A 72,089-nucleotide genomic window follows, 5' to 3' on the forward strand; every position below is an offset into this window, starting at 1 on the left:
CTTACTCGACAGGAGAAAAGAAAAGACTCCAAGGATATGCAAGGCTATCTGGCTTGTGGGTTGCATTTGCAGGAAGAATTACTAAGTGTGCGTCCTTATATTCGATTCTTTATTAATAGCCACATTGGTTCATTAACTAACCATTCTATGTAAGCATCTATGCTACTTTCAAGCAGGTGGTAAGCAATTAGATTTCCTTTGTCCATCTTCCATCCTTCATCTTTCAGTTCTTACTACGATGCTAAACCGTAGACAAGTCGTACCAGATAGCCCAGCGATTCGCGAATCAATGCCCCTAGCTGGGTACCCCGAAAACACACGCCCCGCTTGTACCCCGGGCACAAGCAAGACCAACCCATCACTCTCCTGTCCTGGGTGTCTAGGTCCCTGTCCAAACTGGGACTCCAAGCCCTCGCCCCTGAGTCCCGGACTCAGTGTGGTGCAAGGACCTCCTCCACCAAAAGAAACCCTAACAGTCGGTCCGGAAAGAGCCGGATCCACGACAAGAGAGCAACAAGTCTTCCAAGCGCCCATACACAAGTATGTGCTCGGGATAATAAGTCTGTGACCTGCCTAGAGTCATATGCAACGATCGGTCCTTAACCGACCCGATAGGGAAAAATGGTGTAACCAAGCTATGACCCGCCTCCGCGGCGACATAACTTCTTACACCCACCAATACCCAAACCATATCCCTGCCCGGTCACCATTTTCCTTTCCACCATTTTATATATTCCAAGTGATAATCATATAGTAACATATTTCCTATATCTCACGAGTGACAGGCAATCACTCGACTTCTACCGGAGTCCTATAGCATAGCAATTCACACGATCATGTCATGCTAGTAAGACTCATAGGATAAAGATATATATGCAAGTGGTTTCATTCAACTCCTTGAAACTTAATGCACAAATATAATTTAAACTGTAGAAAAATAGGGGTTATGCCCCGGGGCTTGCCTGGGTAAGATATATATTAAAAAGTTAGCATCAGCATCTTCAGATCATCCACCATCAGCTGGATAACAAGCCCATTGCATCATCTCCTAGAGAGAATACCAGTACACCATCTTCGGATTCCTAATCATCCTTCAATTGATCCGTTGATCCATCATTGTACCTATATGATATGCATGCGATGCAATGCAAAGATGTAATTAATCAACTGCAACCGGGATCCGTAAAATACGATTTACGCCTCTCAAGTTAACGAGCTAGTTCTAACGACGATCGTACTTAGGCTACATATACACGTGGTCGGATAAGGCATTATTTCCCAACAATAATTTTAGTTATATAAACCAAGGTGTTTCTTTATTTTATTCTATCAATTTAATCTTTATTCACAATAGGACATTATTATCTATTCAGCAAACTAGTTATTCTGAAGCTACCAAAACTTACAGGGAGCAACGAATATTGCTAGGAACCTACTGTAAAGATTTCAGATCCAATACTACTACCAATTTATTCACGGAAGTCCCTACAAATTTATATTTTACAATATTAAGTACCTTAAGTTAATTATATAGCTTCCAAGAATATTATCCAACTATGTAAACAAACTATACTAATAGGTAGATCATGATTTTAGGGGACTAACAAAACTGGTTTCGCTATTTTTGGACTCCTATGCTATTTTATATTGCTTTTACAACTTTAATTCCAAAACTAATTTAACAAATGCTTTGGAAAACTAAGAGGACCAGTGGGCTGGCAGCTCGGACGAGCAGGCAACGGCCCAGGCGGATGGGTGTGCGGCAGCCCAGAGGCAGGCAGACCGCAGCCTAGCAATGCAGGCGGTGGCCCAGCAGGCGGCAATGGTCGGTCGGCCCAGCTGCAGGCAGCCAACAGCCCACGCGCGGCGGTCCAGGCGCGCAGTCACGGCAGACCGGCCCAGCGAGCTGTCCCAACACGGTTTGGGCACGGTGGCGACGACATAATTGTGAAACGACCCCTACGCTTATCTCTAATCAATCCTAGGTCCATAGTACTGTTCAATGAGTCATGTATTTTGCAAAAAGGACCCCGTATAATTCTTTGACTTGGATTCTCACCCCTCACCTTCCTTCCCATTTCCAGAAGCGAAACGCAGGGAGCAGAGGAGCGCTGGGACGGACGCGGCCGACCCAAATCCCGACCACCGGCACAGCATGGCTCCTAGCAAGCGCTGCGGAGAGGGCGAGCCGAAAGTGGAGCAAGGAGCCGCGCGGGCACGGCGCACGGAAGGGCGGCTGGTAGGGCAGCTGTGCCGCTACAGGGCGCGGTGACCGACAAAGGTAGCCCAGCGGCAGCGAACCAGCCACGGCCATGCGGGCAGCAGCACGCGCGGGCAAGGGACGTTCGGCCGAGCAGACACGACGCTGTGGCCGTCACGGCCATAGGTGCACGCGTACGTGAGGAGATGGAAGATGGCGGCACAGGTGGAGGCAAGGTGCTGTGGGACAAGGGCGCGGGCGGTCGGATGTGGCACGGCAGTCCAGTGGTGGCCGAGGAGCGGGGAGGTGCTTTGCGAATGACGGTAGGGGCACTTCACCGACTCGGATGATGGCGGGACACCGGCGCGTGGGGAGGAAGATGAAACGAGGTCGAGCCGCGCGCTGGCAGGAGGGCTCCACAGCTCCGGGCGGGCCAGCGTAGCCATGGCTGGGCACTGCGGAAGGGCAGCGCCATGGCTAGCACGCGCGCGGTGCACCTAGAGTGGCGCGGGGAAGGCGCGGACCAGTGCAGAGCTGAGACGACAGGGGAGCTGCGGCTCTAGTAACGCAGCGGGCTACGCGGACTCGGTGGTGGCGCGGTCCGGTCGGGTACCCAGCGCTGATGGGGAGTGGGGAAGGGAGGGCGGTGCGCCTGCTCGCGAAGGATGGCAGGGGGAGAAACGGCTCAACGGCGGCACTTTGGAGTAGCGAGCGGTGAGGTACGACCGACGCAGGAGTGAGGCGCGGCTGTGCCCGTGCGCAGAGCGCATGTATGCGAGGAGCAGCGCTGTGGCCGAGGGTATTCAGGTGCGGCCACGAGGGAGGAAGAAGGGGCAGAGCCAAGGTGACAGTCCAGCGCGGCGCGGGGTGCTACGGGGCATGCTGTACTAGCGTGGACCGATGGCCAGGCAGCGGCGCTGTGATCGGGGGTGGGCAGAAAAGGAGATGGGAGTTCTGAGAGAAGCTGTGGGGCTTGCTCCTAGTTTAATGCACTGGCTGGTGAACATGAGGAGCAGAGCTGAATCAAGTACCGCAGCGTGAAAAGCAGCAGCTGCAGCGTTTGGCCAACTCTCATTAAGGCTTCGCAGAGAAAAGGACAGCGTGAGACAAGGCATGCTGGCACGGCAGCCGCAATAGAAAAAGAAGGAAAACAGCGTGAAGACTTGGCTCGGCTTGCCTGTGCTGAAAAGTGCATTGATTGCTGCTGCTCCCATTAAAATATTTGGACAAGATCAAACAAGCAAAGTCGAGCACGATGAGACAAGTAAAGCAGAGCACTGAGGTGGAGTGCCAGCGCGCAAGCACATGTGTGGGCACGAACATTGTAGGCTCGCCGTTCCTCAGACGCGATATCTCATCAGAGTCAGTAGTAGCTTGGCTTAGCGTGGCTGATGGGAGTGGACTTTGGGTTAAAAAATGAAGCTCTAGACGTGGCGACCATTACCGCACCAGGTAAGCTAGCACGATTTGCTGAGACACTATTTTTGCACGAACTCTCCAATTCTTTGGTGCTTCAGTTCAAGCCAAGACACGGGCTATAAATTTGCTGAGACAGAGAGGGAGAGGCAGCAGGAACACAGCGTAGACCAAGACGACTCAACTTGGTAGGATGCGAAGACAGACAACGGCGCTGCGACAAAGGCAATAACGCGACGAGACAACGGAGGCAGACTGTGGTACAGCTCTGTTGGCGATATCTAACAAGCCCGCGTACACGGCGACGTGGTCCGACAACGCGACGCGGATGTGAATAGCGAATTGTTTATAAAAATGGTTTTTCACGCTTAAACAAATAAACAAGCCATTCGCCCTTTTATTTGCTATAAGACATACATAAGTCAAATTTTAAAATCCGAGAAAAATTGTTTTAGAAATTTTCTTAGGCCTAAATCGTGGTGCTAAACAAGCTCGTAACACCAGGGGTGTTACAGGAGGAACCCACATCCCAACAAGTGGGAGCGCGGGAAACTCCAGCGAGCCGAAGCGAGTTGTATCGCTTGAGCCCGCCATGGCGAAGATGGCAAAAAGGTGGGCCATCCGATGATCAAAAGCATGAACGTACGGTGTCTTCCTCACGGACGACGCCAACGTCGGTACAGAAAGTGACCAACACATAAATATTTGTAGTTTTGCCGTACATTGTGATCGGATGTGGCCTAGCACTCAATGACACAGGGTTTATACTGCTTCAGGCAACGTGCCCTACGTCCAGTTTAAGTTGGTTGATGACTTTATTCCTGAGCCTAGGTGCTCGAAGTTTGCTGTGGGGTTACAAACGAGAGGAAGAAAGATGGGGGTGCAAGAGGTCCGGTCGAACTCCGAACCGAAGGGCCGAGAGTGACGGGAGCTCCTACGTGCGCTAAGTATTCGAGCGTGCGCTCTGTGTAGCTTTAGAGTGTCTAAAGCTAGCAGAGGGTTAATCGATCGTTGGTTGTTCATATCGTCTGAGAGTTCCTGGTGTTGTGTTATCCGTCCCTATTGAGAGAGAGTGCATCCCCTTTTATAGATGAAGGGGACGGCCTTACAAGAGAGAGGGAGAGAGAGAGAGAGTGTACATCTACCAAGTCTTGTTGCCCACGCCGTCGGGTACAAGATGATTGTAGGTGTCCACAACACTATTTATGCCAGACGTATGTGGGAGGATTTACCACATTCACCATGTATGGCAAATAACGACGCCCACAACATTGTTGATGCCCAGAGGCATGTGGGGGGTTTTACCGTGTTCACCTGGTACAAGAATTGATGGCGCCCACAACTCTGTAGGGCAAACGTCGGCGCCACACCACTGCTTGGGTTCTGACATGCCTAGAAGGTTGTAGGGCACACTTCTGACATGTCCTATTGGTACTGTCTTGCTAGTGTACAGGGTACGATCCTTGGTTTCACGGTTGACTTGAGCGCCTGCCTTACTTGCTCCATCTGTTTTATGGATCCTCACCGAGTGGGCGTCCCTGATCGGTTGGTCCCAGTTGGCTCCGACTGCGCCAGTCGGAGAAGAGTTGTAAGCAGAGGTTCGGTGCATCCTCGGTCGGAGACACGGGTCGGAGTCGGAAGCGGCGTTTGGCTAGGACTTTCGGTAGGAGAAGCGGGCCGAAGTCGAAAGCGAGCGTTGTTCCTCCTCGGCCAGGCCTTCCGGTTGGAGAGGCGGGCCAGAGTCGAAAGCGAGCATTGTTCCTCCTGGCTAGGCCTTTCGGTAGGAGATTGGGTCGCCCTTCTGGCCTATCGTTAGGTATTTGGGCCGACCCAGGAGATGCGCGTCGTTCGCAACGTCGTCTGCTGGGCCAATCTTTTGCTAGGAAGCAGGTCTATGAGAGACCTTAGGTTTATGAACCCGACACTTGTTCTAATAATAGTCTAATAGAGCCTGTTGCTGGTTGCATGATATGTGTAGTCTATCTATATAGCAGTGAGCTCTTCGTTATTACCATATGATCCACTTTTCTCTCATAAAGTTTTTTTTGTTCTTACGCATATAAGCTGGTTGCAATAAACTTATAATCCACTTCTCTTCTCTCTCCTCTTCTCTTTCCTTTATCTCAGTTTTCAACCCACGTATAACATGTTATTACACTTGCTCTCGTAGAGAGTGAATAGAACAAAACTTAGGGTGTGTTTGGTTGAGCTGTGGCTGTGGGAAAAAGCTGCTGTGGGCTGTGAGCTGTGGGAAAGCTGCTGTGGACTGTGAGCTGTAGAAAAGCTGAAAGCTGTTTGGTTAAACAAGTATAAAATATACCTTCTATCTTTATCTCTCTTGAAACAACTATAGAAGAGCTTTTTATTCCACCAATTTCGAAAAGCAGAAAGCCAAAAGCCAAAAGCAAGATCAAACCAGCTTTAAAAAATGTACTATGGAAAAGCACCTGCTTCTGAAAAAGCAGCCTCCAAAAGTAGCCCCTTTAGTTGGGCTTTTGGCTTTTGGGGCCAAAATCCAAAGCCAAAAGCCCAACCAAACGGACCCTTAATCGGGTGAGATTCATATGTAAAAAAAGTCCTTTTTACCTATTCAAACTATTCTCATGATCTGATTTTTCTTCTCAAACTCTAAAACTAAACATCGTACCTCATTGACTCTTAAAGCCGTTGAAACTACCTTTCTACCTAAGTTAAAAGTGCTTTTCAAGGCTGTTTCATCGTTTTTATAGTTTTTTTATAAATATCTAATAAGGTTTTTAAACCATAGAAATGTTTATAAGCTTGTAAAACTTTGAAACAATCCTATAGATATAGATTGGGACATGACAAACCCTAATAAAATATTCAGAGCTTGTGAAAATATCTCTAGAAACTTTTAAAAATTATATTTATCTCTAAAAAATAGAGAAAAATATATAGAGGAAAATCTGAAAAATTTCCCAAAACATTCTACTCATTATATAAATGAGTTTTTGGAACTCAATAGCAAAAACATGAGATGCGACCAACAAGAATGCAACACATATTTAATATTGGATGCATTCATCGTGGTTGCATCTCATGTTTTTGTTCCGGAAAGTTTTCAACATCTATTAGAAATTTTAGGAACTTTTCATATTTTTTGGATATTTTTTCCATCTTCACGACTTCACACATAGCTAAATATATTTTTTGGAAGATTTTAGAGATACTTCAAGGTAAGTATAGTTTTTTTGGAAACTTTTACATATAACAAGCTCTAAATATTTTAATCGGGTTTGCCATATTCTATATATCTCTAGGATTTTTCTAAAAAAATTTAAGTGCTCAAATTTTTCTCTATATTGCTGTGAGAGAAAAACATTGTTCTTCTTGAATTTTTTTAAGCTATAAAGTGATAAAATTGCCTTGAAAACCACCTCTAACTGGTGGAAGGAGTTACCAGTTTTAAAAGTTGAAGGCGTAAGATAACCGGTTTTAGAGTTTGAAAAGCAAATTAGACAGCAATTATATATAGTTCAGCATAGGTAAAGAGAAGTGGCAGCAGGGGCAGCTTGCCAAGCCCAGGGCCCAGTGCCTCGGCTCTGACGCTCGCTGTCAAGTCCCTCGCATTCATGGCGCTTGACTGCCCCGAGCGAGCGAGGCCTGGTTTAGATGAGTGTTAGGAATCAGTATTTGATATTGTAGTATTTTCGTTTGTACTTGATAATTATTATTTAATTATAGTCTAATTAGGTTTAAAAGATTCGTCTCGTAATTTTCAATTAAACTGTGTAATTAGTTATTTTTTTATCTATATTTAATACTCCATACATATATTCAAAGATTTGATATGATGGAGAGAGAATGAAAAAACTTGAATCTAAACAAGGCCCGAGCTTGTCTGCTTGTCATCTCATCTCCGGTCGGACTCTCGCAACCTGTTCGTCTATGCTGAAATTTATGTCACACTAAAGCTTATATTAAAATATTATGAAAGCAAATACTATTTTGCAGTTGAAAAATAGCTCAAGCTAATAGAATATCGGACTCCCGCTGCTGGAGTCTAGGGGCTTGTTCAGATTGGGTTAGAAATTAGTATTTGACATTGTAGTATTTTCGTTTGTATTTGATAATTATTGTTTAATTATGGTTTAACTAGGCTTAAAAGATTCATCTCGTAATTTACAATCAAACTGTGTAATTAGTTATTTTTTTATCTACATTTAATACTCCATACATGTGTCAAAGATTTGATATGATGAAAAAAGAGTGAAAAAACTTACAATCTAAGCAAGTCCTAGTAGAGCTTAAAATGCGTCTGAGAGTGCGATGTAACTTCTCGTCTTCTCCTGTCAGTGCATGGAGCCACCCCTGTCCTTCACAAATGAGGCTTTATTTAGTTCCTTCGTGATGTTTATATGGAGTATTAAATATAAACTTAAAAAAATAATTAATTACACAGATGGCGACTAATTTAAGAGATAATTTTTTAAACCTAATTAATCCATAATTTGATAATGTGGTGCTACAATAAACATATGCTAATGATAAATTAATTAGACTTAATAAATTTATCTTGCGGATTACTAAAAACTTCTATAATTTGTTTTATTATTACTATCCGAATACTTTCGAGTGACACCCGGATGTAACACTCAATTTGACGCGCCTATATTTAAACGTGCCCCTCGGAGTGAAGTCGAGATGCTGACTGGGGCTCGAAATGCGTCTGATCTGAGTACGAGGGAGGTGATGTCTCGTGGAGTTTACGGTTACCCAACTGACTAGGGCATGAGTTGGCCACTCATCGGTACAGGTGACAATACGTGCATGCAGATGCAGTGCCCGGAGTCGTAGACACCACGCATCAGGCCATCACGCATTGCCTGGTCGATCGGTCTCAGGGCTTTTACATGGACGGTGCACGCTCCCAACCTGGCTGTATGGTCCCGTGGCCGTAAGCTGAAATCCGTGAAAGAAATGCACGGAGGGCGCTGCGCTGCAGTGTTTCTCCTTTTCAGCCCAAGCCGTGCCAATTGCCAAGGAGGCCAAGGATTGGACGGAGTGTAGGGCACTCCCGTTTTCCGTTTTTTGGCTCCTCCCGTTTTCCGTTTTTTGGCTCCATGCATGGAGACACGGAGTACATGTGCTTGGAACGCATGCATGCATGGGCAGCTCCTGCAATGACAGCCAGATGATAGTACTGCTGCTTCAGCGCAGCTCCTGCAATGTCCTTCGTCTGAAACAATTGAAGCCTGAAAAGACTTGTGTCGTGTTTACTGCTGCGGAAATGTACCAAAGAGCAAGGGGTGTTTGGTTTCCGGACTAAATTTTAGTCCATGTCATATCGGATGTTCGGATGTTATTTAGGAGAACTAAATATGAATTAATTATAAAACTAATTACACAGATGGAGACTAATTTACAAGATGAATTTATTAAGCCTAATTAATCCGCTATTAGCATATATTTACTGTAGCACCACATTGTCAAATCATGGACTAATTAGACTTAAAAAATTCGTCTCGCAAATTAGCCACAATTTGTGCAATTAGTTATTTTTTTCGTCTATATTTAATACTTCATGCATGTGTCAAACATCCGATGGGACAGGGACTAAAATTTTCCTGTAGGAACCAAACACCCCCTAATTAGCCCCTCGTACAGTTCCACTAAGCTCGGTATTAATTCTTCGCCGATGTGGATCAGGATGTTCGGCCGGCAGATATGTCATCAGGTTCATCTATCTATCGATCTGTACATGAGTGAGTTTAAGGATACATAATACTCCCTCCACCAAAAAAAGTAAGACACTAAGATTTATAGGACATATTAGTAACCAAGCAAAATAACATGGATAACTCTCAAAAGTAGCCAACAATAATGTAACAGTGATACAATGTCAAATAGTGTTACAGCGTCTTTCTTGTGTAACAAATTTTGTAGATGCTATAAAATCTTACTTTGTGAGGTAGATAGTGTATATCAAGCTTGTTGCCGACCTGATCTGCGTACCTGCCTAATCCAAAGGTGCATCAGTGGAACACGATCTTCATCATAGCCACACGCACACGCTTGGATCATGACCGATTGGCTTGCCACACGATAGAGAAAACCAAATGACCTACTGCTGATAGACTATTTCAGGGCCAACGTTGCCCTGGTTGAAGTTGACGCCTGCACGATCGAGGGGGAGCACAAATTCCTCCGGCCAGCCGTTTCCTTGCCTTGTCTCTTTCGTGCCTGGATGCATGCATGATGCATGTAAAATCGAAATGACAGGTTGATTATTTTTTTGAAAGGAAATGACAGATTGATCATGGCTCGGCTCAATCCAGGCAGCCTAATTCACGAACGCTCACCCGATGGAACCGGCGAACAATATTCCGACAACTACAGTTCTGTTTTTTTGGGGAAAAAAATAAATTTCCACCTTTTCCCCTATTGGATATCTACGGGTGAGCGTAGTACTCCTCTCCTCCACGGACGTCATTGTGACTAAAGCTAAGAAAAAACACAATATTTATTTCAAAATACTATAACTTTTGAATGGTGTATTCATTTTTTAATTTCGTCTGCACCGGTATATTCTATGCGACGAGACGAATAAAACTAAACCCCACTTGCATATGTTTCGAAGAATTTTTTTAGTAGCAAATTTATGTGTACTAACTTATAATATATAGCTTATAGTATATGACTTATAGCATATCACTTGTAACGTATAACTTATGCGAAAAGCTTAGAAACTAAAGAGTTATGAAACACAACTTATCTAGAAAAAGTTATTAAACACAAAGGAGCGAATTAAATTATAACTTGTGCCAAAACTTGTAAACACAAAAGTTATTAACACATAAAAGAACAAATTAACTTATAATTTATACCAAAACTTAGAAATATAAAAGTTATAAAACACAATTTATGTACAAAAGTTATCAAACATATTTTGTGTACATAAGCTATTCTATACAACTTGTGTACATAAGTTATCCAATACAATGTGCATAAGTTGTAAGTTATAAGTTAATATATAAAATTGCTACTAGAAAAAAAAATCAAAATATATGTAAGTGGGGTTTAGTTTTGTCCACCTCGTCGCGTAGAACACACAGGTGTAGACCGAATTAAAAACAGATACATCGTTCAGAAGTTATAACATTTTAAAATAAATATTTTCCTTTTTTTAGCGTGACATTAGCTGCCATAAAAAAGCGCGCCGGGTGAGAGAGCTGTTCACTACATCCGGATTAAGTGAACGGTCGCTCGAATGGAATTGGGCGGGAGTCCTGCGAGCTCAGCTCCATGTTGTTAGGCCACCTTTTTTCTCTCATCAAAACGAAATTCCAAATAAAAAATGTTAGGCCACCTCTTCTCTCCTCCTATTGCTGCAGGTGGCCGCACTACGACAATTGGCAGGATTCCCTTTGAAGCCACGCAAGGTTCACTTCATCAACGACATATCAATCACCAATGATTTTCTTCTTCTTCTTTTTGAAAAAAAGTAGAATGTTTCCCCTGCTTTCTTTCGAAGAAACAAGCCCACACAAACGTTTGCAGTGGCGGAGGCCGGAATAAAGTTAAGGTATGGCGAAGTCCGTAGCATAAAGTGATAAAGAATAGATAACAAAGTAAGATTTAAACTAATGTAGTCTAATACACCATATGTAAAAGTTTTCTGATTGCAAGTAGTATATTTTTGTAAAACAATATGGTTTTTCATTTTAATATTATCCTCGCTATTTTCTTTCAAGTCCATCTTTACTTAATCATGCTTACTATTTCCTAAATTAACTAACTAATTAAACAAACAGAACAAATGGATATTAACATGTATTGGTGTTCCGAGCTGTAGTGATTTGGACTGGAAAAATGGGTGACATCTCTGCATCACAGCAGAACAGCACGGTTGCCGGCTGGCTCGTGGCTCCAGCAATTAGTGTCATGGCTCAGTGGCTCACCGGACTACTACAATGGCGTTGCAAAGAGCATTGCAAAGTGGCTCACCAGACGACTACAATGGCATTGCAAGGGTCGAAGCAACTTGGAGCAATTGTGCAAAATAGCACACTAGATGGGCTGGCTAATGGCCGAAACACTTGGCCCAAATAACTATTTGCTGAGCCTAATATCTATTTATATGCATCTTCTTCCTCCTGTGAATAGCTCTCAGCAACGTTGTTTATCCTCGCGGACACTAGACAATGACGGACGTTTGACCACTTGTGATTCCAAGGGATATCCATGCCCCAATCATAGTATGACAAGAGCCTACCTCGCCCTACCGGAAGCTCTGCCACTGACCATGACTTCAAATGGTAGTGGGAGCATGGATGGTTTTAGATCTAGGTGGTTTAGGGTATCAACACTGAACAAGTATATGTGAACATGGTCAGACAAGTACATACCGCAAATGTGCCCCGCTAAACAATTTATAGCCTCTGAAGAACAACTATTGGTCTCTGATTTTCCATGCACATCATGTCATTGCACGTGTATGGGCACAACTTCATAAACTTATCAACACCGAGGATCAAGTGTCCATGAGAATCAACTCCACGAACTAGGCATTGCAGTGGTGGAGCCAGAAATATGATTTTTTTAGGGACCAACTGTGCATTTTTTTGAAAAAATAGTTGAATTTGATTTTTTTTCTATGAAAATCCCTTTAGTTAGCCCCCCCCCCCCCCCTCCCCTCCCTCCCTCCGCCATTGTGGCCTTGTTAGCTTGCCATTCCTCATCCCGGTCATTATAGGCAGCTAGGACTTCGTCAGTCGCTTCCTTGACAGCTGCTACGAAACGGCACATAGGGTTCTCGGAGTGGTTCACTAGATGCAGCACTACCCTCGCTTGATGTACCTCCGTAATTCGTGGGCAATCATCTCTCTCTTGGCTACCGTCATCCTACGCATCGCCACACTCCTGCAAACAATCTACATAATTGTCCCATTCTACACCCAAAAGAACTAGCAGTTAAGTGTATATCTTCATTATCTTTCAAGCACAAATTGCCATCACCTCCAACAAGAAGCAGGCTTCCGTGAGAATCATCTTCACGAACTAGGCCTTGCAGTGGTGGAGCAAGAAATATGAATTTCAAGAGATGGAGCTCGCCATGGTGCAAGGAGCCTAGCGGTACAATTTGTGCCATGCAGGCATCCCTGACAGTAATCTTCTTGATAAATTCTAGCACTCGATAGATATACTGTTGCTTCCAATGAGCTATATCTAATGAGTGATTGGTTCCCTTGAGCATGTTTTCCATGTCCACCATCCAACTCCCACAACTATCGTTCACCTTGGCTCTCATGGCCACTGATAGCTCCAACATTGTTGCGAACACTGCTCCACCACTGTCTTCTCCTCTACAATCTCCACCACCGACTACGAGCTGCTACCAATAGTCTTGCTCTCGGCTATCTTCTCCGTCTCCATCAACACCACAAAGCTACCTTTGTCCCTCCTAACACAAGCTAAGAGGAGAACAAAGATTCATGCAACATGGTGGGTAGGAGAGAAAAGCGTTTTTTTTCTTTTCTGGTATATTAGGGCCCACATAAATTGCTTTTCTTTTAGAGGAACAAAGATTGCTATATGTTGGACCATTTTACACCAAGATATAGCACAAGCTACAAAAACATACATTAAAGTTGCCCAAATGACCTAGATGAGGAATGGCAAGCTGGAGGGTGGGATGAGGAATGTCGAGCTGGAGTGGTAAGACGTAGTAAGAACCTTCAAATGATGTCAGCAAATTAAAAACTAGTGTATTTACTTTAGAGTAAAGTGCATCTCCGGTCCTTAAACTTGTTCCGGTGTGTCACCCTGCCCCCAATCGCAAAATGCAGATTTAGGTACCTAATCACTGTTCGGGTCCCATCTCCATCCAATCAGGCGTAGACGTGCATACCTTGCTGACGTGTCTTTGCCACCATGGGCGATAAGTGGCACTGTTGAGGGAGGTGTGATGATTTTTTTTCTTTGGAAAACCTCCTAGTTCTCTTTGAACTAAAGTAGTCTAACACATCATGTAAAAGTTTTCTGATTGCAAGTTGTACATTTTTGCAAAACAATATGGTTTTTCATTTTAATATTATCCTTGCTATTTTCTTTCAAGTTCATCTTTACTTAATCATGCTTACTATTTCCTAAATTAACTAACTAATTAAACAAATAGAACAAATGAACAAATAGTCCGAGCTATAGTGATTTGGATTGAAAAAAAATGGATGAACTATCTGCATCACGGCTGAACAGCACGGCTGGCTCGTGGCTCCAACCATTCGTGTCATGGCTCAGTGGTTCACCGGACTACTACAACGGCATTGCAAGGGTCGAACCAACTTGGAGCAGTTGTGCAGAATAGCACACCGGATGGGCTGGTTAATGGCCAAAACACTCAGCCTATATAACTGTTTGTTGAGCCCAATATCTATTATAGTATTATATGCGTCTTCTTCCTCCTGTGAATAGCTCTCAAGCGACCTTGTTTATCCTCACGGACACTAGACAACGACGGACGTCCAACCACGGGTGATTCCTAGGGATATCCATGCCCCCAATCGAGGTATATATGGCAAGCGCCATACCTCGCCAAAACTGTTGAGGTCCAGATTATTCACTACCTGTTCGAAACGAAAAATGGTTGGTTTATAATAAAGCCTCTTCTAAACTCTCAACAGTTGTTGCATCTACCAAGATGGAGTTTTGAGCTATTGTCATCCCACTTGAGTCTTCTGATCCTTCCACCTTTCCTGCCATGAGATCCTCAAATGTTCGCGTGCCTTTTCTTCCAGCCCGCTGACCACTCCCTCCAGAAGTCTCCATTCATGTAGCTTGTACGGTAGGTGTCATCTTCCTATCATCTTTGCCGCCATCTTTAGGATCATCCTACTATCCTTCCAACATTCTCCTTGTGAACAAATGACATTATGTGATTTCCACAAACTCCAAAGGATAGCCGAAGTGCACAAATTCTTTGTAAGAGCACTTTTACCACATATCCAGAATCGAGCAACTAATTTAAAATCAGAACCAATATTGCATTGTAAGATTTGAGCTACCATGTTCCATATTGACAGCAATACAACAATCACAAAAACAGATGGCTAATGGATTCATTTTCACTGCAAAGCAAACAAGACATATCATCTACCGGTCTTCTTTTATCTAATTTATCTCTGGTGAGAAGTTTGTTACTACTTACTCTGCCGTTGGAGCCTGCAGCGCGTGTTTTAGTTAACACGCCAGTGCAAGTGGGTCACTGATCAGTCTTAGTTCTGAAATGCGAAATTCTAACCCGATCCAGGCAAAGCAGCCCAGACAGCTTAGGTTGGAGCCTGCTGAGGGCACCAGGCAGTCCAGCACCAGATGACCATCTGGGCTTTCAGCTCAGAGTCCTCCGAATTATCTGGGCTGTCCTAGAAAAATGGCCAGCCCAGGCAAGTGTTCTCGATACACTTCAACGTGTCAATTTTTCAGCACGCCGTATCGCCGCCGGCTCAGTTCGTCACACAAAAAAGAAAAGATGTGTTTCGGTACCAAAGACACATACAATCTAGTTCTTCTGTCACTATTGAAAAGAAAAATGATTCAGATTGTTCTGCCCTTTCAAATTATCCACCGCAGCTGGACTCTACGAAACATTTTTAATTTGATCAGTGCAACGCACGGGTCTGTGGAACCAAACAGAGCACAAGCCGAAGAAATGTAGGCAAGATTGGATTGCACACTTAAGGTGACCGGTGGCCGTCAACTTCGGTAGTTAAGTCCAAATCACATCCACTCTTCAGGGTCTCATACAACTTTGGACGTAGAAGCGCCAAGTTACGCAACATCAGCCAGTCTACTCGCGTAATTCGCAAAAAAAAAAAAGAAAGAAAAAGAAAAATCAACCTTTTTAATAATAATAATAATAGAAAATGATCCGGCTTCACTCTCAAATACTCTTGGTTGACGTTATTACAAGTGGCAATAACCGAGTGAAGAGTTATACAATATTATGATAAATAACTGAATACTCTTGGTTGAAGTTTGTTATATAATTCTCAAATTCTTCTCAAGACATATCATCTAACGCTCACAATCACTTCTCAGGGGAAGGGGCAATAACCGAGTGAGAATTATACTTAGTGAAAGATGAATGCATCCTGACCAACCATCAAGACCTGTTATATAATACTCAAAACTCTACACAGCATACAGGGGATATGAATTCCCTCTTATTTTCTTCAACTAACCAAATAAGGGGTTGGAACTATGTATCAAATCTCCATCTTAATTGCTTCCATCAACTCTTATCACTCATTTCCATACTCATTCACATAGTTGCCAAAATTAGTGGTGGGGAGCCACTGCCCGGCCACCCTGGGCGGCCAACCAGGCTCGTGGGCAAAGTTCAAATGAAAATTTTCTTTGAATCAAAGAGGAACATTGTAATTTGCTAGCTAAATATTTTTATATAAAGAGGATTGTTTGGGCTCTTAAAAGCTTCTAGCTCCGCTGGAAGACAGTGGCGGAGCTTGGACATAAAAGCAGGAGGGGCCAACACAATGATAATAATAGTCACTTACTAGTATATCACATAAGCATACTGCTTTTACTATGGAGTTTGCGCAAACATAGGGGAGGGGCATGGTCCACATTTTCCCTAATGAAGTCCTACCTCTACCGGAAGAGTTGAACTCCAGCGTTCAACCACTCATGCATGAAAAGTTCACACAACAATCCAGGTGCTTGTCACTGCAGTGAAGATGCCGTTACCGCCGATGAAAAGGACGACAACACCAGATCAGTGTGTTGACACAAAGATCGGACACAATTTTGGCTATCAACCCAGGGGCTTGTCGAAATTCAAGGAAGCCATTGCTATGAAGCTTGATGTTGCTGCCATTGAACCTTGATGTCGTCAGTTCCACAAGTCCCGTTGTTGGCGCTTCCTCGTCGGATTCCACCACTGGAGCATACCTCATTTGGATACCACGGCATGCTTTTGAGAGTTTGGGGTGGCTACGTCCATGGAAAGCAGTGACCTCAAGCGAGCAAGAATAGGTGGTGTAGAGATGGAGCAGTGAGGAGCAAGGGGCAGTTGAGTGGTAAGGAGCAATGAGCAGTAGCGCAGAGAGACAGGCGTGCGATGCGGAGGGGTGATCACTCGTCAAGGTGAACACAATGGCAACATGAAGAGGAAAAATTAATTGGGAGATGATTTTTTTTTATTTCTAGATAGACGGGATGCATTTTTAGGACCTCTCTCATCATTAAAATTGCCAAAAAAATTGTAGCAACTAAAGCCCACATATTTTAGCCCCACTTATATGGACCAGTTGATCAATTCGCAAAAAAACCAGTTAATCCATACACATTGCCTTCGTCCTAAGGGCGTGCCCAACACGACACGTTGGCCACGTCGGAGCCAACAGTCCAAATCACCGTGATTGATAGCCCCTCAGACTGTCACATGTTCTCGCAGAGGCAGCGGTATCCTCATTTGACAAAAGTTCAAGGCACTAGCTAGAGGATGCATTGTGGGGGAAGAATCACTCTGTTGTGATATCAATAGGATAGAAAAGTAGTGTGCACACGAACAAAGAAAGATCTGACTCGTGGGGGCAGCCTCCGTTGAGAGGACAATAGCCTTAAATCATCAAAGTCTACATAGACCCTGTTCGCTTCGCTGAAAAAAGAAGCGCTTCGCTGAAAAAAGAAGCTGAAACATAGTTCCGGCTGATTTGTTGTGAGAGAAAAATACTGTTTCGGCTGAAAAAACAAGCTGAAAGGTACGGATTATAAGACAAGCGAACAGGGCCATAGAGGTAGGGCTAACATATTCGTCTACCCGTGTTAGGATTGACTAAGATCCAAACCCAAAATAGGTCTCCAAAAGAATACATGTAGGCTCTAATAGAATACATTTTAGGTGTCCTGAGAGATATAAGTATCCTCTCTCCTGGAAATCCATTTACATAAATAATTTTTTTTTGGTCTTGTCGTTGGAGAAGACAAAAAAATAAATATTGAGCCATTTGCCTGTAGCACTACCAAATATAGAATGAGTCTTGTATTTAGGACACCGGTTGCTAGAGACCGTCTAAAGCTACAGAAAAAGGCTTGACATATATATAAAAACATAAATGAATTTTATATTTGCCATCAGATGAAATACAGTGGTCAGTGCGAATGTACTAGAGGAGACAAGGACGGGCGAGTGGCGACGACGACGAGGCCGGTTCAGGAAAACGGGGGTTGGTGTGTACTAGTACGTGCAGGAGAAACGTCCGGTTCATTTGGCTTATAAGCCGTAATTTTTTAATTAATAAATAATATTTTTTTCTTACAACAAATCAGTCAACAGTATTTTCAATCATAACTTATCAGCCAAGCGATTAAAGAAAAAAATACTCGATACAATACCTAGCTGCCCCAACGGTCTAGATAGGTTTCGGGCGCGAGCATAGCTGCACTTGTGTCACGCCGTGTTGGCGCCACCAAACTAATGACTGGTGATCAGGATGGTCATGGCCGTCGACGTCCGCTGGGGTCCGAGCGCGTCAAGCCATCGTCTGGCTTTCGCCGTGGGCGGGTAGGTGGCGAATCTGGCGAGCCGTGGTAGGTGTGGTTCCCGCCGGACCGGTCGCCGGCACGGCGCCCCCGCAATCCTTGACCCTTCCCTCCCGGAGTCCTTCCGGCCCTGCAACCACAACACCAGCCCGACACCGCTAACAACACTACTGCCATTTTGCCAGAACCAACCAAACGGCTCCTAGCCGATCTAAAGCCACGTGACTGCCAAAGTGCCAAACCGGCCACTCTCTCCCTGTGCTTGTCGTCTCCTTCTCCTCCCTCGCTCCGATCTGCCTGCTGCCACAGTGCCACCTCCGCCCTCAGCTCGACCCCGTCGTGGCCTCGTCAGTCGTCCCCCGCGAGGTCCTAATTTAACCCACCAACCAACCCAACCGCCGATCAACCGCGCCCGCGCACGCCGCTCGCTCGCCCCCGCACTGCCATGGGCCTGGCTCGCCGCGAGACACTCTCGTCAATCCTCCTCTGAGAAGCAGAGCTAGCCAGCCCCTGCTTGCTTGCCGTGTGTCGGGCTCGGCTTCTCCCACGCGCGGGGTTGTTGGATCAAGCTTGACCAACCATGGCGTCGGTCAGGTCGTGCGTGCCCGTGAAGTCCGCAGTGAGCCCGGTCAGGTACAGATCCACGAGGCCCGGGGCGGCGGCCGGCTCGGGAACGCTGCGCGTACGTTCCTCGTCCCTGGCGCTCGGCGGCGACGGTGGCTGCGCCAGCAGCAGCGGGAGGGGCGGCGGCGGTCTCGGCTTGCTCGGCGGCGATGGACCGAGGATCATCAGGCGGGGCGGCGGGCGGGAGGTCCTCGCCATGTGCAGCGCGAGCTTCGACGGGGTCCGCCCCGCCGCCGGCGCCGGCGCCGCCGTGGCCAGCGCCGTTCAGCCCGTGCCGGCGTTCCCCGAGCGCGCCAAGGTGGTGGCGCTGGTGGCGGCCATCATGCTGCTCTGCAACGCCGACCGGGTCGTCATGTCCGTCGCCGTCGTGCCGCTCGCCGCGCAGTACGGATGGTCCAGCTCCTTCGTCGGCATCGTCCAGGTGGATCACCTACCACAGCCTTCTCTCCTCTCCCTCTTTCATCTATGTGCGTCGGCGAGGAAAAGTAGAAGTAAAGCAAAGACCCTTTTTTTTCGCAAGAAATTAAGCAACACATTTGCTGCCCTGTTGCTGAACAACAAAATGTGTTGTTTCGAACGACCTGTTCATGGCCATGGCTCAACAAAGTCAACCCTGCATCGTCACGTTAACGCCAGACGCCATGAGAAAACGACTGAACCCATACATTTTGGAAGCATGCGGAACTGCAGTGATGGGAGACGGCCGGTCTGGCAGCTTCATACTACAGTCTTGCGCTTGTCGTGTGCCACGCAGAGCAGCTCCAAGTCACCAAAACGTCACCAGAACACGATAAATTTGAGAATGGGAACTGATGTTTGCCTTTGCTGCTTATCACGGGAGATAACAATATATATTTTGCTTGTACTCCCTCTATCCTAGATTACAGGACGTTTTGACTTTTTTTTAATACATAGTTTTTGCTATGCTTGTTACTCTTGGATGTTGCCACCTCATAGACAGCTTGGTGGTGGTCTCCGTTGAAGCCCGCAAGAAGCTTATGCGGTGCTCCGAAGAAGAACTTTGTGAGGGGCATTGTGCTCGCCCCGTAGGAGCTGCGAAGAGCAACTCTAGTTGAGCGTGTCATTGAGCTACCCTCACTTTTGGGGTAGGTTCTTGCGGTGCCCGACGTGCGGGCTTGGCGGATGATGCCAATTAGCGGCCGAACCACCAAGTGAGCGGTCGACACAACGGGGACGCAGCGTGTTGGCAAGCACGTGAACCTCGGGAGAAAATCACCGTGTCAACATTGTTCTTCCCGTTGGTTTGCACTCCCTTTACACAAGCTTGTAATTATTTTTATATACATTGTGCTTGTGTAGTTGCTCTTATAATTAGTTAGCTTGTGTAGCTCCCTAGTTACCTTCTTGTTTGTGTAGCATAGAAGTAGCTCCCTTGCGTGGCTAATTTGGTTTGTGTAACATTGTTAGTCACATTGCTTAGTTTGTGTAGCTAAGTACCTATGCTCTCTAATTTGGCATTGGTTGCTTTGTTATAGAGCATTGCTAGTAAGCTTAGTTGGCTTTGTGCTTTTGCTTACTAGCATGTGTAGGAGCTCCCTCGTTGCTTGAAATACTAGTGACATAGGTTTGTGTGACCTTGCTCCTAGAATTGGATATGTGATCTCTAGCTAGCTCGGCACCTTTGTTGCCTAACTAGGATCTTTATAAGGTGCTTGTGAACTTTAAAAGAGGAGTGTAGTCTTGGCTAGACCGAATTGTTTTAATTCCGCATTTATTTAGGTTAACCGACGTAATTAAATTTAGTAACGACTATTCACCCTCTCTAGTCGTCATCTCAACCTTACACATGTCTTTGCCACCATGGGCGATAAGTGGCACTGTCGAGGGAGGTGTCAATGATTTTTTTTCTTTGGAAAACCTCCTAGTTCTCTTTGAACTAACACATCATGTAAAAGTTTTCTGATTGCAAGTTGTACATTTTTGCAAAACAATATGGTTTTTCATTTTAATATTATCCTTGCTATTTTCTTTCAAGTTCATCTTTACTTAATCATGCTTACTATTTCCTAAATTAACTAACTAATTAAACAAATAGAACAAATGAACAAATAGTCCGAGCTGTAGTGATTTGGATTGAAAAAAATGGATGAACTATCTGCATCACGGCAGAACAGCACGGCTGGCTCGTGGCTCCAGCAATTCGTGTCATGGCTCAGTGGCTCACCGGACTACTACAACGGCATTGCAAGGGTCGAACCAACTTGGAGCAGTCGTGTAGAATAGCACACCGGATGGGCTGGCTAATGGCCGAAACACTCAGCCTAAATAACTGTTTGTTGAGCCCAATATCTATTATATGCACTTTCTTCCTCCGGTGAATAGCTCTCAAGCGACGCTGTTTATCCTCACGGACACTAGACAACGACGGACGTCCAACCACGGGTGATTCCAAGGGATATCCATGCCCCCAATCGAGGTATATATGGCAAGCGCCATACCTTGCCAAAACTGTTGAGGTCCAGATTATTCACTACCTGTTCGAAACGAAAAATGGTTGGTTTCTAATAAAGCATCTTCTAAACTCTCAACAGTTGTTGCATCTACCAAGATGGAGTTTTGAGCTATTGTCATCCCACTTGAGTCTTCTGATCCTTCCACCTTTCCTGCCATGAGATCCTCAAATGTTCGCGTGCCTTTTCTTCCAGCCCGCTGACCACTCCCTCCAGAAGTCTCCATTCATGTAGCTTGTACGGTAGGTGTCATCTTCCTATCATCTTTGCCGCCATCTTTAGGATCATCCTCACATCCTTCCAACATTCTCCTTGTGAACAAATGACATTATGTGATTTCCACAAACTCCAAAGGATAGCCAAAGTGCACAAATTCTTTGTAAGAGCACTTTTACCACATAACCAGAATCGAGCAACTAATTTAAAATCAGAACCAATATTGCATTGTAAGATTTGAGCTACCATGTTCCATATTGACAGCAATACAACAATCACAAAAACAGATGGCTAATGGATTCATTTTCACTGCAAAGCAAACAAGACATATCATCTACCGGTCATCTTTTATCTAATTTATCTCTGGTGAGAAGTTTGTTACTACTTACTCTGCCGTTGGAGCCTGCAGCGCGTGTTTTAGTTAACACGCCAGTGCAAGTGGGTCACTGATCAGTCTTAGTTCTGAAATGCGAAATTCTAACCCGATCCAGGCAAAGCAGCCCAGACAGCTTAGGTTGGAGCCTGCTGAGGGCACCAGGCAGTCCAGCACCAGATGACCATCTGGGCTTTCAGCTCAGAGTCCTCCGAATTATCTGGGCTGTCCTGGAGAAATGGCCAGCCCAGGCAAGTGTTCTCGATACAGTTCAACGTGTCAATTTTTCAGCACGCCGTATCGCCGCCGGCTCAGTTCGTCACACAAAAAAGAAAAGATGTGTTTCGGTACCAAAGACAGATACAATCTAGTTCTTCTGTCACTATTGAAAAGAAAAATGATTCAGATTGTTCTGCCCTTTCAAATTATCCACCGCAACTGGACTCTACGAAACATTTTTAATTTGATCAGTGCAACGCACGGGTCTGTGGACCCAAACAGAGCACAAGCCGAAGAAATGTAGGCAAGATTGGATTGCACACTTAGGGCCCGTTCGGTTACCGTAGAAACAGCCCAGAAATTAATCCCACTCATGAAGTATATACAATTTTAACTAGCATTCCGGCCAAGATTTTTTCCAGGTGATCATTCCTGGTGTAACGAACGGGCCCGGCCGGTGGCCGTCAACTTCGGTAGTTAAGTCCAAATCACATCCACTCTTCAGGGTCCCATACAACTTTGGACGTAGAAGAGCCAAGTTACAACATCAGCCAGTCTACTCGCGTAATTCGCAAAAAAAAATCAACCTTTTTAATAATAATAATAGAAAATGATCCGTCTTCACTCTCAAATACTCTTGGTTGACGTTATTACAAGTGGCAATAACCGAGTGAAAGAGTTATACAATATTATGATAAATAACTGAATATTCTTGGTTGAAGTTTGTTATATAATTCTCAAATTCTTCTCAAGACATATCATCTAACTCTCACAATCACTTCTCAGGGGAAGGGGCAATAACCGAGTGAGAATTATACTCTTAGTGAAAGATGAATGCATCCTGACCATCCATCAAGACCTGTTATATAATACTCAAAACTCTACACATCATACGGGCGATATGAATTCCCTCTTATTTTCTTCAACTAACCAAATAAGGGGTTGGAACTATATATCAAATCCCCATCTTAATTGCTTCCATCAACTCTTATCACTCATTTCCATACTCATTCACATAGTTGCCAAAATTAGTGGTGGGGAGCCGCTGCCCGGCCACCCTGGGCGGCCAACATTGTAATTTGCTAGCTAAATATTTTTATATAAAGAGGATTGTTTGGGCTCTTAAAAGCTTCTAGCTCCGCTACTGCATCGGAAGACAGTGGCGGAGCTTGGACATAAAAGCAGGAGGGGCCAACACAATGATAATAATAGTCACTTACTAGTATATCACATAAGCATACTACTTTTACTATGGAGTTTGCGCAAACATAGGGGAGGGGCAGTGGCGGATCCAAAGGGGGGGCTGGGGGGGCTCCAGCCCCCCCTAATTTCTTGATTTCAATGCTAATTACTGTAGCAAAAGCTTGATTTCACCGTTAAATCTTCGTGCAAATCAACATCTCTGTTGTTTTAGCCCCCCCTTATCCCGCATCCCACATCCGCCACTGGGGAGGGGCATGGTCCACATTTTCCCTAATGAAGTCCTACCTCTACCGGAAGAGTTGAACTCCAGCGTTCAACCACTCATGCATGAAAAGTTCACACAACAATCCAGGTGCTTGTCACTGCAGTGAAGATGCCGTTACCGCCGATGAAAAGGACGACAACACCAGATCAGTGTGTTGACACAAAGATCGGACACAGTTTTGGCTATCAACCCAGGGGCTTGTCGAAATTCAAGGAAGCCGTTGCCGTGAAGCTTGATGTTGCTGCCATTGAACCTTGATGTCGCCGGTTCCACAAGTCCCGTTGTTGGCGCTTCCTCGTCGGATTCCATCACTGGAGCATACCTCATTTGGATACCACGGCATGCTTTTGAGAGTTTGGGGTGGCTGCGTCCATGAAGAGCAGTGACCTCAAGCGAGCAAGAATAGGTGGTGTAGAGATGGAGCAGTGAGGAGCAAGGGGCAGTTGAGTGGTAAGGAGCAAAGTAGTGCAGAGAGACAGGCATGCGATGCGGAGGGGTGATCACTCGTCAAGGTGAACACAATGGCAACATGAAGAGGAAAAATTAATTGGGAGATGATTTTTTTATTTCTAGATAGACGGGATGCATTTTTAGGACCTCTCTCATCATTAAAATTGCCAAAAAAAATTGTAGCAACTAAAGCCCACATATTTTAGCCCCACTTATATGGACCAGTTGATCAATTCTTAAAAAAGACCAGTTAATCCATACGCATTGCCTTCATCCTAAGGGTGTGCCCAACACGACACGTTGACGTGCTGCCCTAGAGGCCACGTCGGAGCCAACAGTCCAAATCACCGTGATTGATAGCCCCGCAGACTGTCACGCCCTGTTTAGTTCGTTCAAACTCATGAAAAGTGCACTATGCAAAAATAAGATTCTCCGTCACATTAAACTTACGGTACATGCATGGAGTACTAAATGTAGACGAAATCAAAAACTAATTGCACAGTTTGCTTTAACTTTGCGAGACGAATCTTTTGAGCCTAATTAGTCAACGTTTAGACAATAATTCACAAATACAAACGAAATGCTACAGTATGAAATCTTCACTTTGCAAAGTTGCCCAACTAAACACCCCCCACGTGTTCTCGCAGAGGCAACGGTATCCTCAGGGCGCGTTTAGTTGGCATTTTTTTTGTTTTGGCTACTGTAGCACTTTCGTTTGTATTTGGTAATTAGTGTCTAATTATGAAATAATTAGGTTCGAAAGTTTCGTCTCGCGATTTCTCGCCAAACTGTGTAATTAGTTTTATTTTTCGTGTACATTTAGTACTCCATACATGTACCGCAAAATTCGATGTGATACTTTGGGGTGAAAATTTTTGGAATCTAAACAGGGCCTCATTTGACAAAAGTTCAAGGCACTAGCTAGAGGAAGCATTGTGGGGGAAGAATCACTCTGTTGTGACATCAATAGGATAGAAAAGTAGCATGCACAAAAAGTAGCATGCACACGAACAAAGAAAGATCTGACTTGTGGGGCAGCCTCCGTTGAGAGGATAATAGCCTTAGGCTGTTCACACCGGGCAGCGCTAAAGCTGCCGGTACGCTACTGGTAGCGTGCGCGTGGTGTGCACCGCGCGCCTGTAAACGGCCCGGTAGCGTACCGGCTGCACAGCGGACCGCCACAGATGGCGCGCGGGAGCAGCCCGCTAAAACACTGTAGCACAATGTAGCAATGAGAGAGAGAGTTGTGGAGAGAGAGAAAGAGGGAGGGAGGGGAATAAAATATGGAGTAGTTGGTATAGAGTATGTGATAGAGATAACACGGGTGCGGAAGAAATAAGTATAGAGTAGAGAATCTTAATGACTAGGATAGAATATTCCTTTTTAGAGATGAAAGTAGAGGTCGACGAGTGCGGATAGCCTTAAATCATCAAAGTCTGCACAGAGGTGGGGCTAACATATTCGACCGTTAGGCTTGTCCTAACAGGAGACCTATAAGGAGACTTAAATCTAAAATGAGTCTCTAATATAATATTTATAGCCTCCAATAGAGTATCTATATAGAAGACCAATTTTAGGTGTTATGAGAGGTATAACCTAAATTTGAGTATCCTCTCTCTCCTGGAGATCTATTTACAGAAAATGTTCTCTTTTGGGTTTTGTTATTGGAGAAGACAAAAAAATATTAAACCCTTTATCTGTAGCGCTACTTAAATATAGAATGGGTCTTATATTTTGGATAACGGTCGTCGGAGGCGGTCTAAAGCTAAAAAAAAGCTTGACATATATATAAAAACATAAATGAATTTTATATTTGCCATCAGATGAAATACAGTGGTCAGTGCGAATGTACTGGAGGAGACAAGGACGGGCGAGTGGCGACGACGACGAGGCCGGTTCAGGAAAACGGGGGTTGGTGTGTACTAGTACGTGCCGAGAGAAACGTCCGGGTTATTTGGTTTATAAACCGTATTTTTTTAATTAATAAATAATATTTTTTTCTACAATAAATTAGTCAACAGTATTTTTAATCAACAGTATTTTTAGTCATGACTTATGAGCCAACAAATAGGGCAAAAATACTCGATACAATCCCTAGCTGCCCCAACGGTCTACATAGGTTTCGGGCGCGAGCATAGCTGCACTTGTGTCACGCCGTGTTGGCGCCACCAAACTAATGACTGGTGATCAGGATGGTCATGGCCGTCGACGTCCAGGGCCGCTGGGGTCCGAGCGCGTCAAGCCATCGTCTGGCTTTCGCCGTGGCCGGGTAGGTGGCGAATCTGGCGAGCCGTGGTAGGTGTGGTTCCCGCCGGACCGGTCGCCGGCACGGCGCCCCCGCAATCCTTGATCCTTCCCTCCCGGAGTCCATCCGGCTCGGCAACGACAACACCAGCCCGATTCGGCGTTGAGCTGGTATTAAAGCCGACGGATAAACTGATTTCTTTAAAAAAAAAATACTACAGATTTTAGCTTTTAAGTCAGCTGATTAGTTTAAACGAACAGGCAACACTACTGCCATTTTGCCAGAACCAACCAAACGGCTCCTCGCCGATCTAAAGCCACGTGACTGCCAAAGTGCCAAACCGGCCACTCTCTCCCTGTGCTTGTCGTCTCCTTCTCCTCCCTCGCTCCGATCTGCCTGCTGCCACAGTGCCACCTCCGCCCTCAGCTCGACCCCGTCGTGGCCTCGTCAGTCGTCCCCCGCGAGGTCCTAATTTAACCCACCAACCAACCCAACCGCCGATCAACCGCGCCCGCGCACGCCGCTCGCTCGCCCCCGCACTGCCATGGGCCTGGCTCGCCGCGAGACACTCTCGTCAATCCTCCTCTGAGAAGCAGAGCTAGCCAGCCCCTGCTTGCTTGCCGTGTGTCGGGCTCGGCTTCTCCCACGCGCGGGGTTGTTGGATCAAGCTTGACCAACCATGGCGTCGGTCAGGTCGTGCGTGCCCGTGAAGTCCGCAGTGAGCCCGGTCAGGTACAGATCCACGAGGCCCGGGGCGGCGGCCGGCTCGGGAACGCTGCGCGTACGTTCCTCGTCCCTGGCGCTCGGCGGCGACGGTGGCTGCGCCAGCAGCAGCGGGAGGGGCGGCGGCGGTCTCGGCTTGCTCGGCGGCGATGGACCGAGGATCATCAGGCGGGGCGGCGGGCGGGAGGTCCTCGCCATGTGCAGCGCGAGCTTCGACGGGGTCCGCCCCGCCGCCGGCGCCGGCGCCGCCGTGGCCAGCGCCGTTCAGCCCGTGCCGGCGTTCCCCGAGCGCGCCAAGGTGGTGGCGCTGGTGGCGGCCATCATGCTGCTCTGCAACGCCGACCGGGTCGTCATGTCCGTCGCCGTCGTGCCGCTCGCCGCGCAGTACGGATGGTCCAGCTCCTTCGTCGGCATCGTCCAGGTGGATCACCTACCACAGCCTTCTCTCCTCTCCCTCTTTCATCTATGTGCGTCGGCGAGGAAAAGTAGAAGTCAAGCAAAGGCCCTTTTTTTTCGCAAGAAATTAAGCAACACATTTGCTGCCCTGTCGCTGAACAACAAAATGTGTTGTTTCGAACGACCTGTTCATGGCCATGGCTCAACAAAGTCAACCCTGCATCGTCACGTTAACGCCAGACGCCATGAGAAAACGACTGAACCCATACATTTTGGAAGCATGCGGAACTGCAGTGATGGGAGACGGCCGGTCTGCCAGCTTCATACTACAGTCTTGCGCTTGTCGTGTGGCACGCAGAGCAGCTCCAAGTCACCAAAACGTCACCAGAGCACGATAAATTTGAGAATGGGAACTGATGTTTGCCTTTGCTGCTTATCACGGGAGATAACAATATATATTTCGCTTGTACTCCCTCTATCCTAGATTACAAGACGTTTTGACTTTTTTTTTAGTTTTTGCTATGCATATAGATATACACTACATATAGATACATAGAAAAAATAGTGTATCTAGAAAACTAAAACGTTTTATAATTTAGAATGGAGGGAGTATTAGACTTCAGAATACAAATGCATAGGAAAAATTAAGGCCATTTTTTTTGGAGCAATCCAAAATTATGCAGTGAAGGGGCTGCAACTTGATTGGCATCAAAGTTCTATATACAGACAGGATTCAGATTCGATAATTGGGCTAGTGGAAATGTCCATGCTATTGGGGGTCAAATTTTACCTGGTGACGAGGAACAGGAAGATTGTACTGCCAACAAAAAAAAAAGATCAATAATAGAAACAGTCAACTAAAAGCTGCATGTGGTGTGTGCCCTGAAGCTAAATATACGTTTTAATTTGCTGAAGACTCAAATCATTAAGCCCAAATTCCCAATGCATGACTATAGCTCTGAACAAGCACAGCTATCATGCTATATAAGCTGATTGACTGGTTAAATTTTCTTACCATATCTGCAGTCATCGTTTTTATGGGGATATGTTTTCTCATCCATGGTTGGAGGAGCTTTGGCAGACAAATATGGCGGCAAGAAGGTGATGGCAGGCGCTGCTGCACTCTGGTCCTTGGCTACAATTCTCACTCCTTTTGCCGCCTCCCGCTCCACCATCATGTTGCTTGCTGTACGTGCACTCTTTGGCCTTGCAGAAGGTGTTGCATTTCCGACAATGAGCACCTTCTTACCAAAGTGAGTAACAATTTTCACTCATTGAATTTGCTCATAATTGAGGTTTTTTCGACAACCTTGCTTAAGAAACATTAACCTCTGAAACTTGAAAGAACTAGTCAGAAAAGAAATTAAGAATGTCTAGTTGGGGTTATTGTAGTCTAGACCCATTCTTTCAAGTGCACATACAAGCCTTCATCATCTCTTTACCATACTTTCTGGACTCTCTGCCTACATTCTGTTTTACTGATATCAATTCTAGTTGCTACAAAGTAAAAAAAATGAAACAACTGCCCTCTATTTGATGCCCATGTAATTGAACAAGATTTCAGGTTGTGATTTATCTAACATTGAACATGAAACAGGTGGTTCCCAACACATGAGCGTTCCACAGCTGTTGGCATTTCCATGGGTGGATTCCATCTTGGAAATGTCATAAGCTTCCTAGCAACACCGATCATCATGTCACACATAGGCCTCTCGGGAACATTTGCCTTCTTCGCATCGCTTGGTTACTTGTGGCTCTCTGTATGGATGTTAAATGTAGAAAGTGATCCTCTTGACAGCCGTACTATAAGCAAGTCTGAGTTGGAATTAATTCTAGCCGGAAGAACTGGATCTAAAGTCCAAGGCAGTAAATTCCCATCCCTAAGGGAATTGTTCTCAAGGACTGAATTCTTGGCTGTCACTTTGGCCAATGTGGTTAACAACTGGGTAAGGATGATCTATTAGCAAAATGACAATTTGGCCACATTGTGTATGAATTTTAACAATTGCAAATTCAAAATACAACGCAGGGCTATTTTGTCCTATTGTCGTGGATGCCTGTGTACTTCAAAACGGTACATATCAAAAGCATTTTAATTTGTACCACTCACAACTCTAAATTGTTTCTAACCATAATCCTACAACAGGTTTATAACGTCAATCTGAAACAAGCAGCATGGTTCAGCGCCATACCTTGGGCAGTCATGGCTATGTCTGGTTATGTTGCAGGAGCCTCTGCAGATTTCCTGATCAAATCTGGTTACTCTATTGGACTAGTTCGGAAAATTATGCAGGTAAAAGCATTGCCTGAGATTTGCCTTGGCGTTGCACTGCTCAATTGCACAACCTGAAACAAAGCACTCATCACAGATTTTATTTTGCTGCAGTCCATTGGTTTCATGGGGCCTTGTGTGTCATTACTATGTTTAAGATTTGTCCAAACTCCATCAGTTGCTGCAGTTCTCATGACCACTGCCCTGAGCTTGAGTTCTTTTTGCCAAGCCGGATACTTTTGCAATATACAGGTATTGTTTCCTTTCTTTCATGCCCTGATCAGTGATCATACCACCTCAACTCCTGAACAATGTTCCACTTTCTGAACTGTTACTTCCACCCATCTGTTCTCTGATTTGACTGAATGTGTTTTCCTTGTTTATTCGAGCAGGACATTGCTCCCAAATACGCTGGATCCTTGCACGGTATGTAAATTTCCACTTCTCTTCAGCGCAGTGATCAGGCTTTGTATCTGACTTCTGACATATCTTCTGCTGCGTGAACAGGGTTGACGAACGGCATAGGGACGGTGGCCGCCATAGTTAGCACCATCGGGACCGGCTACTTCGTCCAGTGGCTAGGGTCCTTCCAGGCCTTCCTCACCCTCACGGCGGCGCTCTACTTCAGCGCCACCGTCTTCTACAACATCTACGCAACCGGCGACCTGATTTTTGACTGAGACGAACTTGCTAAATGCTAGTAAAGATTCTTTTGTGCAGACGCAGAATCCCAAAGTGTACCAATATTTATTTGTATCTCCACAAGAATGGAATAAAATAGAGGTTGATTGTTTGCTAAGTGAAAATCGTGTGCAAACATCGCTGCATCTTGCATGTGGGCAAACTACTGACAAGCATTCGGAAAGGACGTGCATGTCAATTGTTCGAAGAAATTACCGTTCGAACGCAGCGAAGATGCGCCGGTGCGCACGGCAGTGGACGATCTGGTGCGAACCTGCTGTGTTTGGGTGAGGAGGAGAGCGCGACAACGCTATAGGCTATGAGCCGACTGAGCGCCGGCCCGGCGGCCTCCGAGGCGCAGTGCGGCCGGAGGTTATGGGTTCCGTCCTGAGTGGCGAGTTACGACGATCCGGCTGCGGAATGTGGATGATGAGTACCGTGAGAATGCAATTATATATATATTTGGTTAACATATCTAAAGTTTTGACCAAATATATAAATAAAAATATTAATATTTATGATGCCAAATAAATATAGTATAGAAATATGTCTCACGACAATTTAATGATACTTATTTGATATTATAAATACTAATAAAAAATTATAGTTGAATTGCATTATTTTACGGATGAGGGCCTGTTTGGTTACCTCGGAACGGACATCTGGAATGATTCCCAGCCGGAATGATTGTTTAATTTGTATAACATTGATCAGTAGAAATAATTTCTGGCCTCATTCCACAATAACCGAACAGACCATGAGGGAGTATCTGTTATGGATCCTTGTCCTTATTCTTTATTTCATAACAAAAATAAGTTACTTCATGCATTCCTCGAAACAAGACTCATCACAATGTAAAATTTACAATAAGACTACTAATAAAATAAAAAATTGAACAATCAAATTATTTCTCTTAAATATTCAAGTGACTGATAAATTCAAACATGTGTCTAAAAACACATGAAAACTACAAAACAAAGATAGTGAAAATTAGCTTGTTAGGAACCCATCCAAGATTGTTGTATACCAACGCCACAGGTAGAGTGAAATCCAACGGAAAAATTGTAACTAAAATAAATAAATTATTAAATCATTTAAGTTATAGAAAAGTTTCTAAACCAGAGAATACAAAATGACAAGCTCTACTCCGATATGGAATGAACTTATAATCTAATGTTCGAGTTGATTACATGATTATAAATTCATAACCCTAGCACCTATTCCTATTTTGGGTGGAACAGATTTACTAATTCTTTTATTCCAATTAGTAATGGAATCTTGAATTAACAAATATACCTAGTAGTTAAAAGAATGTGGTGTTTTATTTGCTCGCAATTCTTGTCTGATACTTAATAAAGAAAATCTTGGCTTTCGTTTCCCTTGCGACGAACTGGGGCGAGGGAGATCCTCCTTGGGATCATGCTTTTATTAGGCTCATTCTGGATGTATAATTCTTTTTCCGGTAGACATTTTCCATTTCAATTAGAAGGATGTTTGGCGTATTATAAGAGATCAAAGGATAGTAACTCATATCATCACATGGAAACTTCGCACAAAATTCCATTACGATTAATGGTTGGTTTTGATATTTTTTGTGGGCACAGGCATCCAAAGCAATGTGCCCATTAAGCCATCATAGGAGCTGTAACCTAGGAGCTGATGGCTATTGAACGGGCCATTTCATGCTCATAGTCTAATAGAGTGTCGATGGGCCTGGCGGTCGAAGGCTTCGACGACGATTCTGGTGGGACTGGCCGGCCCGCACTAGGTCCCACGGCCCTCTTGCCAGGAGCCAACTGATCCTATATTACACAGACGCATCATCTTGCACAAAGATTTATCAGGGCGGGGCACACCGCACAGCTGACCATCAAAGTACCAAACTACTCACATAGTCACATTCATTAAGGGTCTGTAGTTCATTATCCACATAGTCACATTCATTCAGGGTCTGTAGTTCATTATCAACACTCAAAACAGTAGTGAACAGGTGCAGCAAGGCACCGGTACACATTCTTCGTTGAAATAGTCACATGTGGTCTCAAACATGTGCGCCCGGTAATATGATTTCCTGCCAGTACCTCTAGAGTGTCGAGTCTCGACCTCTGCTCGTCCTCCACTACGCTGCTATCAGTCTATCCACAGAAGCAGTGCATTTTATTATCTTTGAAACGATAGATAAGCAATTCACAGCACTTGAAGGAGGAAAGTCCGGTCAGGAGTCGCTCCTGCTGGGCTTGTTCGAAGCAGGGATGACCTGCAAAATTAAAAGGTCAGTTAGAAATCACAAGATGTAGCTTGTTGCTGACCTGCTCGCTGATGTTTTGGTTGGTAGCCATACCGTCTCAGAAGATGGTATCCAATCATTTGTTGCAGGATTGCTCGTGCAGCGGACAAGGCTGGCAGATGAGTACCTGTTAGTCGTCACGCTGAAGGCGCTACCATTGGGTCTCTCCACTTTGATAAAGCCTGTACCAGTCTGCAAACAAATGTAACTGAGTTGAACATATCCCCAGAACGATGCTACAGAGGGCAAACTGTGACGAAATGATACTACATTAGAATGCAAGACTAAATTGTCCTCGTTAGGACTGTCTAGAACCGCCAAGACAGGGAAAAAAATCATGCATATTACTCTTGGTCTGGTAATACCAAGCACCAAGAAAGGCCAAGATATCGAAACCTCTGAGTTCATAGTAAGTACCTAATGCTCATTTCGTTATCAAAGTTCCTCTAGGCAAGCAGCTGTAATTTCTTTTCCCGATATACAAGCAGCTGTAATTTCTTTTCCCGATATGCAAGCAGCTGTATCATTTTGTTATCTCAGTTCCCCCTAAAACCATACTAGTACTAGAACTTAAGCCATAAAGAAATTGATGACCAAACGCTGATATGTGTCGTATATGTCATACCACTAATACCACACTAATGCATAAAGCAAGTCTGACTATGCTAAAGATAGGAGAATGCAACTGTTGTCCTTATCACTATTGGAAAAATAGGTGTTGAGGAACGATTGAACAAACACGTTGATAACTAGTAACCTACAGTTCTAAGGTTCCAAAATTAATTATCTTCCTCATTAGTAAAACCATGTTACCCATGCATATCAGAAATAACCAATGTGGAGACTCAAGGTTCGACCATTGTCCATTGGCTAATACAGCTTCTTGGTTTCACATACTGCATTTAACATTAAGAAAATGTTCTTTGCACTCCTATTCTGAAACTCCTCTGTCAACGAAATACTAGCCATGCTCGTGTTATTAATTTCAAAAGGCAATCTTCAGAATCCATCAAATTTTGCGACTAACACACACTCCATGCATTCCAAATTCTATTTCACTTTGGCTTTGTCCTAAGTCAAACTTCTCTAACTTCGATCGAGTTCATACAAAAATGCACCAACATCTATAACATCAAATTTGTTTCATTAAATTTTCCTTGAAAAAAGATGTTTTGATAGTGCATTTATTTGAATTTGTAGATGTTAACATATTTTTCTTAAAACTTAGTCAAAGTCAGAGAAGTTTGACTTAAGACATTGGACAAAGCCAAAGTGAACTATAATTTGGAATGAAGGGAGTACTTAACATGTTATTAAAGATAACCTGATTTCCAGATTCATTTGGCAACCTAATCCATAGCACTTTCCAAGGAAACAGCTACTGACTCTAGTAGCCATCTTGCTAAAAGAGGACTGGAAAACTATAAAATGGTAGTTGACTCTTGGTTCTCTGGTTACCGCGCTCATTTCTGCAAGCAAATTCAAAAATATTAAATCTTTTTTTCAGTGAAAATTCTATGATCAATGTTGATCAAGGCTCTTGTGTGAACAAACACTTAATTCTTGGAAGCAGTTATGATTGGAGGATTGCAACGAAGAGTTCAAAAGCTATCTCACACTAGACAGCAGATGTAATTAACATGGAAAGATTAAAGAAAGGACAATAAGTAACTGTGGATGGATTGATTACCCTCAGAAGGATCCAGAATAACATAGAATTATAACTTACACAAATCCTTAAACAGCACCTACAAACTTGGCCAACTTACTGGCGGCTTCCTGATAACAGCAGCATGGCGTATCTTTTTCTTAAGATGATGGAAAAAAGTTCTGCCATTTTGCATATGCTGATAAATTCGTAATTACAACATCAATATTATGAATAACAATTCCTCAAAAAAATATTATGAATAACAAGGAGAGAAACAAAAGTGACATAAGGGATTAGCCACAAATCCTATCACAGCAGCATGACACGTCAACTATTTGTAAATTTGGTAGATAACTTTTTCCTTGAAGAGTGCACACACAGGTATATTCAAAGCTTACCGTGTGATGCTGCTTGTCGATGCCTATGAGGCCATCGTAGTACCGCGTCTCCACATACTCCTCCTCGCCGTCCACATCCCCTCCTCCTCCGTCCAACACCAGTTTCTGCACACGACAAGGCATCACGCTCACTCCGACCGATCGATTTCCACAGTCAAACACGAAGCAAAAACTCCAGTGCTACTGTGCTAGGAAGGTGGGAAAAAACAAGAGGCAGAGCTCTGAGTCTCTGACCTGGGGCTTCGCCTCGAGGTCGCGCAGCTTGCGGAGCTCCGGCAAGTCGTGGTCCCCGGTATCGACGGCAGCGGGCTCCGCGCGGGCGTCCTCCGACGGGTCGCTGCGCGGCGGCTTGGCCGGGCGCCTCGGCGCGACGCTGTCGAAGTAGCCCCGAACCTCGGCCTCCACCCGCGCCGCCTCCTCGGGTGGCAGGTGCGGGTCGCTGCGCGCCGGCCGCGTCGTCGCCATGGCGGCCTCTTCGTTTACCTCCTCGGCTCTCGGCTTTGGCTCTGGCTCTGGCTCTGGCTCGGTCGAAGAGGCAGGGTGTGGGTTGGTGATCCGGTGGCGAACCAAACTACAGCACCAGGCCGACGACGCTGTCTATGGGCGGGCGACACGCGCGGTTTCGGACCGGGGCCGGGGACTGGTACGCGGAGGGCGGTTTTGCGGTGCAACTGACAGCGTGGGGACCCACGGCAGGGCAGGTGGCGACGCCGACGTGCCGTGATGGACTGATGGTGGCGTTTGATTGCGAAAGCGAGGAGGTGGTGGATGGATTAGGTTATCCAGACGGGGATCGGCCGCCGCTGTCGCCCAAAACTCGTGACTTTGATGGCGACGCTGGGCGACGGATGGTTCTCGAGCTCGCGAGGTTGCGAGTGCGAGCCAAAGCCATAGCAGGAGGACATGGCAACTTGTAAATCACAGAGAGGAAAATAAGGATCAACCAAAACATTTTCAGAATTGTGGAAGTTGGAATATGAAATTTTGTGGTTGGATTTTCGAGTCACTGTGCTATGACTTCAGATATAACAATATAACATTTGTAATTAAAAACGTAAAATGCATATAAATTAAAAAAATCCTTATGCGGAGCCGCTACAGCCAACTCCAACAGCTCGGCTATTATTGTTTTGGTGGCTATTTTAGAATTTATATAGCAAAAAATAGACTCCAACAGATATGCTAGCTGGTTTTGTAAAATAAAAAGCTGGTTGCCCCTTAATTTTAAGTGGCCATATAAAGCCAACCATGGACGCTAGCTATCTGAAAATGAGAAATAGCAAGGCTGCCGCAGACCTCTTCTTTTTTGAAGAGTTTTCTATTTTACAAAATGACTAAACTAAACTGTTGGAGTTACTCTAAAAAGAAAAAACAGAGGCTTTGATCAAAATGGTCCGTGGCCGCAAGACCCCAATATGGGCCGAGCCCAACTAACAACGAAAAGTTTTAAGCCCAGCCCATCACGGTCGCGATCGTACGATCCGTATCCGTATAGAACAGCCAATGTATTTTTGCAGGACCTCTCAAATAAAATTATCTTTGTTTCCCTAAAAAAATATGTTCGCAGGAAAGGACTCATTTATACTTCATATTATACACAAAATTTGTCCCCAAATTTTTATTTTTGAATCAGGATGACGATTATTCGCTGTAGGAAAAAAAATAACAAAGGATTTTTTTTCTCCCAAAAAGAGGCCTTGTACGGTGTGCGAGGCATCACCGCCAAGGCTACCCGTGGGATTTCGGCGGCAAGGCCGTCGACGAACCGGGCCCATGTCGTGGCATGGACTTGGGGTCTTGGACTCGGTTGGGCACTTGGGCAAGCATGCACCATCCAAAACACCTCGGCCTCATATGGGCGGCGCTCCCTCTGCTACCGCTCGGGCACTATAAATTTGTCATTTGTGGAAGGATAATGATCTGGCGAGGGCGTGGGCCTGCGGAGCTGTCCGGTCTGCTCCCCGTCATGGCCCATCTATAAAAATAAACGACACGTTTCTCTTCCTTCCTGCTGACTCCGCTCCTCTCCATCGCGTGCGGCCGGTCCTCTCCATCCCCTCTATCCCGTGCATCGCTCGGTCCGTCCATGGCCGGCAGCGACCCGCTCCTCTCCATCGCGTGCGCCACCGGCTCCCTCCCTGGCCGGTGGCGGCGCCCTCACCCACCTCAACGTCCTCCTCCCCCACCCTAGCGGCTCCTTTCCCTACTCCGACGGCTCCTTCACCCACCCCGGCGTCCTCCTCCCCCCACCCTGGCGACTCATTCCCCCACTTGGCGTCCTCCTTCCCTACCCCAGCGGCACCCCTCCCCCACACACCGACGTCCTCCCCCATCGGGAGCCCCCAATGCCCGCAGATCCGGCAGCCATGGCGCTCCCCGCGCCAGGCTCTCTCTCTCCCCCTATGTTGCAACTGTATGTTTCAATAGACGTTTCAGAGGTATGTTGCAGTTGAATCATATGGATGTTGCAAATGTTGCCATTGTTTTTGGAGGCATATGTTTACACCAAAATTTGGAAAGAAGAACGCGGGAACTCGAAGCTTCTAAGATTGTATGATCAAGGGATCGATCAGATGTGAATCGATATTAGCTGGTTTTGATGTAGTGTTGTAATCGGCTATTTTATAGATGACGCCAGCAGACAACATCAACGGACTACGTGTGGATGGCATCGGGGAAAATATATCAGACTCTACAAAAAGAGAAAGATTAGGGTCCAAGTTATCCTAAGTTAGGAGTATTTTCTTTTATTCCAAAGATGGTAATGAGTCGTATTTGAGTATGATTCATGTTTAGGTTTTGGGTATAAATATTGGACCCCGGCTATTGTAAAAGGACATCCAATCAATCAATACCAATTACTTTTTTTGGCTTCACGCCAACCCTTATGAGTAGGAGTACTGTAGATCTCGGCGAGTTCTTCAACAAGCAGGGTTGCATCGATTCGGTCGACCTCCGGCTTGTCTATGAGTACCGTCATGGCTTATACTTTTGTTTGTAAGGCTACATCGGTCCGGACGACCTCTTATGAGCTCTAGTATAAGTTAGTTATCGATCGTTATCTAGTTCAAGTACGGCTGCCATCGGTTAAGCTCAACTTCTCGAATTAGATTAAGGTCAAGTTATCGGCTCTACCTAAGGGTGGAATCCTTCGGTTAGATTCATTAAGTTATCGATCTTGCTGATATTCTTATTGTCATTAGTTTCAGCAACATCAATCTGTCCGATCGAGATCGATCTAGACCGGCTTCACATCCTTTTAGTCCATCGTTTATTTTTCTATATTGTGATATTTTTTTACTTCAAATGATGGATTATGTTTTATCAGCCGTTCTACTTTGATCTTGATCATGCATAGTACACGACCAAGTCATGTCTGATCTTGAGTAGGTTTACTAGCTAGTTGAATCTGGTCTATAGCTCGCTATTATGGCTGTAACGATCCGGTCGATCCCCACTGTTAGCACTTTAAATCAGAGTATGGTAGTTAGTAGATTTGCTTTTGGCTAGGCATGACCTTGGCTATTTGCTATGTCTGCATCGGCTAAGTAGCCGATTGCCCGTACTCTAACGCTTATAGTATGTTTTCTTAATTTTGTTAAATGTGAATAGATCGGTTTATTTTAAAGGTTTAATCTGTTATCTTTATTATGTCTGCCATCGATCCAGTCGAGCCCCACTATTAAAGATAATATGTTAGATTTGATGAGTTTATAAATCCATTCATATTAAATAGTCGATTGTTCACATGCTATAATCCTTTTTCTACCTGAATCGGCTATTTTAGCCCATTCGCACGTACCTTCACAGATATGCCATTCTTTCATGAGCCTGTTGATATATAGTCGGTTTTATGGATTTTCTGGTTTTAGATTATTATCATCATCATAGCTGCATCGATCCGGTCGAACCTCACCGTTGGTGGTAATAAATTAGATCTAGACAGTTCGTAGATCCTTTCATATTAAACAGTCGATTGTTTTCATGGCATATCCCTTTTACCGAATTCATCGGCTTTGCACTATACATTGAATAAATCTGATCTAGCCAATGATGTATCTTTGATGCGTACATATTTGATAACTCAAGGGAAGGGATCATTAAAAACTAGGTGCATTGTGCTCATTATTATAAATCAATCACGACCCGCGAGCGTCATAGTCCTTAACAGTCGATTTCTTCTCGTATCGGCTATTTAGTCGATTTTGCCGTTTGGCTGCCCCCGAAGCGACACACTTGGAACTATCTGGTCAAAACCGGCATGTTCCACCATAAATTACTGATAAACTTTCTCTCTTTGTCAATTATAGGTCAAATTGACTAGCACGCCTTCGAAAGTTCGTAGGAGCGACTGGTCTAGCGTTGAAGCCAAGCAGATCTCTAGATCGTTCTGGCTTGCTGCGTGTCCCTTGGCGCGTCTATCACGTTTTCGCATCGACACATGTTCTGGCATGCTCAGTGAGACCCCACAATCGTCATGGTAGCTGACAACAACAGGGGCATTCTTATGGTGCCTTATGAAGACTTACCCGATGAGGATAAGGACATCATTAGCAAAGCTATAGAAGAGTTTTAGAATAAGTGTTTGCTATCCTACACCAAGACACGTGACAACAAAGTTATCCAAAAATATCCACTACCGAGAGTTTTGATGCACGGGCAGTCAGATAGAGACGAAGCTGATGATAGGCGTTTCTTCGTAGATGCTGTAAACAAATCTGTTCATGATGCCATGTTGAACCATAATACCGCTTTCTTGAACACATTCCATAATACTATGAAGGAGGTGTTTCATGGATATCCAATTGATCAGATTGGACCGGTTTACTACAACATTCCACATCCGTCGACCCAGGGGACTAATAAAGCTAGTACTAGTCATCAAGAAGCAGCACTAGCTGGTAATGATGATGTCCAGGCAGTTTAGAGCTCATCTGAGCAAGTTCAGGGTACCACTATTAATCAGATGCAGTATAATCCTGGATCGTCAGTGCAGCATGTGCAACAACCGATAGGGCAAGTTCAGAATCAAATGGTTAATTTTGGCACAGCAGGCCAAATATCATCGTAGGCTCAAAAAATAGCGCCATTAGTTCAAATGATTCGTAGAGATACTGATCCCAATGTTTACAATCAGAGACTCTAAGCAACAAATCAGCAAAGGGCTCAATAGATAGAAATTTTACAAGGATATCATTATGGCACAGATTATAATACCCTTCATATGATTCCAAATATAGGGTATCAAGGTACCCAAAATTTTAATCTGCAGATGGATCAGCAATTGCAAAGAAACCCATATTCGAATGCTGATGAGTTGTTGCTCAGAGTGACCGAGATAATGAAGAATCAGTTTATTTTGAAACCAAAAGGGTAGACCTTTTCGTACAAAGGTCCATATCTAGAGTGGTATGATTTGGTCGCTCTTCCTATAAATTACAGGCTCCCGGAATTTGCTAAGTTCACTGGTTAAGATAGCATAAGTATAATAGAATATATCAGTCGGTATCTTACATAGTTGGGCGAAGCATCCATTGAAGAGGCTCATCGAGTTTGTTTCTTCTCCTTGTCCCTATCAGGACCAGCTTTCACTTGGTTTTCATTGTTACCAGTTAATTCCATTATCAATTGGACTGACCTAGAGAAAAAGTTTCATACATATTTCTATACTGGGATAGGAGAAAAGAAAATCAAAGATTTGACAACCATAAGGCAAATAACTAATGAATCAGGTATTGAGCTTCTTCAGAGATTCCAAGAAACTAGGAATTTATGCTTTTCATTGAATCTGACTGATGATCAGCTAGCTGCTTTAGCTGTTCAAGAATGTTGCCAACGTGGAGAGAGAAGCTGTTTGGACAAGAATTTGACAATTTAGGTTAGTTGGCTCAATGGGTGGCAGCACTCGATAGCCAATTCTAGAATATGCACAGAGATACCCAATTCTAAAAGAGTGCCGCAATTGTTGAAGCTTATGATCCATATTCAGTTAATGATGGCGATGAGGACGATGAAGAAGAAGAGATTGCTGTGGCTGAATGGAATTGGGGTAAGAAGACAGTGATGGTGCCAAATTCTTAGGGGAGAGGAGTTAAAGAGAGCTATGATTTTGATGTCACAAAATCAGACAAGCTCTTTGATTTCTTGCTTGAGAGAGGACATATCAAATTGCCCTCCAATCATGTTATGTTATCTCCTGATCAGTTGAAGAATAAGAAGTTCTGCAAATTTTATAACGCTACTTCTCATTCTACTAATGAGTGTAGAATTTCCCGGCAACATATACAGAGGGCTATTCAGCAAGGGAAGCTTAAATTTGATACACCTCAGAAGATGAAAGTTGATGATAATCCTTTTCCAAGATATTAGAATATGATCGATGTTAAGTTACCCAAAGGAAAGACTAAACTCCTAACATCAACTAGGGCAAAAAAAAACCAGAACAGTCGATCCAGATATGCAAATATCGGCTGATGAATATAGAGAAATTAAAAGACATCATGACCAACAGAAGAGCCAATATGAGCAGAGAGAGACGTCAAGAAATGGGGCAATAAGGCTATATGTCACATCTCGAATTTTATTGAATAAATGACAACGACAGAGGAAAAAGAATTATCAGCGTTGGTTAGAAGAGAAAGAATACCAGCATCAACAAGAAGATGAGAGGTATGAAAGAAAACAAGCTAAATCATATTGGAATTGTCCTTTCTTCAGACATTGTTGGAATGAAGGTCTAAAATTACCTACTAGAAATAATTGCCTAGAGTGTAGTGAACAATATTGGGAGTTTAGGCAATCTCAAGCCAACCGCCGGTCTATCCATGCTCAAAGTGAGTATCATCATAATAATATGGATCGATGCTTAAAAAATGGAAGTGTACATGATCGACTTGGGAAGCGAGTGGTTGATCAAAACTATGCTGATTATGAAGAACAAGGCGATGAGGAAGAGTATGTTTGGCAGGAAGGGCAATGGTGTCCAGGAGGTTTGACAAGAAGTCAGAAAAAGGGTACAACGTCTAAGGAATAGAGAGCTAGAACAGGCTTAAAAATCTGGTAGACCTCAAGTGTGGTGTGCTAAATGAATAGCCGATAGGGGTCAACTATCGGCTAATATTCAAATGGCTTTTCTGTCACCGTCAGAATTTAGAGCTCCAACAGATCAAGAAATCTATTCAGATTTTAACAAATTAGAATATGAGGAGATAGTTGCCAAGTTGACGGTGATACAACAAGCTATATTCGATAAGTCAGTCAAGCATCGGCACTTAAAAGCTTCATATGTAAAAGATTTCATTGATGGGAAGCCGATGAACAAAATGTTGGTGGATGGAGGTGCTTCTGTTAATCTTATGCCTAATACTACTTTTCACAAACTTGGCAATAGACCAGGAGATTTGATTGAAATTGACATGATGCTTAAGGATTTTGGGGGTAATGCATCCAAGACCAGGGGGCAATAAACGTTGAGTTGACAATTGGAAGTAAGACTTTACTCACTACGTTCTTTGTCATTGATGAAAATGGTTCATATAGTTTACTTCTTGGTCATGATTGGATTCATGCAAATTGTTGTGTACCATCGACTATGCATCAATGCTTGATTCAGTGGCATGGAGATGATGTTGAGCTAGTTCATGCTGATGATTCTGTGAGTATTGCAATAACTGATCCAATGTATTGGGAGCTGGAAGACTTCGAGTGTTTTTTTGGCAAGCTATGGGAAGGAGGCTTCATTAAGATCAGTGATGAAAGCTAACAGCCGATCCAAGCAGTCGGCTCTGAAAGTTTGTTTTAATGGATAATCCAATAGATGGTACAGATGGTAAACTGGGACATGGCTTTACGTCGGTCGATGAATTAGAGGAGATTGATATTGGTCCTAGAGATAGGCCTAGGCCGACGTTTGTAAGTGCTAAGTTGGATCCTGAGTATAAGCAAGAATTGATAGATTTATTAAAGGAATTTAAAGATTGTTTTGCTTGGGAATATTATGAGATGTCTGGTCTAGGTCGATCAATTGTTGAACATCAGTTACCAATCAAACCTGGATATCAGTCATTTAAACAAGCTCCAAGGAGATTTCACCCAAATGTTCTTGATAATATAAAAAAGGAGACTGAAAGATTACTAGAAACAAAATTTATCTGACCATGCCGTTATACAGAATGGATATCAAGTGTTGTCCCTGTGTATAAGAAAAATGGAAAGTTACGAGTTTGCATTGATTTCAGAGATATGAACAGGGCTACACCCATGGATGGTTATCCGATGCCAATAGCCGATTTGTTGGTAGATGCAGTAATCAGGCACAAGGTTATTAGTTTTATGGACGGCAATGCAGGATATAATCAAATATTTATGGCTAAGGAAGACAACTTTTAGGTGCCCTGGCACAATCGGCTTATTTGAATGGGTTGTAATGATCTTTGGTCTGAAGAGTACTGGTACAACCTATCAAGAAGCGATCAATGGAAAGTGTCTAAAGAAATATTATCCTAGCATTTGGATTAATACTTGACAGCCGATTTGTTTAGTCATCAGCTCTAATAGCGGGTACCAGAAGGGTATCACATTTAGTTAAAAATTAACGCAGAGAAGGGAAAAGCCGATATGATATGTATCGTCTATAGAGCAAAAACCAACACAGAAATGATTATGGTATACATAAGACATTGCAGAAAGTACACTGGGACATGATCATAGAAAAACAGAGTTTTTTATTCATTTATTGGTTTGCCCTAAGTACAAACTAGTCAAAGACATTGTTTATCACATCCTGAGCAGATGTAATGTCCACGATGGCCTCCGCTGCATCAACGAAGTCCTCGATGAACTCCTCGTCCTTCGCAGGGCCGTCGCCCATTGGGAAACTGGTTTCCATGGTATGGAGCTCATACTCGGTCTAAACCTGCTCCGCAGCTAGTGCCACTGATGCGCCATGATGGACGCCATGGAGGGTGATCTCCTAGACATGGACTGGGACATCGTGGAGGCGGGCATTGATGAAGGGGCCACGAGCATTGATGGTCGTCGTAGCCATGTTCGTCGCTAGCTGGAGGTTCTCCAACTGCACCATCAGGGCTGACGATCACAGAAACAAAGAAGACATCAAGACAAAGACAGTGGAAATTAAAATAACAATTTTCTCGGAGTTCATCTTACCCTCCACCATAGCGTTAGACTCGGCCAGTCGCGCCCGAGCAGCGCTGGCCTCTTCCTTGGCGGTGAGGATGGCAGCTTGAGAGGCCCCGAGGTGGATCTTAAGCTGACCGTTCTCCCAAGTTGCCTTGAAATAACGATCTAGAGCCGCCCTCCACTCCCAGAGGAAATGTCGGGCGTCATCGCCATTATAGGAGTCGGAGGAGTCCGACGATGAATTCGGCATGAAAGCAACATCAGATGCAGCATTGGAGGGCTCGCCGGCCCTAGGAAGAAGTGGATGAAGGCTATCATTCAGGACGAACCTATAAACAAGTTAGAAGAATTCATTGCTATGAGCAGAAGATGTCGATCTCACCTCATATGACGGAGGCGCTGGCTCATTGGTAGGTTCTCCTCTAGGAGATATTCCATTGTGCGCTTATCACGGTGATCCTCTCCCACCATGGGTGCTGGTCTAGATCTACAGAGAGGAGGAAGAAAACCGCTATAGGGTTCATGAAGGTAGAGAAGCGCGGAGAACAGAAGCAGTTTCAAGTGTGGATGCGTTTGAGGCCGTAGCCCTCGGCTAGTATTTATAGCCACGGAGACGGGATAGTAGATATCTCAGGACATGCGAAGAGTAACTGCAATTAATAGGAGGTGAAGTGCCACCTCACTATTGCCAAAGAGAATGCGACGTTAATAACTGAGGACGGAAGATTCGGGAGTTTTCTTAGTGGAAGCCGTGTTTTTAGATTTAATTCGGTTAAAGTCAGAAGTCTAAAATCAGCTCTTTAGCCGAGATGAGAGATACAATTGATCAACAAAAAATATGGTTATCATTGGTTCCAAAATATATGTTACAAATATTGGTATGCAGATTACAAGTTTAGAACATTCTGGATTGCTTTCAATGCTTTTAGCCAGATAACATCGACTTCTGTGATTTGTTGCTTGTCCTCTTTGGCTGATCCAGAAATGTTCTCAAGGCTACTGCGAATGACCTTGCCTTCTTTGACCTTGGTCAGCATCTCTTGTTTCTTCTGCTTGATGGCATTGGGAACTTGAACCAAGTTGGACTTATGGCAATCGATGGCAGCCTTCACACTTTCCAGTTCTTTCTCAAGCTCAACACGCCTAGCTCTCAGCTAATTCAGCTCTAGTTCAATTCTGGAAGAGGAATTCTTCATATTGTCAATCAGTTGCGCTAATTCTTTGGCTTCTTGTTTATTGGAATACTTCTTAGCCATCAAACTTTCATGGTTAGACAGATTTCTCTGAGCCTTTTTCACCTTTGGGGTTTGATCTTCAATGATGGATAAAGGTGTCAAGACTTCGATGAGATCTGGGGACAAATTATCCTTAATGGCTAAGAAGATTCTTTGCATTGGATCTGCATCTTGGACCAAATCGGCTATATCCTTCTCAAGCATTGGCAATATGTCCCTTAGTCGATTTCTGGTCTCTTCTGATAAAACTTCTTTAGAAGAGATGGCTGATGAACTGACTTCATCTTCATCTATATACTCTTCAAGATTGAAAGAATAGCTCAGAACTGGTGAGTTAAGTACCTGTAGGTGGGAAAGAAAAGTTCTGCTAAGAAGTAACAAGTTGTTTGAAAATGAGAAGAATGAGGAGATACAATACCTTTTCTGGGGTAGCTTCTATCTAAGAAGGAACAGCCGATGATGCACCAATGATATCTGGTTGAATCGGCTCTGAGCTTTCGATATTGATATTTGCAAATATCAAGAAAGATTTTTCGGTTCATGTTTGTTGCAGTAGGATAAAACAAACATATGACTTTCTTACCATCAATTGTTTGCTAGACTAGGGACTCGATAGTCTGGGTGATAGCATCAACAGGGTCATTTTCAATGGGTAGACTGTCAGACTCCTGCTCTTGCGTAAATGTTTCCTCAGGGGGTATATGGCATGATAAATGGTTAGAGAAGAGTAAAAATTGAATAAAAATTAAGAGTTTTGAGGAGATACCTTGGCAATATCAGGAAGTGAAGTGGGAGGACTCTCATCTTCTGCTATCCTAGAAGCATCGGTTGTTTCAACCGAAATTAGCTCCTTTTGAGGATCGGCCGATGAAGGTTTGGTTGGTGCTGATTTAAACACCTGGGACAATAGTTCAGATTGGGATGCAATGGTTGATAACTGTAAGAAAAGAATTATAATTTGAAATTGAATATCATTTTGAGAAGAGGATGAATTGTTTTACCTGAGCAGTTGATGGTCTCGTTCTGTGAAGTCTTTTCCTAGTAATGGTTTTCTAGGTGGACCCTTGGGCTGCCTTGCGTTTTGAAGGTTGACATGTTACAATTGTAGGAGCAGCCTGAGTTTTCATCAGCTTCTTCAGTGTAGGTGCAGTTGATCCCAGTCTTGAGATTGGACATGACGGATAATACTCTATGGCATGCTCTTTTTTGTCCACAATTAGGGGATTGAATTCAGCATCCTGCAAGGAAGTTCTGTTAGATAAGTTGACAGAGGGATTTTAGTAGATAATCTTTATAGAAGAAAAAAGAGTTAGCTAGTTACCTCATTGTTGGAAGCAAAATCTTCATCCAGAGCTATGTAGTTAGGATGAACTGACCTGCAGAAGAGGTGGGAGTGCCATTCTTGCCACCAGGAATCATATAGATGAAAAGTGAAGGAGACTCTGGTCCATTCATGCAGATAGAGGGAAGGAAGATTTGATCCTAACTGGAAAACTCTAGAAGCTTCCATTGCCTCACTGATGCCTTCACTCGGTTTCAGCATATCTTTGAAGAATAGCCGGGGGGGGCAGTTGACCAAGACCAAACTGATGAGCTATGAAAGAAGTGTTGTAAAATTCATAGGTTGAAAGGTTGTTGGGAAGAAAAGAACCTATGGACATTTTACCGCGGCCATGATGAAATTTGGCTGGAAGAACGCAGGGTTTGATGAAAGAATTAAAGATTACAACTGCCATTTTGTCTGAGCATCTTGATTCAAATCGAAATTTGAATAGAAAGACCAACTCACTGTTCTCATCTTCATCATAGGGTAGCCAGGTTAGAATATCTGCATCAAACCCACTATAGAACTTCTTGAAAAGGTGGTCAACATTGATAGCAATTGTTATGGCCGATGCAGCTTCACCATAGTTCATACACTGATGGGTTCTTCCTTCTTCGCATTTGTATTCCTCGTCAAAGTTGGAGGAGGGAAAACTCAAATTCTGGAGATTTGGCTTCACAATCTTGTGCATATACAAATTCAACCACATTTGTATTAACCACCAAGGGCCACTGATAGTGAGCACTGCTTCATTCTTCAGTAGCTGAGTGGCCACCTGGTGCATCAAGTGGTAAGTTGATCCCAATAGATACTTTTCAAGAGAAATATCAACGCCTATTGCCAGATGGTCTGCCATGAGTTTATGATTGTAAGTCGGACCATAAGATGACCCATAGAAGATGAATCTTTCTAACCACATATTCCTAAAAGTCACATGTTCTCTTTCGCTAACAGTCGATTCATTCCCGATGTGGTTCTAGATATAGCTTGCCCATCCTATGCAGTCCGATATTTTGGCCAGTTTCTTTGACCCATCACCTAAGAGTTCATATGGCTACATTGGTCCTATTATTCTAAGGCCAGTCAACATATAAACATTGGCCAAGGTAATAATCATTGGGACGTGACCAAAGACGAGGGCATTCAAGGTGTTGGACCAGAAGTAAGAAGCAACAATTAGGAGTGAATCATTTCTCTCCATTCCAAACAGTGAGAGTGTCAGGCATTGGCTTCAATCATAAACTTCCCAGTCTCTTCATCCCTTAGGCATTTTGGGCCAATTCCTAAAGGGATTTTTAGTATTTCAAGAAGATAGGTCTACCAAGGACTGTCTGAAAGGAATTTGATTGGTTTCTTGATTGATAAAATCCAAAGGATTAGTGTTTCCCATGGGTCCAAGGTAATAAGCATTTGGAACAATAGACGAAGGGATCAGAATTTCATTTTCCATTTCTTGGAAAGCCAGATGAGATAAACTTAAGGAAAAGAAAATACAGAGCAACGGCTAATAATTGAGCGGTAGAAATTTGGAGACGTACCTCAGGGATGTAGTCACTAGTCGCCATTTTGGTTAGAATAGATCTGAATCTAAGAAAGGGTTGTAGAGGAATGACTTGGTGAACAGCTCGAGCAGAGAGAAAACTGCTAGGGTTGGAGCTCTGGTGGTGGCGGCTCTGGCTGTTGAGGCTCGCTCGAAGAAGAAGGGGAAAGCGAATGGGCCGAGTGAATTGGAAATGATACTGTTGGGGTATTATATAAAATTCGAACCAAGAAAATCAGGAGTCACGCGTATATTTTGGAATAAACGGTTGCGACACGGTGAGCAGGTAAATAGAAATTTTGAACTAAAATTATTTTTATCCCAAAATTAGAGGACATGTGTTTACACCAAAATTTGGAAAAAAGAACGTGGGAACTCGAAGCTTCTAAGATTGTATCATCAAGGGATCAATCAGATGTGAATCGATATCAGCTGGTTTTGATGCAGTGTCGGAATTGGCTATTTTATAGATAACTCCAGCATACAACATCAACGGACTACGTGCGGATGGCATCGGGGAAAAATATGTCGGACTCTACAAAAAGAAAAAGATTAGGGTCCAAGTTATCATAAGTTAGGAATGTTTTCTTTTATTCCAAAGATTGTAATGAGTCGTATTTGAGTAGGATTCAAGTTTAGATTCCATGTATAAATATTGGACCCTGACAATTATAAGAGGATATCCAATCAATCAATACCAATTACTTTTTTGGCTTTATGTCAACCCTTATGAGTAGGAGTACTGTAGATCTCGGTGATTTCTTCAACAAGCAGGGCTACATCGATCCGATCGACCTCTAGCTTGTCTGTGAGTACCGACATGGCTTATACTTTTGTTTGTCAGGCTACATCGGTTCGGCCGACCTTTTATGAGCTCTAGTATAAGTTAGTTACCGATCCTTATCTAGTTCAAGTACGACTGCCATCGGTTAAGCTCGACTTCTCGAATTAGATTAAGGTCAAGTTATCACCTCTACCTAAGGGTGGCATCCTTTGGGTAGATTCATGAAGTTGTCGATCTTGCTAATGTTGTTATTATCATTAGTTTTAGCAACATCAACCTGCCCGATCGAGATCGATCTAGATCGGCCTCACATCCTTTTAGTCCATCGTTTATTTTGCTATATTGCGATATTTTTTACTTCAAACGATGGATTATGTTTTATCGGTCGTTCTACTTCGATCTTGATCATACATAGTATGCGGCCAAGGCATGTCTGATCTTGAGTAGGTTTACGAGCTAGTTGAATCTGGTCTATAGCTTGCTATTATGGCTATAACGATCTGGTCGATCCCCACTGTTAACACTTTAAATTAGAGTATGCTAGTTAGTATGTTTTCTTTCGGCCAGGCATGACTTTGGCTGTTTGCTATGCCTGCATTGGCTATGTAGCCGATTGCCCATACTCTAACGCTTATAATATGTTTTCATGAATCTGTTAAATATGAATATATTTGTTTATTTTAAAGGTTTAATATGTTATCTTTATTATGGCTGCCATCGATCTGGTCGAACCCCACTGTTAAAGATAATATGTTAGATTTGATGAGTTTATAAATATGTTCATATTAAATAGTCGATTGTTCACATGCTATAATCCATTTTCTACCTGAATCGGCTATTTTAGTCGATTCGCCCCTGTCTTCACAGATATGCCATGCTTCCATGAGCCTATTGATATATAGTCGGTTTTATGGATTTTCTAGTTTTAGATTGTTGTCATCATTATAGCTGCATCGATCCGGTCGAATCTCACTGTTGGTGGTAATAAATTAGATCTAGACAGTTCGTAGATCCTTTTATATTAAACAGTCGATTGTTTGCATGGCATATCCCTTTTACCGAATTTATCGGCTTTGCACCATACATTGAATAAATTTGATCTAGCCAATGATGTATCTTTGACGCGTACATATTTAATAACTCAAGGGAAGTGATCATTAAAAACTAGGTGCATTGTGCTCGTTATTATAAATCAATCATGACCCGCGAGCGTCATAGTCCTTAATAGTCGATTTCTTCTCGTATCGGCTATTTAGTCGATTTTTTTCGTTTAGCTGCCCCTGAAGCGGCACACTTAGAACTATCTGGTCAAAACTGGCACGTTCCACCCTAAATTACTGATAAACTTTCTCTCCTTCTAGTCAAATTGACTGGCACGCCCTCGGGAATTCGCAGAAGCGAGTAGTCCTGCGTTGAAGCCAGCAGATCTCTGGATCGTTCTGGCTTGCTGCGTGTCCCTCGGCGCGTCTACCACGTTTTCGCGCCGACAGCATGTTGCAAGCGTCTGTTTCTGAGTGTTTTAGATGTTTTCATAGGCATGTTGCAAGCATATGTTTCGAGTGTTACAAATATTTTTCAGAGGTATGTTTTATCTGTGTTTTCTAGACGCATGCTGCAAGTGTGTTTATTTAGATGTTGCATATGTTTCACACATACGTTGCATGTGTTTTATTTGGATGTTGCGTATGGTTGCAATGGTTTTCAATTGTGTTTTAGGTGTTTTTTTTTCAAGTGTTTCAGAAGCATGTTTTAATTATTTCAACTGTCTTCAAACGTATGTTGCAACTGTTGTATTTGTATGTTTGAAAAGTAGATCGAATGTTGCATCTCTCATCCCCACCTTCTCTTACATCATCTCTCCTGGAGCCGGTAGGGCATCCATACGACACCGCGGCCGTGTCCTTCCAAATCGGAGGTGCCGTGTGCCCTTCCCTTCCCCTCTTGTCGCTTGGGCGGCGCAGGCCCCGCGTGCAGCACAAAACGGGCGCAGCGCTACAGGGGCTGCGGTTGGGGGGGGGGGGGGGGGGGCTTGCAAAGGGAGCGCGCCTGAGATGGCAGCGCCGGTGGCGGGATGGGGGTGTGGAGGAGATATGCTGCAGATGGGACGCGCGCACGCTTGTTGGTGCAGTTTCCGTACACGGGTGCCGGAGCGTCCGGACGTGTCCTGGCGCTAGACGTCCGGGCATTAGGCGTACCCGTAAAACTATATGAACCCAACAACTAGAATTATGCATTTATGCTGAAGCTGACACTTTACCTGAACTGTTTGGTAGCGCTTATGATTCAAAAAAATTAAGGAAACAAGGACGCTTGACGGCATTACGGTAACCTCACGGTTCAGATATTCACTAAGCTACCTGTAACCTGTATTCATGAATCATGAGAACAATACTTGATTAATTGTATCAGCTGCGCAAAGACGTTTGAAGTTGTCGGTAGGTACCAAGTTCAAACCAGCACAGATGACAGATACATGTCATGTCTACAAGACATTAGCCCATGGCATCAAATGGATCACATACTCCTCTGTGTACTCCCTCCGTCCCATTAAGTTTGTCGCTCGGGAACCGGGATTGTGAGAGGGGCACGGTTTTCAAACGACAAACTCAATGGGACGGAGGGAGTACATGTGAAGATGCCGGTAGGTGCAATGTAGAAACCAGGACGGATGTATGTCATGTCTACAAGACACCTCTCCACTCCACTGGTACCGATCAGGAATTACCGGCTGGCCGTGATCCATCATTCCCGAATGAACGTCGCTGTGCTCTGATAGCAACATCCAGTGACAAGTCAGAGACGGGAACCTAGACGCTCGCCCAGTATCCGGCCAAAACCTAGGCGCTCCGTGCTTCGCTCAAATCATGCATGTTTGCAGTTCCGTGGGCCGTGGCATGTCGCGGTCGTGCCGTGCGTACTAACACCAAGCGGCGGTCTCTAACGATGGAAAACATGTATGCAACCTTTCGGTTCAGACACGCTAAACGTTTTTTTAGGTGGCTCGTAATTTTTTGTAGAGGCAGTTTGACCAGCCGTTCTTACCAAACCGTCTCTACAAATCATGTATTTGTAAGAGCGGTTTTCAGGCCGTCTCTACAAATTGATTTGTAGGGACGGCTGGTACTACAAATCGATTTGTAGGGGCGGTTGTAGCTGTTTGTAGGGGCGATTCAGTTTATAACCGCTCCTACAGTACGTTTTTTCACTATTTTTTTTTCAAATTCGACCAGAACACTGTTTGTTTCCGCGTATTCCGAACCGCGTTCGCGTTACCGAACACCCCGCGACCAGCGTTCCGAACCCCTTAGACTACAATCACAAGAGTACTATATAAACTACAATTACAAGTCCAATTTATAAGAATATATACAATCCATCATTAAATAGACATAATTCACAAGTTAAAACCAATGTCAAATTCCATACACATTGTTATCAACGTCCTAGAGCTAGCCTTTTAGACTCACGAAGGTATTGGTACTGAGGATTTCTACCTAAGTTAGACTCTCGGTAATGGTAGGAATCTTTGACGTATACAATCTGGTCCAATATGAAGTTGTAAAGGTCGTCGACGAGCTCTAAGAGTTGGTCATCCTTGTATGGGTCTCTTTTCATTTCTTTTTCTTCTTTCCACTACAAGAGAACAAGTTTTGGTTTAGTATTTCATAACATGTACGAAGTTTTTATACTACGGGTGAAGAGGTTCAAACTTACTCTTAAGGGGTGTCTCCTGTAGGCACCAGTGTTACTCATCATAGAACATATATAGTATCCACAATGTACACTCCCAGGCTTTTGCTTGGGGCACTGTGTGTTTTGCATATGAAAATGATAAGTAATGCTTTTGATAGCCATGCAATGGAGTACTGAAAAAGTAAGTTACACTTACCGCACATAGTGTTTTTATAGCCAGCTTTTCCTTCCTTGCTAGATCATGCCTTCCGTGATGTTTAGTGATATAGAACATAAATGCCCTGTTCAAATTATTTTAGCAAATACAACTTGTTAGTATCCAAAAGTGAATGTTACAAGTATGTATACAAACATATAAGCTAATGAGGATTGTCGATATGTATACGTCTTGATAATCGATATGAAGTCTTTGTATGTCACCGTGTCCCTATCTATTGAATCAAAGACCCATGCCATGCTCCTCCCGACATCGATGACTATACAAATCCCGTGGTTGCTGCATGGATTTAATCATAGAACTAGATAAGCTCTTTTGCATCGAATAAAATATATCGAACAAAGCTTTAAGTATAGAGTTGAACTTACTCGAAGTTGTATGGTAGCCATATAGTAGAGTGTTGTTGGAGAATTTTGAAAGCCAGGGCAATGTATGCCGCAACCTTAAGGGACTCTTCCCTTAGTTTCGCTATACGGATGTGCTCTTTCTCCCGAAGAGTCTTTGCAGCAGCTAGCTCTTTGGCATCCAGTTTCCACTGTTTAGGGTAATTAAAATTTGTTTGGGCTATAGATTGAGGGTCTATATACCTGGCTTTCACACTTGGTATTTGTTTGACAATATGCACTTGCATTCTATAAATCACGGCGTGGGTTAGTTACAACAAAATTCAAAGATTACATTCATATCATATCGGGAGGACAAGGACTTACAGGTACCACGTGCGAATTAGATTCATCTCCATTGCTCCCAGGTGAAAGCATGTCAGCATGTCATTAAAGTCAAAGACAATTTTCCCGGCTGGGCATCCAAATATGCTGGTGGGGAAGCATGCTTGTATGAGGTCTATGCTCGTTGGGAGAACACGCAAGTACCAATCATGGAACATTCTCATTCCAAGTGATAGGCGCTGGATGTCCCGATTTGGTAGGAAAGACTTGCATCTTTCATATGTTTTCGGGCAATCCTTTGACCATTTGATGGCATCAATATTTAGATACTGCTTTGCAATTTAGTTGAGTTTGCTAGTGACGGCCTCCTCAGAACCCCGTGATGGGACTTTTTTAACTTGGTTCTCAGGCTTGAACTGGTCATGGGAATATCACTTGGACACCGACGAGACGTCTTTCATCGGAACATAAACTGGTCTTATGGTGATTGGATGCTTCTTTTGAAGTTCCCATTCAGGCACATCCTCATCTTCTTGTGCATCACCTTCTTTAGGAGGCACTCGTTGTTCATGTATCGACTGTGCTTGTTGAGAAGACTATGGCATCTCATCATGCACTTGCTCGGTATGAGCTAGAGAAGGTTGTTGCATCTCATCAGACATATGCTCGCTAGGAGATAGGGAAGAATGTGGCATCTTAGGAATATGGTGGTCACGAGACCGTGAAAATATCTCCCCGACCTCAACAACTCGCTCCAAATTTAGGAGAGGGGGATGCAGCGAAGAAGCAGTCAATATAATATTCCGTTTGTGCCAGAGGATGAACTGCCCCATAACGTCTCCGAGTAACACCAGCCCCTCAGGAGTTGCATAGTCTATCCTCCACTGCATGAACTCGGGCTTCGCAGTATGCACCTCGACCCTAGTGTAGTCCGATGGTATCTTATTATTGTGGTGTAAGCCACCGGGAGGATGTGCCACACCCATTGCCACCTCTATAATAGTGTTCTACCGGTCACTGAGAAACACCAAGGTGCAACTAGTTGGTTCCCGTATACGATTGACGGGGGTTGTGGCTGCAGTGGAACCTTGGCTGCTAGGAACTTTCGGAGGGCTGCCAACTAATGCTAGTTCTCTCGGCGGCGTCATTAATATCCATGGCTCCATAGACAGTCCTTGCTCCTCCAGCACCTTCGCAACTAGAGCCTTCACTTGGAGCTCAAGATTAGTCTCCTAGTCTCTGCCATATTTCTTGTACATGTGTCTGTCCTCTTCGAATCCTTACTTCCAGGTCGTCCTTTTCCCTAGCCCCCTGGTGCGGCCTGTGTGCTCCTTGTTTCCCAAGCCAAGGCTAAACTCGTCCCTCTCTCTGGAAGGATTGAATGAGCCCTTCTTCTTGTCTTCAGCATATTTCAGTATCTTTGATACTGCCTCTTGGGTCTACGGCTTTTCAAACTTAAGATTACCGCTGGATGATTTTGTACTCCTCGCATATATCCAATTCCTTGAGCGTACCTTCAAATTCATCACATCGATATTCCCAGTAGCTGTGTCTCTATGTCCATCTTCCTAAACTGCTCTTCCTTGGCATAGTAGCCACCGGGGCCTAGATGATAGTGGTGTTTGTTCCTCTTAGCCAACTCGGTGTTACGGGCACTGAGCTCCAATGCCTCCGGTGAAGTCTTTTGAGCCACGAGCTCCTCCCATTGACTAGGAGTTATTTTTTTGAACTCGTTGAAGGGAGTTAACCCCTTTTGGATATAGTTCTTGTTGAGCTCCGACCTCCAATGTCAGAATGACTCTCCCATCATCTTGAAAGCATTTTTTTACCAGTTCATGCTTACCCTCCAGAAATCTAAAATTGAGCTTCAGCTGTCTATCCCATAGTTCATTCTTTTTGCTCTCTGATACCTCTTTCCAGTTAGGGATTGTTGGGTTCAATTTATCTCTTACTAGGGCCCCGATCGCATTATGAAATCGTCCTCTTAATTCCTTCGGCTCAAGGATCTCCCCTGCTGGCCCAACCTCTGTTATCACATAGCATGCCTTATCTAGATATAGATTTGTTTTTCTATCCCCTCGTTTCCTCTTAGTCTTGGTAGTCATGGTTGTGTCTTGAGGTTGTGGAGTAGAGGCATCGTGATCTGTCTCTGTAGCTGTTGCCTCTGCTCTCCATTCCTCTACTCCATCTTGTCCAGCGAGATGTCGCGGACGTCGACGTCGTCTTTTCTGAGTTTTAGGAGGGACCTATATATACGACAGGTCAAAGTGTTAGCAGAGGTAACATAGCCAAAGCTTTAGCAAAATTTACAAGCTAAGGCTTTTTTCCTACCTCCTTGTTCGGGTCAAACTCCTTGTCCAAATCTTCCTCCGTTGGCCTCCTTCTGGCTTCACGTGGGAAAGGATCCTCAAGACTTACATATCCCTCTTCTGAGTCATCATCATCATCATCATCATCCTTTTCTTCTTCGCCTTCAGTAGCCTCTCCTGCTCTTCCTTCTGCTCCCCCTTCCTCCTCGTCACACTACTCCTGAGTAAGCATCACATCTAGATCATTTTCTAACTCATTATTGAACTGCTCCTGAGTAAGCTGGTCCTCTAGTGCTTGCTCCTCATAGGTTGGCTACTCATCAGGCTTGGGGCATCGGGCTACACTGTCTGGTGTCCACGACATTATTTCGCGCTTTGTTCTAATAGATGCAAGAAAGTGTGCTTTAGGTACGTGAGAAGGTATAAGAAATCAAAAAGGTCTATAAACCAAAGTAGTCCTATAAAACAACAATATATAAAAAATGAGTAGTAGCAGCAGTAGAGGCCTCAGAAATATGTCAATCATCATTTGATCATGAACTTGGAGCATCAAGGCATCATAACAGAGAAGAGAGGAGAAGGTAATGTAGGGGCGGCTGCTAATGATGCCAAGTTCCTCACAAGTTCTTGATCATCACCTCATATTCCATATAATGTATGGACTTAGACAATTTCATCATCGGTGAAACAAAGGAGAGGAGAGGAGAGAGGAGATTTGGCAAAAAAAAAACAACAGCTGCTTAACAAACATAGAGAGAAAAAGGTGTAAAAAAAGCAACAGCTACTTCCCAAACATAGAGGATAGGAAAGGTGGCAAAAATAGAGGAGAGGAGGGTAGCACAGGGGAGGAGCCGAGGAGGGTAGCAAGTTAGCAACTAGCATGTAGATTTGAGTAATATATCGCACCCAAGGTATGTACACACTTGGGCTAGCGTGGTGGGGGCAGCACGAGGCGCATCCATGGTTGCGCGAGGCGCGACCTGAGGCAACCCAGAGCCCAATGAGGCGCACCTGGGGCTCAAACTCAACAAGAAAATCAAAGTCATCCGTGGGGGGAGGCGACCGTGACTTGGCAAAGGGGAACCTGGTTTCATCAAAGGTGACATGGCGAGCAACAATGACTCTGTTTGAGAAGAGATCGTGGCCCTAGAAACCTTTGTGGTCTGAGAAGTAGCCAAGAAAAACACAAAGGGTGGAGCAGGCACAGCAAGCACCAAAGATGGAGAGCAGGCACAGCAAGCACCAGACAACATCGGAGAGGGAGAGAGCAAGCATAGCAAGCATCTGCCTTGCCCTTTGCTAAGTCCTTTGGCTATTTCAAATCGACCCCGAAGGGCTGCCCGAAGCATAGAAGAGTAGCCAGAAAAGAGCAGTTTAGTCGAGCCAGAAAAGAGTGAGATAGAGACATAGTAGGGTAGCAAATATAGGAAAGCAAAGTAGTAGTAGTTAGGTAGTAGTAGCTACATAGCAAAGCAAGCAAAAGAGAGGAATGGAGTATAGTACAGAGTAGTAGCAGTAGTAAGAGAGCAACAGCAGCATAGTAAAATGACCATAACTAGAGATTTACAAATCCAAATGACATGCAACAAGACAATTTGGAAAGATTATGAAATTTCCTAAAATTCATTTTCAGACCTCAAGGCATGATTCCAACTTTTACTAGGTCAAAATCACTTAACAACAAAAATCTGTCTTCACAAGATAGAGAGCAGCCAAAACTGGACTCAAACTGAGAACAACCATATCTCCTAAACTACTTAGCCAAATGCCACCATATTTTAACACAAGCTAGTTTAGTAAGTTAACTACAACTTTAGTATTCACATGATTCCCAGGAAACACCATTATTAAAGCCTAATTCACCAAGTGCTAGAAACTGTCCAGAATTATAAAAATACTAAAATTAAATATTTACTTATGTGCCAAACATGATTTCTGACCAAACCAAGTGCATCACAAGATCACACATGATATAAGATTACCAGAAAGTAAGGTGTTCACCACTAATTCATTTCTTTTAATGCCTTTCTTAATTTATTTAGTTATTTAAGTGGAATAATGAACATATGTGAAAACTGCACAGTTTAATATAGGAAAGCAGAGTAGTAGTAGTTAGGTAGTAGTAACTACACAACAAAGCAAGCAAAAGAGAGGAATGGAGTTTCCAAAAGCATAAAAAAAATCATCCTAAAGTTTCCAAAAGAACTGAAATAGTGCAAGGATATAAGTATGTAAAGAAACTGAGGTAACCATTATATATTAACATGCCACCAACTTAAACAAAAAAGAAATCATTTCTAATCAAACAAACTTTAGAAATTGAGAAGTGAACCAAGCATTAGTGTAGTACCATTATCACAGAGCATTCATATGAGAAGGAAAGTATATGCAACAAGAGATAGTTCACATGCTTATAATCATCTAAACAGTCAAGATACAACAATATATGGAAAATATATGAATGTATATATAAAGGAAGATCTACAGTAACATTATTATGACTTAATTCATGAGTTAAGGAGAAATCAGCCACTTAATAACTCTGACATGAGTATCAATGATGTATAAAGGCACATAAAAAATGAAGCAGACCTATCGATGCTCGTTTTCGGCAACAAATGCAGACATGGCCCTCACCATGAAAAGTGGGAAATACACAACACAATTAATTTTTTAGACCAAAGGCATTCACCCAGCTTTATTAGAAAGCTTAACGAGGCCAAAGATCTACTGCTGGGGGTTAACGGCTTACAAACCAACATTGTAGTAGGAAAAACTACCAAACAAACTACTCTCAACTACAGATAGTCACCCAAAACAACAAGTTCCAGCTCAACACAAACAACTCTCTTAAAAGATAGAATCAAGCCAAACTACTAGCTATTCTATCAAACATTCCATCAGCTAACTCCACCGCACAATTCAAAGTAAGAAACATTCCTAGGCACAAGTGCTGGTGCACGGTCCACAAACCCAGATGCCACCGACAAAATAGTTAGGATGACTCATGCCATAAATTTGGATCCATCGATGCTGATGGTTAAATAAATTTCCTGCATGAGTGCAACCTCCGAACTCTAACCAACAACAAATAAAATCCATGGAAGGATGATCTTTGTTGTAATTGTAGTTTTTAAGGTCATTTTGTGTGTGTAGTTCGTCCATTGTGGTATAATGATTTCTGACCAAACCAAGTGCATCACAAGTTCACACATGATATATGATCCAAATTACATATTTAGCTCTAGGGACTGAAATAGTAAAAGTCACTGGTCCAAGTCTTCAAAATCTCAAGTACACACCTATTAAGAACTAAAAAATCCAAAAAGAGGGTCATAAATCCTGACTTTGCTAATTATCCTAAAACAACATCCATACATATTACTCACTAATAGGCCAGCACCCATCAAATAATGAATGGAAAATTGGAAATAACAAATTCCATGGCAAAATCCATACTAAATAGTAAATAGCACAATTGGATGAGAGAAACAACAAAGTAATTATATGTCTAAACATATATTGTAAAAGGCTTAGACTTATCCTTGCACTATTTTAGTTCTTTTGGAAACTTTAGGATGATTTTGTTTTATGCACAGCAAAGCAAGCAATGCAGCAAAGCACGTGGAGGGGATCGGACCTAGAACCTGAGGATGGCCGCCGTCTCGGCATGCACCCGGCGCGTGACCCACGGCTGGACGAGCGCGCGCGTCCTGTGCGTGAGGTCGTAGAAGGAGGCCGCCCACACCCACCTGGCCACCACCGCCAGTGCCACCGCCTGCCACCTGGTTAGGCCCGCAACCCGTGCCCGCACCCAAACCCACGACCCACTGTTGCCACCTGGTCGTAGATGAGGGAACGAGGAGGTGTACGGCGCGCTAGGCAGAGGTGGAGGGCGGCGACCGGCGAGGAGGACACCGCGTGCCAAACCCTAGGCTACCGTTCGTGCCGCTGTGACCCGGTGCCTTGTGTCGCGAGAAGGGGAGTGGTGGAAAACTAGGAGGAGGAGGAGGAGGACAAGGGAGGTTGCCGCCGCGTGGAGGGCCGGCCACCGCTGTGGTTGCCCTGCACTTGGGTAGCCTAACGGCGTCGGGAGGAAGAAAAGAGCGCCCAACACGTTCTTGACCCAGCCGCCCTGGTTATATACGCAGGACGATTTGTAGGGGCGGTTTCTGATCCAGCCACCCATATAAATGCATTTTTAGGGACGGTTCCTGATCCAGCCTACATTTGTAGGGGCGGTTCCTGATCTAGCCGCCCCTACAAATATTTTTCTATTTTATTAAATTATTAATTCTGTATTTTTTATATAAAAAAACACAAAGTAAATGTATATAATATTTTATATTATTATATATATGCACAAATATATATAAAAACAATTGTAGTAAAAAATATAGAAAACAAAAAAAACAAAAATTAAAATTTTAAATTTTAAAACTTCGACTATAATTTTAGGACATAAAATGACTTAAAATGAAAATGTTGTAAACATAAAAGTTGTATAACTCATCAACATGTACAACTTTTATTTTGGTCATCTTATCATGTGATTTTGTTTGAACGATTCAAAATTTGAAATTCAAACAATTTCAACTTGAAACAATATTTGGAAAGAGTAAATGATTTCAGCTAAAAAACTCATGAATACCAAAGTTGTAGAAGTCATCAATATGTACAACTTTTATTTTGATCATCTTTTCATTTGACCAAATTTGAACGGTTAAAATTTTGAATTTAAATAAATGGCAACTTCAAACAAGATTTTCAAACCTTAAATGATTTCAACAATAAAAGTCGTGAACATAAAAGTTGTTGAACTCATCACTATCTACAACTTTTATTTTGGTCACTTCTTCATGTGCCAAAGTATTAGAAAACATTGTTCACAAATTCACATATGACTCATAGTTTCATGAACTATACGAGAGACATGTTGATTTGTGAACAATGTTTACTATCACTTTGTCATACGAAGAAATGATCAAAATAAAAGTTGTAGATCTTGATGAGTTATACAACTTTGGTATTCATCACCTTTATAGCTGAAATCATTTAATAGTTGAAAATCTTGTTAGAACTTGTCATTTTTTAAAATTTGAAAATTTGAATTGCTCAAACTTTGACAAATGAAAAGAATGACCAAATCAACACAGTAACTTGATAGGGCATGATTTCAGATAATTTTAGGAAAAAAAATCATTACATTTGGAGTTAGTATGAGGGAGAAAGACTAGTTACAAAATTTACCCAGAGATTAAAAAAAAATCATTACTGTTCATGATGATCAATGATGAACAAGTGTGATTTTTTCTTTTTAATCTGTGGCTGAAACTTGTAACTAGTTTTTCTTCCTCATACTAACTCTAGATGTGATGGTTTTTTTCCTAAAATTTTTTAAAATCATGCTCTATCGTTTTAGTCTAGTCATCTATCTTTGTCACTAATTTTGAATAATTTAAATTTTGAATTTTAGAAAATAACAACTTCAAACCTGATTTTCAACCACTAAATGATTTCAACTGTAAAGGTGATGAATATAAAAGTTGTAGAACACATCACTATCTACAACTTTTATTTTGGTCATCTTTTTATTTGATAAAATTTGAACAGTTCGAATTTTAAATTTTAGAAAATGACAGCTTCAAACCTAATTTTCAACCACTAAATGATTTCAGCTCTAAAGGTGATGAATATAAAAGTTGTATAACTTATCAAGATCTCCTAATTTTATTTTGGTCATTTCTTCATTTCATAAAGTGTTAAGTGATTTCATAAAGTTTTAGTAGTAATAGAGTGGATATTAAAATAGATTCATCTAGATGTTGCAAAGGGTAGTCTCACATAGATGCATAAATGTAGTCTCAAACACATATATAAATATATAGTCTTAAACACATACATAAATATATAGTCTCACATGCATGAATAAATAAAGTCTTACAAACACACACTTACATAAACACTCTACGTTCAACAACTAGCTAGCCCGCTATAACGACTTTCTCCTTGATACCTTTTTGTTTCCATGGCAATATGTCTTTGGATAGGTTTTTTTCTACAACACTGATCTTCTTAGAAAAGTCTGTGAATTACGGCATCTCATCGTAGTTATTGTAAGCTTCAACATCGTCTATGCCATCAACTCCGATAATGTGCTGTTTTCCAGAGGCAACCACGTGCTTTGTCTTTTTCTTTGAGGGGATGCTACTTTGTGGGTCAGACATATAGAAAACTTGTGCGACACATGAAGCGAGCACCCAAGGGTCATCTTAGTAGCCTAGATTCTCGAGGTCCAGGACTCTCAATCCGATCTCATTCTATTAGTGTTGCTTGATCCAGCGGTATCAAAACAGGGTCACCGTTATATCCCTTCCATAGTCAAGTTCTCATATCTCTTCAATGATGGCAAAGTATTGGATCTTCGCCCCAATCCATCGAGAGCCTCTATTCGAACGTCGCTGTTTTGGTTCACATATTTACTATCCTTTGCGTGGGTATAGTACGTATACCCATTGATGTCATAAGCATTCCAAGATGTCACTTGTCTCGATGGCCCCTCCGCCAACCTACTGATGGTAATAGAGTTTATGATTTCTTCAGGCGGTATGTTTTGGTCCTTCAACCATGTAGTTAGTCGTTGCTTGTGCTATTTCATGTCCTAATCATCTGAACGACCATTTCTCTCCGCCATTATGATAGCCAAGTGTTCATCAATGTACGGTTGCATCAGTTGTGTACTCTACAAGACACTGTAATGCACCCGACTCACCTCTTTGTAATCATAGTTGATGAACAGTTTTTTACCACTGGTGCCCTTCCTAGCCAACCTACCCTTGTGACAAGAATCGGGTTTACCAATCCCTTTCTGTACTTTTAGGTACTCTTAACAGCCTCGATGACTTTTTCAGTACTGTAACCCTCTATCATGGAGCCCTCTAGGTATGCTCGATTATGCATGTATCGACTTAGAACCGACATGAACCGCTCGTAGGACCACATTTCATGCAAGTAGCAAGGGCCCAGCACCTATATCTGATGAACCATGTGAATCATGAGATGTGGCATTATATATAAAAAAGCAGGAGGTAAACACATCTCTAGTTGGTTTTGTGTCTCCATCACAAATTCATGTAGGTCACTCAGCTCTTGCTTGTCAATCGTCTTCTGTGAGATCTTCGAAAAGAAGTAGCACATGCGGGTGATGGTCATTTTCAAGAACTCTGCTTTATAGCCCTAATTGCAATAGGTAGAAACACTATCAGCATCACATGATAATCATGAGCCTTGCAGTGTGTTATTGACAAGTCCTTCATCGACACTAGCTTCACATTCGCTGAAAACCCAGTCGAAACTTTGACCCCCGTCAGGAAAGTGCATATAGCTCTCTTCTCATCTGTTGTTAGGTTGAAGCATGCCGTGGGTAGAGTGTATTTTCCATTAGCCTCAGGTACCGGGTGAAGCTGTGGCATCGCGTTTAGCTGCGCCATGTCTTTCCGTGATTTTAGACCATCCTTTGACTTGCCTGTGTCCATCAAGGTAGCAATGAGACTCTCAAAGACATTCTTCTGCACATGCATAGCATCAATGGCATCGGAACCTCCAAGTCTGGTCAATAAGGTAGATACTGAAAGAAGATCGATTGTTTCTTGAAAGGTACGCCTTCGACAGGGGGTGTGCTTCTATCTCTGTTCGTCCCATCCTGATTCTTTTTTCCATAGACAACGTGTATCTTTTTCACCATTCTATACACATGTTCTCCGTTATGATGTCTCTCTGTAGGGGGTTCAATCTCTAGGGTGTTGTCATAAAATCTAAAGAACAATTTGCTGTGGTACTTATGACTTATCTTTAAGAAGCGTCGGTTCCTTAGGAAAACTATCTTCTTGGATGCATCCAGGTACACCCATGTAGTACCATCCAAGCAAACAAAGCATCTCGTCTTCCCTTTAATCTGTCTAGACAAAGCAAATAACGTGGGGTAATCATTGGTAGTAACAAATATTATTGCTCTACATATGAAGTCCTCCTTTCGGAACGCATCATACATCGGCTCCCCATGCCTCTATAGCCTCTCCATTTCTTGCATCAAAGGCTCGAGGAACATGTCTATATCAATGCCTGGTTGTTTAGGGCCAGAAATAAGAATAGTGAGGAGAAGGTACTTTCTCTTCTAACGCAACAACGTTGGGATGTTGTACATGGTCAAGATCACTGGCCAAGTGCTGTGGTCGCTCATCCTCTCATTAAAGGAATTCATTCCATCGGTGCTCAAGCCAAACTATACATTCCTTGGGTCATCACTGAATTCTTTGTGCTTCTCATCGAACCTTTGCCACTGACTACAATCAACCAGGTGTGCAATCTTATCATCATCCACCTTGCGCTCATCATCCCACCATGTCATGAGTGCGGCTTCTCTAGGGTTTAGGAAGATACGTCTCAAGCGGTCGATCACTAGCAGGTACCACATTACCAAGGCAGGAATTCTTCTCTGCTTTGTATCGTTGCCTAATCGAATGTCCTCTGGGGGCTGAGATTCTTATACCACCATTTTTGTACCCTTCCTATTCCTATTTTTCCCTGTGGAGGCTTCGTCCCCACCGTAAATGTCATTGTTCTTGTACCGGCTGGCCCCACACCGGGGATATTTATCTAGTGACTTGAATGTTTCGCCACGAAAAAGTATACAGTGGTTGGGGCATGCATGGATTTTTTTAACCCCCATTGTCAATGGACTTATGACCTTCTTCGCTTGGTATGTGTTGGTGGGAACTGAGTTTGGTTGTGGCAGCACCCATGACAGGAGATGCAATAGATCATTGAAACTACAGTCTGACTAGCCATACTTAGCCTTTAGGATGAGTAGCTCAAGCACAAAACGTAGCAATGTCCAATGTGTCGGACAACCCTTTTCAACACCAGACACAGTCTCCTTCGATGCTTTTGTCACCCTTTCCAAAATTTCTAGACCTTTCGAGTTATTTAATAAAATCTCTGGTCCAAGGGCTCGAATCATGTCCTCTAAATCATCTTCGTCCCTGACACATGCTCCACCATCATTATTGGCACCACCTTCGTCGTTACCATCCCAACCACCAGCATCACCACTTTGTTCATTGCCAAACTCGAAATCCATTCATGCATCAAGCTCTGCTGAATATTGAGACAGGGATTCTATGGTTTCGTCATATTCCTCCTCATCCTCGTCATTAACAATAACCATTTTACCATGATGAATCCACACTGTGTAGTCCTCAACAAATCATCGCATAATCAAATGTGATCTGATGATAGTCACGCATGTACATGCCATACGGTTCTTGCAATCTTTACAGGAATAAATAATTGTATCCTTGTTCTCTGTCAATATCGTTGCATGCTTCTTTGCGGCTTCAATAAATTTATCCACCTCTTCACAGAAACTTGCCTTGAACCTTAACGAACCATACATCCAAGAGTTCATGTACTTCATCTTTTACAACAACAACAAAACAAACATTAAAGGACTACTTATTCAGGTTTATATAAAAATAAATCAAATTAATAATTACTTGAGAATAATTGTATATACTTCAGATATATATGAATATAAATCAAATATAATTACATGAAGCATACAAACACACTATGGTAGAGGAAAATTAATTAATGACTCATTTATCCATAAATAATTAAAATACATATGTGTTGATTACAATAAACAATTTCAAAGACAACAATTAGTAATAATTATATTTTACCCAATATCTTTCATACAAACCCTAGTCCAATTTCATCAAACATAAATTTACAAAAACGAAATTAATAAAAAAACTAAACCCTAGATCTAGATCTACATGCACATGAAACATCCATAAAACTAATTAATTGTTCACTAAAATCAAGAAACATGGACCAAATAAGGGTATGATCTTGTTACCCTCCCTAATTTACCCTAGTACATTCAAAACTTGGGTTTAATTTACTTCATAAGTAGCTCAAGCGCCATAGAAGAGAGAGGAAAAACAAAACTCTAATTACTCACTAACCAACCATTAAAACTTAAAAAAATGTGGAATAGCATTTTCTTACCTTCTACAATCTCTTCATCAAAGGATTTGAGACCAAAACCTTCCGTCTTAGTAGAACAATTTTTGGGAGGTGCCCAAGGCCTTATACCTTTCTTTCACGGGTTAGAGTGAGTGACCCGAGAAGGAAGAAGGTGCTGCAGTTTGCTTTATATGTGGTCATTTGTAGGATCGGTTGGTGATTGAGCCGTCACTACAAACCAGAGGCATTTATACGCGGGCATTTTTAGGGACGGCTCAATCACCAGCCGTCCCTACAAATAGCAACGCCGGGGCGGCTCGTATCACTAGCCGCCCCTGCTGTTCCATTTATAGGGGCGGCTGATGTCTGGGCTCCCGAACACGCTAGGAGTGCCACCTGTAAAAAAAAATTCTTTAAATTGCTACACGTACCGACAGTCCATGCCTCGCCTCGGCATCTCCAGCTGAGTTCGGAAACTGGAAAGGCATCACCCGGCATGGCGTACTGCCTGGCTGGTGCATGCTGCGTAGTGGAATCACCTCATCACTCATCATACCATAGTACCAATCATGGATGGCAGAGGGGCGCGGATCACAAGATTGCATTGGCCGGCCGGTCCCTCGCCATCTACACGAACCGACGCGTACTATGGAGTATGGACCGGAGACCGGACGCGCGCACGATCCAACTGGGGCCAGGAAAAGCCCGCGTCGACGAAGAGTTGATGCCCGCATCAGTAGTGGTGTCTTTCAGTCTTTCTCGCTGGCAATTAAGCCCGCTGAATAAGTTGATGCTCCACTCATGCGCGCTTCAGTGATGCTAAATGCATGGCAAGTGACATAAATTCGTTGCCCTGGACCCTGGAGCAGTCTGTCTCTGAGCTCAGAGTAATGTGAGCAGATGTCAACATCAGGGGGGCATCAGGCATGTATGAGATGAGATCCTCATCGATCCGCTAATGCTCTTCTGCGTGATCATTCCTTGTCGCACTCATCTGACGTGATCAATCGAACACGGTTGACGTAAACACATCGAGGAGCTTTTCTGCCCTTCACCTCTGACATCCACCTATTCAGCCTGTTAGCTGGTTGTTTTCTGGACTGATAAGTCCGGCTGATGCTGATTTGTTTTGAGAGAAAAACACTGTATCATGACTGATAAGTCCTGACTGAAACAAGCGAACATGCTAGTTATATATAGTTGAGCTTGGCATAATAAAGACTATTTTTTTCCTGGTAAAAAAACAAATATACGTTTTAGCCTGTAAAGTAAAGGGTGAAGTTCAAAGTCATTTTTGTCAGATTAGTGTATACCACTTCTCCGCGTGACACCAGTAGGGCACCACACCAACTGCTACTTCCTGGGTCCATTAATTTGTTTAGGAGCAACGTGAACCTTGTTTGAGAGGCTAGACGCCAAGAGTGAGCCGCCGTGGTGCATTGCACACTAGGCGAAGTGGGTCTTTCCGCCTGGTGAGCGTGTATTTTTTTTTCCCTTTGCTTTTTCTTATTCACGAAGGGTGGTGGGTGTGTATCAGGGCATAAACTTAAGAAAAAGGAGAGAGAACCAGAGATGCAGTTTGCGTCGTGCTCGTGCCCTGCTTTAGCTGCCGCACGCGACACGTGTGGCCGGAAACCGACCTGTGGCCCGACAGGGAGCGCCCCCCAACCCCCAACCCCCGCCCCAGACCCGGCCAGAACCCGCCACCTCACCAGTTTCTCCATTTGGGGTAGGTATCCCACCATTATGCTTTAATAAGATTCCATGCAACTGTGGCTGTATGGCATGCTTAGTATGAAACATTATGATGGGGACGCTAAGACCTCTTTGAAATATAGAATTCATAGAGAATTTTTGTAGGACCGTAAGTTTATAGGAGTTTTATCTTTATGATCCTTTGGAGCAAAGGATTAATAACCATCTAAATTCCTACAAAATTCTTATGAAATGGCTCAATCCATAGGAATTTTGGAGGCCCAATCATAGATGAGGTTTGTTTGAATGGTTGGAGTCTCACGTGATTAATTTTTGCTATAACTTAAAAAAAGAACGCATGCATATATGGATGTTTATTTTTGTGTCCCTCCTACAAAATTTAGCTAGAAAACACGTGCATGCATCTTCTAAGCATGCCTTCAACAACCTTTTGCATTATAATACTAAATATGTAATTGCATTTATAATAAGATCAAAACTTAATAGTTTAGACTTGTATACTGCGTATGATGATCAATTACTATGTGTCAGACTTACCGCTCGATCGTCCATCAAGATCGAGTTGCCGCTCTTAATGCAAGCTCTCAGGCTCCCATCTCACGCCAACCTCCCCAAACCAAGCTGCGGGCTGTGGCCCTGCGCCACGGGGAAACATGCCATTGTCATCTGTGAACATGAGTCGTTAAGACCGATTCTACTGCATACTAAATAATTAGCTTTTGACGAATTGTATTTTTTTCACAAATATGAGCCGGTTACTCGTTAGATTTTGTATAGGCTAGGCGCACACATGCATTTAATATGTACAAATTCTAATGAATCCTAAAGACCCATTTAGCTTATGTTGTCTTGTAGCCGCCTAGTTGATGGAAAGTGGAAGTGGAACATGTGATATAAGTTAGCACCATGCATATTGTTAGTTAATATATGAGAATTGATTTTTCCTGCATATATACTGTAACACCCTCGGTGTTACGCTCTAAACAAATTACTAAACTATCACTACCGGAAACGTCAAATTTGCCGAGTGTTTTTATGTTTGTCGAGTGTATTCTCTCGGGCACTCGGCAAATAAGTTCTTTGCCGAGTGCCGCGATAAAAACACTCGGTAAAGAGGAGGTTTGCCGAGTGTAAAAAAAAACACTTGACAAAGATGGGGTTTGCCGAGTGTTTTTTTTGACACTCGACAAAGGAAAAAAAATATTTTTTTCTGGAAAAGAAAGAGAAGAAAAAAAATGGAAAAAAAAATCTTTGCCGAGTGCCCAGATCTAGGACACTCGGTAAAAGAAAAAAAAATTCTGGGAAAGGAGAAGAAAAAAAATAGAAAAAAACTTTGTCAAGTGCCCAGATCTGGACACTCGGCAAACGAAAAAAACTTTTTTTAATCCCCAGCGGACGCGCCCTAGGTCTCTCTGCACGGCCCCCTCCCCTTCTCCCCGCGCCGCGTCCGCATGCCCCCCTCCCCTTCTCCGCGCACGGGCACGCGCCGCCCCCTCCTACATCTTGGACCCGCGCGCGGCCCCGCCCTTCCCTCCTCCATCTCTGGCGCCGGTGCGGCCTGCCCTCCCCACCTCCCTCGCCGGCGCGGCCCGCCCTCCCCTCCTCCCTCGGTGGCGCGGTCCACCCTCCCCTCTTCCTCTCTCGGCATGGCGGCGCTCCCCCTGCCTCTCCCTGCGCGGCGGCGCACCTCCCTCCCTCCCCCACCGCCTCCACCAGATCCGGCCCTGGCGCGTCCGCCCCCTCCTCTCCCTCTCTTCCCACCGCCGGCGCCCTTCCCCCCTCCTCTCCCTCCTCTCTCTTCCCCGACGGAGGATCCGGCGCGTCCGCCCCCTCCTCTCTCTTCCCCGGCGGTGGATCCGGCACGGCCACCCCCTCCTCTCCCTCTCTTCCCCGGCGGCGGATCCGGCGCGGCCGCCTCCTCCTCTCCCTCTCTTCCCACCACCGGCGCCCCTCCCCCTCCTCTCTCTCTCTCTCTTCCCCGAATCCGACGGCCGCCCCCTCCTCTCCCTCTCTTCCCCGGCGGCGGATCTGGCCCGGCCACCCCCTCCTCTCCCTCTCTTCCCCAGATCCAGCGGCTGCGCCCTCCTCTCCCTCTCTTCCCCGGCGTGGCGGGTGGTGGCGTGGTGGTGGTGGGCGGCGGTGGCGTGGTGGTGGTGGTGGCTCGTGGTGGCGGCCGTGAAGTCGGTGAGCGGAGGTGAGACGCAGGGCAAGGGCGTCGCCGAGGGGACCGACGGCGGTTGGCGGAGACCAGCCGGTGGTGGCTTTTTTTATTTTTTTAAAAAAATGTTTGTGATGGCTTTTTTATTTTTTGAAAAAATATTTGCCGAGTGTATTTTGGGCACACGGCAAAGTCTTTGCCGGGTGTCCACCAAAAAACACTCGGCAAACTAGCATTTGTCGATAACCAGTTTACCGAGTGTCGTTTGCCGAGTGTAACAGTCGGCAAACCATTTGCCGAGTGTTTTTGTGGCTTCGCCGAGTGCCCCTGGCACTCGGCAAAGCTCCTAAATCCGGTAGTGCATGTCATGAGCATCATGTTTACGTGATAATGTATGTGATGGAATAAATAGATGAAGTATTGCAACCTAAAATGATCAATAAAATTGTTAAATAAGAAGCTATTACACAACTCATGTATATCAAGTAGGGTTTAAAACCAATTTTTATTGAACAAAAATACTATAGAACATATACGTGGCACTTAAATAGAATTTGGAATATGAACTTTGTAGATAACAATGAAATACTTGTTGTGGAAAAATAACATTGCTAGCCAATATTTCCAATAGCCTAGAAATGCAACTTGGAATCAAATTTAGCTCATAGACTTAGAAGATTTTAAAGTATATAGACAGCTAGACAGTGCAATGTTTGGCGATTTATTGTGTAAAATTGAGTTAGGAGGTGGTGTCGTGTTTTAGCTCGGGTTGGTAGCCTCATATGCCATCTTGAGCATGGTGAGATGGTTTAGGTCCAGAAACATCTGTTTAGTTGTTATATGTGCTTTAAAATACGTGCACGACACGTTCTCGGCCGAACTCACCGGGTGGACGCGGTCACCCAGCTCGGGCGCTCGGCGTCGCCGTGCTGGTCACGCGTGCGCACTATCGCGCGTGGCTGACCATGGCTGTTTCTGGACTGGCTATGGCCCGGCTACCGCTGGCCGGCCGCGCAGAGCTGCTGCTGCCGACTGTCCCGCCCCACACCGCGACGAAGCCACTACCAGTGTTGTCACCTCATCGTCGCGTCCGCGCACTGCTACCCTGCCTCGTGTTGTCGCTACCGACGCCACCGCGATGTCGTGCTGCGCTACTAACGCTCGCTCTGCCCCGTGGGCACATGGGCTGTCCCACCGCACCGCCGACCCGGTATGCACCGCGACATAGCCGCTGTAGGTGTCATTGCCTCACCGTCACATCTGTGCCTTCCTCTGCACCCCTACCCCGCTGCTAGCCCAGTTTGGTGCTCGCCATGGTAGAGCTCGTTGTCACCTTGCCATTTATGGCACTGCGGTCATGCGGGCCATGCTGGTCATGGACGCACGCTTGTCCTCAGCACCTGCGCGTGGGCCTCCACTATCACGCCGACTGCATCCCACCAAGGCGAGGCCGCCCTCTCTTTCTTTCTTTCTTCCTCTGTTGCCGCCGTCGAGCCGCTTCATCAAATTACCCAGCGAACGATCACCTCCATTCAATTCAGTGCATCCACGGTTTCAGCATCAAGTACTCTCGCTGCCCGACCCCGCCCAGCCTTGAACCGTGCAAGGCCAAGCTCTAATTTGGAGTTTTTCCTACCGATGTGCCATTAAGGCCGCGCTCGGCCATGGCCGAGGGCAGCCCTCCTACCGCCCATCCTGAACCAATTCACCTACACCACTAGCATCACCTTGACTCCCTCTTCACCCTGCATGCCTTAGCCGAACCGCTACCGCCTCCCCATCATCGCTGATGCGACCGTGCTGCCACGGTGCGTCGCCGCATGGCTCGGCCGCACATGGCTAGCCCTTCTCCGTCACCCTCTTCTCCAACCGTCACCTCGGCTAGGTCCATGGAGTCTACTGATGCTCACTCGCTAGCCGGTTAGGTCTTTAGGTGCCTTGGTCTTTAGCCGGCTAGAGTTTGGTTTTGGTGAATTGATGACACCCTATGTGCTAACCTAGTTTATCAAAGTGATTATGAGATAGGTGGCACATTCCAAGTGATGAAGCAAATGAAGATCATGACATCATGATGGTGATGCCATGGTGATGATCAAGTGCTTGGACTTGGAAAAGAAGAAAGAAAAAATAAAAAGCTCAAGGCAAAGGTGAAATTGATAGGAGCTTTTTGGTTTAGTGATCGAGACACTTAGCGAGTGTGATCATATTTAGGATCGATAGTTCTACTATTAAGAGGGGTGAAACTCATATTGAAATGCGGTTATCAAAGTGCCACTAGATGCTCTAACTCATTGCATATGCATTTAGGATCTAGTGGAAAGCTAACACCCTTGAAAATGTTTGTGAAAATATGCTAACACACGTGCACAAGGTGATACACTTGGTGGTTGGCATATTTGAGCAAGGGTGGAGAAGTTGGTGAATTGAAGGAAGTGTTTTTCACTATCAAATAGTGATCAGACGCTCAGTTCGATGTGACTGGACTCAGGGTTCCAGCGTCCGGTCAATTATAAAAGAAGGTGGTGCTCTCGGGCTCGATTTGCCCTATGACCGGACTCGAAGAAGAAAAGTGACTGGACTCTGGCTGATCACTATTCAACGTTTGGTCCTACTAACATGGTGGCGTGCAGAGAAGAGGAGGAGGAGCGGACGCACCGGCGCG

The 72,089-nt window shown here is 44.0% G+C and overlaps 3 protein-coding genes across 5 annotated transcripts; 2 read left to right on the forward strand and 1 right to left on the reverse strand.

Annotated features, from left to right (window-relative positions):
* Positions 1 to 18,069: 18,069 nt before the first annotated feature.
* LOC136512712 (probable anion transporter 2, chloroplastic) lies at positions 18,070 to 20,679 on the forward strand. Of its 3 annotated transcripts, none has more exons than XM_066506697.1 (2): positions 18,070 to 19,181; positions 19,281 to 20,679. In XM_066506697.1, the coding sequence occupies exons 1-2, from the start codon at positions 18,717 to 18,719 to the stop codon at positions 19,638 to 19,640; spliced, it is 825 nt and encodes a 274-aa protein (XP_066362794.1). In that variant the 5' UTR covers positions 18,070 to 18,716; the 3' UTR covers positions 19,641 to 20,679. The 3 variants fall into 3 exon arrangements, with proteins under 3 accessions (XP_066362794.1, XP_066362795.1, XP_066362796.1); XM_066506698.1 differs by having other exon boundaries at positions 18,085 to 19,181; positions 19,718 to 20,677; XM_066506699.1 differs by having other exon boundaries at positions 18,088 to 19,181; positions 19,871 to 20,676.
* Positions 20,680 to 25,909: 5,230 nt separating this feature from the next.
* Positions 25,910 to 30,393, forward strand: LOC136512711 (probable anion transporter 2, chloroplastic). The gene is made up of 8 exons (XM_066506696.1): positions 25,910 to 27,346; positions 28,348 to 28,574; positions 28,919 to 29,267; positions 29,351 to 29,395; positions 29,468 to 29,614; positions 29,708 to 29,845; positions 29,986 to 30,019; positions 30,101 to 30,393. The coding sequence occupies exons 1-8, from the start codon at positions 26,882 to 26,884 to the stop codon at positions 30,271 to 30,273; spliced, it is 1,578 nt and encodes a 525-aa protein (XP_066362793.1). The 5' UTR covers positions 25,910 to 26,881; the 3' UTR covers positions 30,274 to 30,393.
* A 1,717-nt stretch (positions 30,394 to 32,110) lies between these two features.
* Positions 32,111 to 35,182, reverse strand: LOC136512714 (uncharacterized). The gene is made up of 4 exons (XM_066506700.1): positions 34,845 to 35,182; positions 34,611 to 34,715; positions 32,616 to 32,753; positions 32,111 to 32,531 (listed from the first exon to the last, which is right to left on the reverse strand). The coding sequence occupies exons 1-4, from the start codon at positions 35,073 to 35,075 to the stop codon at positions 32,490 to 32,492; spliced, it is 516 nt and encodes a 171-aa protein (XP_066362797.1). The 5' UTR covers positions 35,076 to 35,182; the 3' UTR covers positions 32,111 to 32,489.
* Between the last annotated feature and the right edge of the window lie 36,907 nt (positions 35,183 to 72,089).

The sequence above is a fragment of the Miscanthus floridulus genome, chromosome 16 (assembly GCF_019320115.1).
Source record: "Miscanthus floridulus cultivar M001 chromosome 16, ASM1932011v1, whole genome shotgun sequence".
Classification (NCBI taxonomy): Eukaryota; Viridiplantae; Streptophyta; class Magnoliopsida; order Poales; family Poaceae; genus Miscanthus; species Miscanthus floridulus.

Coding starts and splice junctions, on each gene's coding strand:
- LOC136512712 (XM_066506697.1), top strand. CDS start 18,717: ATGGCGTCGGTCAGGTCGTGCGTGCCCGTGAAGTCCGCAGTGAGCCCG. Junction 19,182..19,280: donor CCTTCGTCGGCATCGTCCAG/GTGGATCACCTA, acceptor TTTTTTCGCAAG/AAATTAAGCAACACATTTGC.
- LOC136512711 (XM_066506696.1), top strand. CDS start 26,882: ATGGCGTCGGTCAGGTCGTGCGTGCCCGTGAAGTCCGCAGTGAGCCCG. Junction 29,615..29,707: donor TAGTTCGGAAAATTATGCAG/GTAAAAGCATTG, acceptor ATTTTGCTGCAG/TCCATTGGTTTCATGGGGCC. Junction 30,020..30,100: donor ATACGCTGGATCCTTGCACG/GTATGTAAATTT, acceptor CTGCGTGAACAG/GGTTGACGAACGGCATAGGG.
- LOC136512714 (XM_066506700.1), bottom strand. CDS start 35,075: ATGGCGACGACGCGGCCGGCGCGCAGCGACCCGCACCTGCCACCCGAG. Junction 34,716..34,844: donor ACCTCGAGGCGAAGCCCCAG/GTCAGAGACTCA, acceptor TGTCGTGTGCAG/AAACTGGTGTTGGACGGAGG. Junction 32,754..34,610: donor TCGACAAGCAGCATCACACG/GTAAGCTTTGAA, acceptor ATTTGTTTGCAG/ACTGGTACAGGCTTTATCAA.